General features: G+C 41.1%; 1 pseudogene; it reads right to left on the minus strand.

Moving 5' to 3' along the window:
- Positions 1-21,620: 21,620 nt before the first annotated feature.
- LOC137240081 (tRNA-queuosine alpha-mannosyltransferase-like) lies at positions 21,621-46,840 on the minus strand (annotated as a pseudogene).
- Between the last annotated feature and the right edge of the window lie 25,249 nt (positions 46,841-72,089).

Genomic DNA, 72,089 nt, shown 5'->3' on the forward strand with positions numbered 1-72,089 from the left:
GGGAATTTCCTGCCGCTGGTTGGCCATCATATACACTAACTGCCTCAGGCTTAACTATATCCCGAAGTCTTGGCACACGGTTAGGGTTATTTTCATTCCGAAGGCCGGCAGAAGCTCTCATGTATCACCTAAGGATTTCAGGCCAATCAGTCTCTCGTCGTTTCTTCTTAAGACGTTTGAGCGGTTGATTGACCTGTACCTACAGGAAAGGATATCTCGGGGGTTACTGTTGGCTTCACAGCATGCGTACTGCAAGGGCAGATCGACGGAAATGGCTCTCCATGCGATTGTAAAGCAAATAGACGGGTCCCTAGAACACAAAGAGTATGCTCTGGGTGCCTTTCTAGACATCGAGGGAGCTTTTAACAATGTCTTACCGGGGGCAATCGAAAGAACTCTGGTGGGTTTAGGAGTCGAGGCGGCTTTGGTTGAATTTATTAGCAAACTTCTATGCGGCAGAATTGTCGCAGCGGAGTGGGGAGGTGCCATAATTAAGAGGAAGGTGTGCAGGGGCACGCACAGGGGGTGTCCTCTCTCCTCTCCTCTGGGTTGTGGTAGTCAACGAGCTTCTTGTGGAGCTGGAAGCCAATGGTTGTCGGGTGGTTGCCTATGCAGATGACCTCGCTATCCTAGTCAGAGGCAAATTTCTGGGCACCCTGCGCGATGTTCTGCAGGGCTACCTGGATACTGTGGCTAGGTGGGCTGAATCATGTGGGTTGGCGGTCAACCCGGGAAAAACGGAATTGGTCCTTTTCACAAGGAGATATAAGATGCCCGCTTTCAGAACTCCCTCGATTGGAGGGGTACCGTTGGTACTTTCTGATAGGGTTAAATATTTGGGGATTGTTTTGGACAAGAAACTGTCCTGGAGACCCAATGTGGAAGATCGGGCCAGGAAGGCCGCCAATGCCTTGTACTGCTGCAGAGGAGCTATCGGAAAGAGATGGGGACTCTCGCCAAGAATAGTTCACTGGCTTTATGAGATGGTGGTGAAACCGGTTCTGCTATATAGGGTGCTGGTCTGGTGGAAAACACTGGACACGGCGAGCACCTCCAAAATGTTAGTGTCAGTGCAACGGACGGCGCTGATCGGTATCAGTGGCGCTCTCAGAACAACATCTACCTTGGCACTGAACGTCATGCTGAACATATACCCAGTAGATATTGCGGGAAAGGCGGCCGCGGCAAGGTCGTTGGTCAGGCTTCGTGATATGGGATATAGACTTTCTGACCGCGGACACTCTAGCCTTCTTACCAGTTTCGACTTCATCCCGGACAGAACGGACTACTGTATGCCGATAACTGCTCCCTATACAACCTTCACCCCAGTTATTCCAGAGAGAGAGGATTTGGGAAGAGGAATTATTTGGGGTATGGGACCGGTTAACTTGTTCACGGATGGGTCAAAGCTGGATGGAAAGGTTGGTGGGGCGGTCTTTTGTCAAGAGCTAAATTTAAGCCGCAAGCTTAAGTTGGCTGATCACTGCAGTGTATTCCAAGCGGAAATTGCTGCGATTAAGGATGCGGTGGATGGAATGCTATTCAGTGCTACCACGGTTAGGGAATTTAACATCTACTCTGATAGCCAAGCGGCTATCAAGGCCTTGAGCTCAACTACAGTGCGTTCGAGGGTGGTCTGGGAGTGCCTGACCTCGCTTGCGATTGCATCAAATTATTTTACAATTAAGATTATCTGGGTCCCGGGCCATAGTGATATCCCGGGTAACTGTCAAGCGGATCTCTTAGCCCGCATCGGTACAACTGAACCGGATTAAGATGGCTGTAGGGATTTCGGGATCCCGCTGGCCACCTGTGGATTGCTCCTCCATAGCTGGGCCTCGAATCAGCTCAGCAAACGTTGGGCGGATACCACGTCTTGCAGGGTAGCTAGATCTTTCTGGCCAAAAGTGGATGGCAGGAGGTCTGCTGAAATAATTGGGTTCACTAAGGCTCACCTATCAATGGTCATTGGGGTTTTGACAGGGCACTGTCCCATGGGTATCCATGCGGTACGTCTCAATATTTTGGAAACTGCATCCTGCTGCAGCTGTATGGAGGATGATGAGGTGGAATCACCAAATCACTTTATGCTTGATTGTCCAGCTTTTGCCAGAATTAGGCGAAAGTACTTCGGTCGCGACTCACTTGGATCTCCCGAGGATATATCCAAAGTTGAGATCGGTATCATTCGGAGCTTTATCGTTGCTACCCAACGATTCTCTAAGTAGCTAGATCTAAGTCACCGTTATTTTTGGTGTATGTGGTATCACAATGGACCTTCGTGTTGTCCAAGTGAGCTATCCTTATCAGGGCAGCTACCACCTAACCTATCCTATCCTATCCTGATGACATTTTGTTTTTTAATTAGGGATGACAAAACAGACTAAAAAAGTCGATAAAAACTACTTATTGAAACTTGGAAGTACTCATTTTATATTCTACTATTTCATAAGCGACAAAAAAACTTGTCTCTTAGCAGTCTTAAGCGTAAACGGATATAAAAATAAATAAATAAATGTAAGGCGCGATAACCTCCGAAGAGATCTAAGGCCGAGCTTCTCTTCCAATTTGCGTCGGGCTCCTCTTGATTTTCCCTACAAATTGGCCGGACGGGACCTACATAATTTTATGCCGACTCCGAACGGAATCTGCAAGGCAGATGAGTTTTCACTGAGAGCTTCTCATGGCAGAAATACACCCGGAGCGCTTGTCAAACACTGCCGAGGGGCGACCGCGCTTAGAAAAAATTTCTTCTAATTGAAAAACCTTATTTCTAAATTTTTTTTTTGATGTTGCTTTGCCCGGGGTTTGAACCCAGGGCATCCGGTGTGGTAGGCGGAGCACGCTACCATCACACCACGGTGGCCGCCGTAAACGGATATACGCGTGTTAAAAAACACGGCTATTGTACCACGATTTTCCATTTTTTTTTTTTTTTTTTGTAGGCTCGGAGAGGTCTTAAAAATCACAAAATTATTATGCGGAACTCTAGAAAACTCGGTAATTTCGCAGTTTATGGTACCCATCGACCTTTTTTCGAATTAGGTATCAAAATACGGGCTTAAGTGCAGGATACATACATTTTTCAAATTAAAACAATTTATATGAGTATCGGTAGTTGTGTTTATAGTGAGTTCAACCGTATACATTTTTTTTGGTGCAAATAATAACTATAGGGGTAATTCCACTTGAAAAGTAAATTTTAAATTTTTTTAAAACAAAATGTCTTTGAAACTGTTGAGTCAATCTTGAAAATTGTAATGTCTTTAGATAGGTATTAAAACAGGGTTTTGTTTGATATATAAAACATCTATATCTAGAAGAAATTTCTATAATAAAATAATTTTTTTTTTTTGGGAAAATGATTGCCAACTTATTATAAATCGAATAATAAGTCGAAAAAATGTGTTATTGACAAAATACTTTAATACCATCGTGTTGAAGATAATTTCATTACCTTTAATTTGGTATATATATCTTTATATAAGAAGGTATAACTTGATTATTTAGGGGCGAAAACAAAGAAGGTGTCACATGAGTTCAATTATTTTTATGGCTGTAGGTATATATATGATGTTATTTATGTATATATGGGTTTATGCATTGTATTAATTAATTGCAAAAATGCATAATGTATAACATTGTTAATTTTTTATTGCTAAAATATACGTCAAAGGTAAACTATTTAAATTTTGCATTCGTGAACGAGCTGATATTACCTTATAACTCTTATGTTTATTGTTATGTTAGCCGATCCAACAGCGGCTGCGCCATGCACAGTAATTCTGCGTAGAACATCTTTCTGCATAGGCGGCCTTCGGCCGCGCTTATAAAAAATAACCCTGGGCTACGCCATGCCAAGTCCGGGTGTGTGGTATAACCGTGGCTACCGCCACACCGCGCAGAAGGGTGTACCAGGACTTGGCATGGCGTAGCCCAGGGCTATTTTTTATAAGCGCGGCCGAAGGCCGCCTATGCAGAAAGGTGTTCTACGCAGAATTACTGTCATTGGCGCAGCCGGTGTGGATCGGCAAACATAACAATAAACATAAGAGTTATAAGGTAATATCAGCTCGTTCACGAATGCAAAAAAGAGCTTCTTCAAATTTTTGGTAAATAAAGAATAGAAAAGTTAAAGATATATAAACATCAGATGAAAGGTATTTTTATAAGTTATTTTTCGATTTTTTAATTTTTGAAATCCATCCACTAGTTTCAGAGATATTTTGATTTAAAGAATTCATAATTTCGACTTTTGACATGGAATTACCCAAAACCTTTCATTTCCACCAAAAAAAGAAATATACCGTTGGAATGAGCATAAAAATCTCTATAAAGCCCGATTTTTATTTTTTTTTTTGACAAATGTATGTATTCTGCACTTGTTCCAAAATACTTGTATTTAGGTCTTTATTAAGAATCCGAAAGCGGAAGTTAGCGTTTTTTTCCCATTTAAAAGTTATCCGCAAAAAATTGTTTCATTGGGCGCGTTTTTTCCGGCGCAATTACGTTACTGTAAGGACAAGGATCAACTCAGTTCCAATATTTGATGGTAAAAGCCCAGTTGGGGGGTCGACTGCCAATACGCTACCAAAAATATCGAGAGAGGTGTCACCCGACGCGTCTTGACATCAGTATTAATAATCCGAAGGCGGAAAATAAAAATGTTAGCGCATTGAAAAGATATTAACCAAAAACTGAAAAATTACCCGTGGGTCCTCCGAAACAGGGGGGCGAGCCATAGTATTTTTACTCAGAACCCCTTTCTGCATTGGCGGCCTTCGGCTGTGCTTATAACATATTACGCTATATATATTGTCAAAATCTGAGTGTTGGTACGAATGGTATGGAATCGAAACAGAAAACTTAGCAGTTTTTGTATGTTGCAAGAAAATGTTGCCAATGTGTTGGTTTCATTTTGAGTTTGCCATCTCCTTTTGACAATCCCATCGACCATGCAATGAAGTAAAAAAAATCAGCTGATGAGCCAATCACATAATTGATCCATGATATTCCTTTAAGTCAAAAAAATAACACATGAAAATGCACACTTCAATATTGGTTTGGTCATTTGCTATGTCAAGCAAGTTGACAATACACCCGAATTGGCTTACAAGCCAACCTAATAAAACCGCACTGCGTTTTTTTAGCGCACGCAAACAGCCGGCGTTTTTTGACCGAGCCAAATAAGAATGCGTTGCGACAATGTAAAGCATGTGTGCAAACGTCAAATCTAAATGTCAAGCAGAACAAAACTTGGAAATCGAGTTAGGTTTTCACGCGGCAAATTCAATTTGGGTTGCTCTTATATAAGTTGTATGTGCATGACGCGTTTTTGACAGAAAATGACTTGCCTGCGTTTATATTAGGTTGGCTTGTTAATCATACGATACTTACTGAAAGAACAACAAGCACATACGTGCTAGGAGATTTATCACAAAAAAGGAGGGATAACCTGGCCCGTGTTGGAGCACTGCTCCTGCCATTTATTTACTTTAAACTAAACAAAAAAAACCAACATGCACAATACAATAAAAAACTGTATGCAGGGCTATGGGGTTTATTCATCTTGTCACTTCACGCTTAACTGTCTACCTTTCTTCAGAACAAGGAGAAGGTGTTCCATTTCATCTCAGCTTAGTTGAATACACTGTATGCTAAACGATTAAGCGCTAATGAATTTATCTTCAACTAGAAATACCAAACAACTAATAAATACAATCTTTATATCAAGTCCTTCATTCTAATTGTATATGAGTAACTTAATTACAGTCACGCTTTATATATTCACAGCTATAACAAATACTTTGTTTTTTGCGATTGGTGTCACCTTTGAATATTCTTGATCTGAAAAAAAAGTAAACCTAATCTGAATTTCTACTAAGCTATAAGTTGTAAATTATTCAAATAATTGGAGTTTTTTCTAAGGCTTAAAATTATTTTCTGCTCGCTTAAAAAAGATTTCAATTGGAAAACAAAAACCAATTAAGAGAGTTTATGTTATTATTAAAGTACTTACTTTTCTTTATATCAATTGTGTTAATTTAAGTTGCAATATCATGTACATATATAATAAGGGATGTGATACGATTGCTATCGGAATTAGATTTGAAACCAATCAATACTCCTGCTAAGGGTTGCAGAATTATTGCTTGAATGATTAGATTTAGAACAATAATAAGTCTGACTCAATTACAATTCGTACATTTTTAAGTTCATCAATTACGACAGCAATCGGATTCCACGACACCTTTGAATATTCTTGATCTGAAAAAAGAGTAAACCTAATCTGAATTTCTACTAAGCTTTAAGTTGTAGATTATTTAAATAATTGGAGTTTTTTCTGAAGCTTAAAATTATTTTCTGTTCGCTTGGAAAAAATTTCAATTGGAAAATAAAAACCAATAAGGCGAGTTTATTTATTATTAAAATTCTTACTTTTCTTTTTTATCAACTGTATTAATTTAAGTTACAATTTCATGTACACATACGATTGCTGTTGGAATTAGATTTGAAACCAATCAATACTCCTGCTAGGGTTTCAGAATTATTGCTTGAATGATTAGATTTAGAACAATAATAAGTCTGACTCAATTACTAGTCCTACATTTTTTAATTCATATTTTACTTTATTACTTTCAAATTCAATTACGCCAGCAATCCGATTCCACGACACCTTTGAATATTATTCTTGATTTGAAAACAAGAGTAAATCTAATCTGAATTTCTACTTAGCTTTAAGTTGTAGACTTAAATTGATTCAAATAATCAAATTTTGTATTCGAAACCATGTAAACAACTCAAATTATACATGAATATAACACACTTCTGAATTGTCCAAATGTAAAGTTAGCTGCAGCAGCAATATAGCTCAAAGCAATTAATATATTTTTATGTTAATATTAAAGTACTTACTTCCTTTTTATATTAAATGTATTAATTTAAGTTGCAATTTCATGAATATATGAGGCTCCGAGATGCAAAACCAGATGAATCCATGATATGTAAAACTTAGAAAAGCACAAAAAGCCGAAATTTTGTAAATTATTATGAATTTTCAACACGGGTTTTTAGAATGTTGCTAGGCGATGCAATATTGTCGCAGTTTAAATATTATTTTAAAATTTTTAAATATCTGGTTTTGCATCTAGGCGCCTCATATATTCTTTATTTGGCAAAAATTGACTAAATCTATGTTTGGTTATTATAATTAAAAATAAATATTGAAAATTAAATTTTTTTGATTCATATTTTATTCTCGTGGCTGCTACAGGTAAAGTAAATCGGCAGGTAAAATTCAAGTTATATGGCGGTTATATAAACGGTAAAACCGCAGTAAAATTGATTGTCAAATGGCTCGAAAATGTAGAGGAAAAACCCGAAAATTTGACCGCCTTTTGACGCGCATTGTGACGTGTGTGAGCAGAGCAGTGTTATGCTCACATCCTATAAGTGGGAGCGGAATGCACGATCACATTAATAGGAACGAAACGGAAAATTTGGTCACAAAAGCAAAGAGGATAAATATATAATAATTATATTTATCCTCTTTGACAAAAGTTCTTCACGCCCATGCAAACGTGACTATGAATATAACCGCTGCAGAAAGTCACAATGACCGTAAAATGACTAGTCAAATGACGTGGAGCGTTTTTGCAGGGTAGTAGCATTTACTAAATGAATACTAATACATAACCATAAATACTAACACCTACCCCTAAAGTACTACTAACTCAATAAGTAGAATTTTTTCCGTTTCATTGTTTTAATCAGGCATGCTTAACCAACGAAACGATATCATTTCGTTACGATAATCAACGTTAATAAACGAAACGAAGTCATTTCGTTTCGTTTATTAACGTTAAGATCGTCAAATTAACGAAATGATTTCGCTTCGTTTTCTGCCATATCAAAACGAAATCAAATCGTTTATGTTGATTATTAATTTCAAACTATGCTGGCAAAGCTGATTGATGGCGGAGTCATTAAAGGTGAAAGCATTATCCAAGCTGATTGCAACTTTTCTCATGAATTTTGACAGTACGAATATTTCTCAGAGTATTTTTGACATTACCATCAACGAATTACACAAACAAATTACATAGAGTTTGTGTGTGTATGTGCGCTCGTTGTTGCCACCTTACGGCTTCACCATTGCTATAGCATTGCCAGCACAATTCAAACATAAAGTATCACGTTAAAAACGTTAACGAAAGCTTTTCGTTTCGGTTAAAAACGAGATACAATTTATCTTGATAATTTCTTTATCGATAATATTTCGAAGTGTTTCAACGGAAACGGTGGAAATTTTTTGATAAACGATTAGCTTAACGTTAAGGTGCATCCCTGGTTTTAATGTAGTTGGGTGCGAGTATCCGTACTTTCAAATTATTCGAAGCGAGTTTAATCGAATAGTTCGAACAATCCTACTAACTAGAGTAATTTAAATAAGTGCAGGCCATTTAAAATTTTGGGTGATTATTTGCACTTAAATTTTATAGGAATAACAGGATTTTTTCAAAGTTTTTGCGTGAACACGCCAAAATAAAATGATAAGTACCAAGAAAATTTAATTAGTTTAAGTTTTGATAATAAAACATTTATTATTAAAAAAAATAGAATGTATGCAAACAACATTCTAGCGTTGTTTAAAACATAAATAAAAAAAATTCACTTAATTAAAAAAATTAAATAATTGGAGATGTTTAGATAAAATGATAAAGAACTATCATTAAAATTAAATTTAAGATATGAATAGAAAACTACGAAAAATTGTAGTATTATTATTTTCCAAATTGCAAAAAGGGTTTTCTCTAAGAAAATAAAAAAATTAACAAATGTCATAAAAGCAAGTATGAAAAGTCAAAACAAAAGAATCTAAAAAAGAAAAAAAGAACTTCTGTTTTAGCTTAAAGTAAGCGTTAAATTGAATTTCCATTCTCTTTTATATACAAACGACGTATTGTAAATAAATTTATTATTACAATGGGAATGCTGATGTGTTTAGGCCAGTGGCCTAATTAAATTCCTAACGGGTAGCCGCCCTCGACTTAACTATTTTTTTCGTTTGTCAGCAAGGAACGGCTAACTTCCAATCGTCCTCTTGATCCAGCATTTTTTTTCTTTAAGTGAGAAAATTGGGGTGCGGTGGCGATTTGGAAGTTGCCGTCGGCTCTGATTTAGTTTGCCTGCCAACAAGTCACCAGCTGTTCCTGCGTTTTTCATCTTTAGATTTAAAATACAAACAAAACCCGTTCTACGAACAAGCAAGTACGTGTAAAAAAAAAAAACAGCTTTGATATCAAAGAGGAACAAGCGCCGAACATACTACATACATACCTACATATTCACGTTCTTCACACACCAAAAACAAAAAACAAAAAAATAATTACGGGCGAGTTTTTCTGTTTATCGTGCTAAATAATAAATTCAGAAAAAGCATATGAGAGTGATCGAGTGATTTTCGCGGAGTTTCGAAGGAAAAAAAAGAAAATTTTTAATTATAATAATAATTTTTTTTTGTTTATGCGCGAGTAATTTTGCATTTTTTCTCTTTCTTTTCCAATACTTGGAAAACTCTTCGGCTCGCTCCATCTTTGTATTGTCCGTCCGAACGGACATAAACAAAACAAAAAGTGATAAATTAATTATTGTGCAGTGAGAATCTTTTTAAATTCGTGATCAAGTGTCCAAATTGGGAATTTCCTTGCATTTTCGCCGTCCGGCTTAAAAGTGCTATTATTCTTGTTAATCGGTGGCACAAATATATAGCTTAACTTGCTCATTGGACACTGTTTATATTATTTTTAATTAGTAACAACAACACAGCACTGCACTATAAATTCAATTCAACTAATTAATTATCACATAATTTGTTTGTATACAAAATCACTCGCGCCGCGTTTATTTCGATAATTATAAGCGTTCTAATTTGTAAACATTATAATAGCGATTTGCGATCGCATTATTAAATACATGTGCAAGAAAAAAGAAATAAAAGAAGAAAACAAAAGACGTCGAATTCCCTGCAAAAATTGTTGGATTACGTGTTCCATTTTCTTCATGTTGGAGTACTCTAACAATACTCCTTTGCAATGCGTTTGCGGAGCACCATCAGCCGATCATTGCTCGTTTGTTAACGACAGTCATCACGACACGATGACGATCGAACAGAGTTGCCAAAAGTAAAATATTGCATACAAATAACCGATAATAAAATTTTACTATGGCAACTCTGATAAAATGCGCACTGTTTTTATGTATACATACTATAGTATAAAGAAATATTAGTTTCTTTATTCACGCAACTGCTAAATAACATAAGAACATTCGTAGTAAAAAATATAAAAGTTGTATTGTCCCTCTTTATTTACTTTAATTTTAAATTAAATTCACTCCCATAATTCTTTCCGACACAATTCCTCTTTAGTACTTTGGCATATGATCCTCTGTGGGTGCTCCATGGAGTACTTTGGAAAGTACTCTCACGTATGTACTCTATGGACTACTCACAAACAAAGCGAGAGTGGGATCACCAACTCCTCTCCTAGGACATCGCAATGTTAATTGGAGCACATTTTTTGTATGAATACAGACTAGATTTGGAGCAGCCCTATACTCCCAAATAAGTATTCCTTACATTTTTTATAGAGTACTCGCGTTTTTTGAAGGGTTCTCGTATCTACATTATAGTGGTGGGTGGTGAGCAACTTCGATATAGGAGTGCAAATCCCGAAATTAGTACTGCGAATCCCGAAACCTGAAAAAGGAAGCTTTAAATATACATTTTTATCGGTATTTATTTTAAATAAAGTGTGCAATTATTTTTCAAATAATTTTTTAAATATTTTTGTACATAAATTTCGAGTTTTTCTCTTTTTTCTGCTCACTTATTTAGTTGTATTATACTAATATTTCTAGATTTTGGTGAGTTATTTCGGGATTTTGGTTGGTGTTCTTACTGGAATTTATATTTCCGTTCAAATTCATCCTATTTACCAGAAAAAAAGGGAGTTTCAAGCACCACAGTGCTATTTCGGTAACAAGTTTGAAATTTTTAGCGGCAAAAAGTTTACGATATCTGTAGGCTACTTAAGTTTTACGCCAATGTTAATAATTTTGGATTTTAAAAACACTTTCGCACTACGTGCGTTTTTCGGATTTCGTTCAAGTTTTTAATAATCCAAAGTAAATTTTTTCATCCAACAAACTAATAAAAAATGATCAGTTTCAACCAATTAGTTGAGTCTATGATAGACCTCGAGGCGGACTTTCGTGAATTCGAAAACCCCAATCAATCAGTCATCGAAACCCAAAGGGAAGAGGCTAAAGAGTTGTGGGGCAAAATAAAACGTAGCTATAGTGAGTTTCAGGGGTCAGATGCTGCAACATATTCCAAAGATTCTAGTGCAGCGAAGAAAAAGTATAAGTTAGCGTACATGACGTATATGAAGTGCATAGAGTTGATAGGTGACCCAGCTACAAAGCAAAAAGATAAAGCCTCTGAAAAATCAAGCGACGACTCGGTTAGGAAGCGCAATATTAGGCTTCCGCCTTGTATTGTCCGTCCGAACGGACATAAACAAAACAAAAAGTGATAAATTAATTATTGTGCAGTGAGAATCTTTTTAAATTCGTGATCAAGTGTCCAAATTGGGAATTTCCTTGCATTTTCGCCGTCCGGCTTAAAAGTGCTATTATTCTTGTTAATCGGTGGCACAAATATATAGCTTAACTTGCTCATTGGACACTGTTTATATTATTTTTAATTAGTAACAACAACACAGCACTGCACTATAAATTCAATTCAACTAATTAATTATCACATAATTTGTTTGTATACAAAATCACTCGCGCCGCGTTTATTTCGATAATTATAAGCGTTCTAATTTGTAAACATTATAATAGCGATTTGCGATCGCATTATTAAATACATGTGCAAGAAAAAAGAAATAAAAGAAGAAAACAAAAGACGTCGAATTCCCTGCAAAAATTGTTGGATTACGTGTTCCATTTTCTTCATGTTGGAGTACTCTAACAATACTCCTTTGCAATGCGTTTGCGGAGCACCATCAGCCGATCATTGCTCGTTTGTTAACGACAGTCATCACGACACGATGACGATCGAACAGAGTTGCCAAAAGTAAAATATTGCATACAAATAACCGATAATAAAATTTTACTATGGCAACTCTGATAAAATGCGCACTGTTTTTATGTATACATACTATAGTATAAAGAAATATTAGTTTCTTTATTCACGCAACTGCTAAATAACATAAGAACATTCGTAGTAAAAAATATAAAAGTTGTATTGTCCCTCTTTATTTACTTTAATTTTAAATTAAATTCACTCCCATAATTCTTTCCGACACAATTCCTCTTTAGTACTTTGGCATATGATCCTCTGTGGGTGCTCCATGGAGTACTTTGGAAAGTACTCTCACGTATGTACTCTATGGACTACTCACAAACAAAGCGAGAGTGGGATCACCAACTCCTCTCCTAGGACATCGCAATGTTAATTGGAGCACATTTTTTGTATGAATACAGACTAGATTTGGAGCAGCCCTATACTCCCAAATAAGTATTCCTTACATTTTTTATAGAGTACTCGCGTTTTTTGAAGGGTTCTCGTATCTACATTATAGTGGTGGGTGGTGAGCAACTTCGATATAGGAGTGCAAATCCCGAAATTAGTACTGCGAATCCCGAAACCTGAAAAAGGAAGCTTTAAATATACATTTTTATCGGTATTTATTTTAAATAAAGTGTGCAATTATTTTTCAAATAATTTTTTAAATATTTTTGTACATAAATTTCGAGTTTTTCTCTTTTTTCTGCTCACTTATTTAGTTGTATTATACTAATATTTCTAGATTTTGGTGAGTTATTTCGGGATTTTGGTTGGTGTTCTTACTGGAATTTATATTTCCGTTCAAATTCATCCTATTTACCAGAAAAAAAGGGAGTTTCAAGCACCACAGTGCTATTTCGGTAACAAGTTTGAAATTTTTAGCGGCAAAAAGTTTACGATATCTGTAGGCTACTTAAGTTTTACGCCAATGTTAATAATTTTGGATTTTAAAAACACTTTCGCACTACGTGCGTTTTTCGGATTTCGTTCAAGTTTTTAATAATCCAAAGTAAATTTTTTCATCCAACAAACTAATAAAAAATGATCAGTTTCAACCAATTAGTTGAGTCTATGATAGACCTCGAGGCGGACTTTCGTGAATTCGAAAACCCCAATCAATCAGTCATCGAAACCCAAAGGGAAGAGGCTAAAGAGTTGTGGGGCAAAATAAAACGTAGCTATAGTGAGTTTCAGGGGTCAGATGCTGCAACATATTCCAAAGATTCTAGTGCAGCGAAGAAAAAGTATAAGTTAGCGTACATGACGTATATGAAGTGCATAGAGTTGATAGGTGACCCAGCTACAAAGCAAAAAGATAAAGCCTCTGAAAAATCAAGCGACGACTCGGTTAGGAAGCGCAATATTAGGCTTCCGCCTTGTGATACCGAAGTTTTTAAGGAAGATTATTTGTCATGGCCAACATTCCGTGACTTATTCACGGCCATTTACATAAAGAATCAGGGGCTCGCCTCAGTAGAAAAATTATGCCATTTAATAAGAAAAACTGAGCAAATGTCCCCTTACAAATGAAGATTTCGAAACCGCGTGGAAAAACCTGACCGATCGTTATGAGAATAAACGAATTCTAGTTAATAGCCAATTGAAGATCCTCTTCAACCTCCCCCCCGTAGGAACTGAATCTGGAAGTGCAATCAAACAACTTCACCGGGGAATAAATAATTGCATTTCGGCACTCCAGATTCATAAAGTTGACATATCAAACTGGGATGTGATCATTACGTACCTCTGCTCCACGAAACTTCCGGAAGCTACGCTTTACTTGTGGGAGCAATCATTTCAAGATAAAACCGAAATCCCAAAATGGAGTGATATGGACAAGTTTCTAACAAGTCGGTTCCAGACTTTGGAAACTGTTTTTGACTTGCGAAGCTCACAGCCGACCAAATCTCAACCCTCCAAAGCACATAACGAGGGGAACAGCAAAAAATTGAACACTTTTCAGGCAAGCGTATAAAATGCGAAATGCAAACTCTGCAGTCGTGACGCTCACCACGTTCGATCTTGCTCACGCTTCCTAAAGATGACTCCGTCTGATCGCAGTAAGCATGAGAGAAGGAACAATTTGTGTCTGAACTGTTTGTCTTCCGGAAATGGTGTGGCGAAATGCAACAGCGCCTACAACTGTTCAACTTGCCATGCACGACATCATACTCTCCTGCATTTGAACCCAGTCCAGGTAACCTGCTCGTCAAAACCGGGCTCTTCGAGTTCAACGCCGAGTGGTACCGGAACTACTTCCAAACGGACCACTTCTGAACAAAGTCGCACTCGACCACCAATGACTCTCTGAGTCAAGTCCAATCGTGTTTTTCGAACACATATAAAGGTATCCTACTGGGAACAGCTCAAATATACCTGCGATATAGTGATACTGTATACTCGGCCCGAGCCTTAATAGACTCCGGCTCCGAGTTTTCATTTATTACGGAACGGCTTCGCCGACGTATTGGGCTTCCAGTCAAAAAAGTGAACGCTACAGTGTCAGGTATCAACAATATTCCACCCTAGCCTGCCCTATCCATATAGGCTCACCCCTTGATACAACGGTATCCATCAGCACTACGGATTTAGTGTTACCTCAATTGATAGGCAGACTTCCAACCGTCGATGTTGACCCTGTCATCCAACAAAACTTCCCGGGAATAAAACTAGCAGACGGCAGATTCTTTCCGAACGAACAAGTTGATCTTGTGCTTGGAGGTGATGTCTATCCGCAAATCATGTTGGAGGGTATTAGGAAGGAATTTACGAGTAATCTTCTCGCCCAGGGAACGGTATTCGGATGGATACTTACGGGACGGACCAACCCCAAGAAAGAGGCGTCATCCTGTGTCTCTTTCTACAGTGAAACACAACAACAGGCAGCATTTTGGGAATTGGAAGATATCCCAAGGAATGCAATCCGTACGGCCGATGAGGAATGCTGCGAGGATATTTTCAAGGCCACTACAACGCGAACGGATACCGGAAGATATACTGGCTCCCTACCATTTAGAAAGAATTTCCCAGTAGATATTACTTTAGGGTGTTCACGTAAAACTGCGTTCTCGCAATATTTTCGTTGTGAAGGTAGGCTAGCCAAAAACCCCTCTTTACGAGAGGAGTATACAAGAGTCCTTAAAGAATATGACCAGTTAGGTCATATGTCTGAAATCCGACCAAGCCTGTCCTAAAATCCGTCCGAATCCTACTACTTACCCCATCATGCGGTGAGTAAGCCAGAAAGCACTTCTACGAAGGTGAGAGTGGTGTTTAACGCTTCGTATCCATCAGATAACGGCGTGAGTTTAAATGATGCTCTGCTTCCTGGTCCCATCCTACAAAGCTATCTTACGATCTTAATTCTTAGATGGAGGCTGTTCAAATTCGTTTTTAGTAGCGACATCGAGAAGATGTATCGCCAAATATTTGTCCATCCTCAGCAGAGGAAATTCTCTTCCGTGAGTCTACAGACGAACCCATCCGTCAATTTCAATTGAATACGGTAACTTTCGGGGTAAACTGTGCTCCGTACCTAGCAATAAGAACATTGCTTCAATTGGCAGACGAAGTTCAAGTCGCCGCCACTATTTTAACGCGACATATGTACGTCGACGACGTACTTGCAGGTGGGCACGACTTGGAATCCACAATCCAAGCGCGTGATGAAATTTCTGGCGCCTTATATTCAGCAGGCTTTCCTCTTAGAAAGTGGGCCGCCAACTGTAGGCAAGTCTTGAGCGATATTCCTGCAGCTCATCTGCTTAGCCAAGACTTCTTAGACTTCGAGAACGCGAGCAGCATTAAAGCCCTCGTCATTCGATGGAATGCATGTTCGCATCATTTCTACTTCACTGCGAAAGAATTCGATCAAGGTCAAGAAGTAACTAAACGTCAGATTTTGTCAGAAACGCGAAACTTTCTGATCCTCTCGGGTAGCTTGCTCCAATAGTCATAGTAGCGAAAATTATGATGCAAAATGTTTGGTTAGAGGGAACAGGTTGGGATGAAGAAGTGTCTTCAAGCACATTAGACCGGTGGCAAAAATTTTCGGTGGAGTATCCAACTATTAATAACATTCGGGTTCCACGATGGGTTAGGTTTTCTCCACAGTGCAAAATGGAAATCCACGGATTTTGCGACGCCTCCGAAAAGGCATACGCGGCAGCCATTTATATACGCGTGGAAGAAGGCAGTGCCGCCCATGTAGCCCCGGTGAAAACGATATCCCTTCCTCGTCTCGAATTGTGTGGAGCAGTATTGCTAGCTAAAATGATGGACGCTGTAGTCATGAACCTGGACCTTCGATCACTACAGGTTTATCTGTGGACTGACTCCACTATAGAGCTAGCGTGGCTTAGAAAGCCACCATGCTCTTGGTCAACCTTCGTGTCCCACAGGGTTACCAAAATCATCGACAAGGTTCGACAACACCATTGGTATCACGTCGATTCAGCGTCGAATCCTGCCTATTTAGCTAGCCGTGGAGTGACAGCGCAGGACTTAATTGAAAAATCCTTGTGGTGACAGGGTCCTTCTTGGCTGCAAGAAGGCAAGTCAGAATGGCCAAAACAAGAGTCGGGCTTCCAAACTGACGAAGAGGGAAAGCGCGTGCTCTCCCATGCAACGAAAGTCGTTGAAGTGTCGGATATACTCCAACGCTTCTCTTCGCTTCCAAGGGCTTTACGAGTTCTATCGTACGTCTTTCGTTTCATCCAAAGGACCCACCCCACTCAGAAATGAATGTTTCAAGCAGCTTCTGTATCAATCTCTGCGGAGGAAATAAAAGGTACAACCCAGCGAATAATTGCCCTCTGCCAGCAACAACATTTTTCAGCGGAGGTTTCGAATTTAAAATCCGGATTTGCGATAAGCGCTAAAATCGAAATTCTAGCCTTAAATCCATTTATCGACTCAAGCGGAGTTTTAAGAATCGGAGGTCGTCTCGGAGCGTCGCGAGACATCAGCTATAAAGAAAAGCATCCAATTCTTCTGCCTTACAATTGCCATTACTCTCGCTTGTTGGTTAAGATTATACATGAAATATCGCTTCATGGAAAAACCAGTTAATGTTGCGAATAGTTCGAGCACAGTACTGGATTCTCCGGATCAAAGTTATGATAAAGTATGTCATTCATAATTGCAAGGTGTGCACTATTCACAAAAAGCATACCCAATCCCAAATCATGACTTCACTTCCCGCCGAACGCACTACTTTTACAAGAGCATTCACAAATACTGGTGTTGATTTTGCAGGTCCTTTCGAGATAAAAAACTATAGAGGTAGAGCTTGTGTTCTTACAAAGGGGTACGTTTGTCTTTTCGTTTGTTTCGCAACGAAGGCCATTCATCTAGAACCCACAAAAGACCTTAGCACTACCACCTTTCTAGCAGCCTTTTCTAGGTTTATATCGCACCGAGGATGTCACAAAAATATATATTCAGACAACGGAACCAACTTCGCTGGACCATCTAGATCCCTAAAGGCTGAATTTAAGGCTTTTATATCTCATTCTCGTACTGCACTTCTTTCGAAGTACTTCTATCAAGAACTTTCTTGGCATTTCATACCCGCATCAGCTCCTCACATGGGGGGCTTATGGAGGCTGGCGTGAAGAGCTTTAAAACCCATTTTGGAAAAGTAGCATTTGGACTCAAATATACGTTTGAGGAGTTTTCGACACTTTTATGTAGAATTGAGGCTTGTCTTAACTCAAGACCTCTTAGTGCGGCTTCAAATGACCCATCGAGCTTAGAACCATTGACTCCTGGACATTTTCTTATAGGCGCCCCTCTGTTATCTCCCCCGGAGATTGAGGTTAGCGAGAATACAGCATCAGTGATTAACCGATGGCAAAAGATGAAAGCATTGCATCATTCATTCTGTCAACGATGGAAGAACGAATACCTTACGGAGCTGCAAAAGAGGACTAAGTGGAAGCGACAGCAACCGGACATGAAAGCGGATGATCTCGTCGTGATCCGTGAAGATAACGTGCCTCCAAGCGACTTGGCCGAGTCGTCGATATACATCGCGGTGCGGACAATCGCGTCCGAGTAGTGAAGGTTTGGACCGAGAAAGGACTAGTCACTCGACCAATCGTGAAACTGGTCCGACTACCAATGAACGAATCCGGAAATTAATTAACAAAACACCTCGCCTCCATGCTCATCACCCACCCGTCGCCTACTTTCTAATTCATTATTTTCTCGATTAAAACGACTTCTTTTCATTACAGAATGTCTCGTTTTGTCGCAGCACGCAACAGGTAGGAGCAAGGATCGCATTCCTTCCCGATTCCATACCGCCTATGCAACAGCCACCATGGTATACGGCTATGCCCGCAATATCGTGCTAAGTCACCAGAGGAGAGGTTGAGGATGGTACTCATCCACAAGTACTGCCCCAACTGTTTGTCGCCATACCATCGCATGGAAACGTGCTCGAGCACGGTCATTTTGTCATTATTGTGGTGCGAAACACCACACCACCCTACATATCGAGGCCGTGGCAAACGATCGACCGACGACAACGCTGACGACGTAGACGACGATTCTGACGACACTTTGTCAATTCACGTCACTGAGGAGACAAAATTGTGGGCTCAACAGGTTGAGGAAGAGAAGTTGGAGCAAAGTGAGGCAGTTGGCGTTCTTCCAATAGAAGGCAGTGGCGCGGCATTAAATAATTTCCGCCCGCTGCTCCAACACAAAAGGCGGTCGCGTGATTTGACATCAAATACTTGCCAATCGCCGATACCACGAAGCCTTACAGGTAGAGACTGTCGTGCACCAGTCCATCACCGTTTGGGAAGCTCAGTATCTAGTCCTGCTCCGCAGAAAAATTGGCGACAGGGCGGCTCGGCATCAAATACTTTCCGACCGTCCAAACATCGCAGTCATCACAGAGCCCCTAACACCAACACTCCGTATGCGCGAAAAAAGCTCCGCCCAGCAACGAAAGCAAGTCGCTCACCCTCCAACGCGCCACACCGAAAGGATTTCGAGCAGGGAGATTAGCCTCGATAGAATCAGCGCCAATTTTGACGACCCTCGATCCGGTAGCACTTACAGCTATCGTAAAGATTGAATCCGGCGGTCGACTCCATCTAGTGCGAGCACTAATAGATCCTTGTACGCCAAATACCATCATAGATGCTGGGCTAGCACGGAAAATTCAGCTAGAGCGTGCAAGTAAGGAACATATCAAAATCCGGTGCCTAATATTGCGAGGTACGCACGGCGTGACTGAGCGTATATGCACGTTGGCTATGGTAGTAGAGGGTTACACCCGTCTCAGTCCAAGGACTCATCCCGATCCGAAACTTGCTACGCCATTCCAATTTATGCGGTTAGCGGATTCGCAATTTTACTATTCATCGCCAATCCGCCTCGTCTTAGGCGCTGACGTTTACGCAAGGATCATGGTAAGCGGTACCCTTACATCATCGGTCGGAGGTCTGCTTCTGCAACCGACCATATTCGGTTTGGTCATTTTCGGTTGCACGGCAGGCTAGCAGCAACCATATCTTTCAGTTTTTCCTTTTTTTACGAATTGTCATTTTAAATTTGTTATTTAAAATTCAAATCCTCAAAAATGTACAAATTTTCATTCAATTAGTTTCGTAAGTCATGTTTGCTGTTTTCAAATTTTCAATTTTCAAATTTTTAAAATTTAATTTACCGTACATATGTAAATTAAAATTTAACAATTTGAAAATTGAAAATTTGAAAACAGCAAACATGACTTACGAAACTAATTGCATGAAAACATTTGTACGTGCTCTTAAATATTTCTTATGGTATATTTAAATTTTATCAATTTAATGTTCATTTCATAGTTTCAAGTCAAACGATGAACCGGCTGGTGTTGGCATTTCGAATATTGCCCATGGCAAGGGGGCCGGCATGTTTAGGCCAGTGGCCTAATTAAATTCTTACCGGGTAGCCGCCCTCGACTTAACTATTTTTTTCGTTTGTCAGCAAGCAACGGCTAACTTCCAATCGTCCTCTTGATCCAGCATTTTCTTTCGTTAAGTGAGAAAATTGGGGTTCGGTGGCGATTTGGAAGTTGCCGTCGGCTCTGATTTAGTTTGCCTGCCAACAAGTCACCAGCTGTTCCTACGTTTGTCGAAATTTTAAATCGTTCGGATATTCAAAATACACAAAACGTAAGTTCCTAAATTCCTTTCATTGTGATAATATACATATATCAAAGAAATAAAGACTGATTTTTAATTATTATACATATTCCTATGCATAAATACTAATTATCTTGTTTTTATTTCTTTTCACAAAACACAATTGGTTTCATTCTCGCCGATTGTGTTCATGATGTCTTTAATTATTTAGAAGGCATTTGGTAACCGGTCGTTTCCGGTTCAGTTAAGTTTGTTGTTTCTTTTTGCGGTAAGATTTTTTTTTGAATTTTAATGTTTAGCGGTCTGTCCGTGGCATCCGGTTCGACCGGATGTCGTTTTATTTTGAAATTATAAGCGTTTTGAGTCGCCTGAATTGATGAATGGTCGTGCAGGAGTTACTCTGGTTGATGGAAGGTTGCCCATGACTTGAATTAGCAGTCTTGGTTTTGCTCTGTTGCATCTAACACATTTTGTCACAATTGAACGAGCCAAGATTCTTCCCTTTACGTTGCCTTGTAAAAGATAATAGTACCGGTTTTCGTTATGGATCACTTGCATTAATAACTTCATCGTTGGGTTGTTGTATGGGAGTAACATTGGATGTATGGCATCGAATGCAATCCCTGATGTTGTCCAAAAAGGGAGACAGACTACGATAGGGACTATCCTTGCCAACTTCGTTGCATTTCTTGAGCTGCTTAAGTTCTTCCACAAAGTCTAACTGCTGAATTGTTTGAACGATGACGATAAGTTCCATTTTTTAGTTCATCCACCGTCAAAGGGATGCCCGACAGTTGTGATCGTTTTTTGGTCCTGCTGATGAACCTTAACATGTAGCCTACGACTGTGGCCCCTATTTTGAGACAAATTCGATCTTCGACTGTGGCCGAAAGAGCTGATCGAACGAATTTTCACTCGGTATTATGACGCGCGTTCGATGAAGGCAAGCGTTATTGTGAATTTCGATAAATTCAAAAGTTCAAAATAGCACATTTCCAATACTTTGTCAAATAAAATAAAATAAATAAACAAAAGACGCGCTAGTTATTAAATGCAAATATTAAAAAAAAAGTATGACTACGACGGAATTGTGGTTTGATGATGCGTCAGATGAAGAGGAAAGCTTACTGGAGCTAGCCAGAAGTATGTAGAAGACGGGTCAGGGATGCTTCAAATCGTTGTGTTCGGCCTGGGTGCGTCGGAAACCGGCAATGGGCTGGCGCACACTGGTCGATCTCGGGATTGGTGTGGTTCACTCAAAAGGAATAAAAGAAAAACGGAAGAGGATTTCCTCGTTATAAAATGGTATTTAATTAGAGTGTAAACAATTTAAATGATGACAGGATATAATTGAATTTACCTTTGCGTGAAAAGTGACGGCGGTGATCCTGGGTGATGTGTCTCGGTTGGCGGTCGATCGAAAAAATAGACCGGTTGTCCCGCTGATGACAACTGCTAATCCGCGAAAAAGTCTTCCGGTTTTTAAGGAGGGGAAGTCACGCACACAGTCACCATACATATATGCAATTGTATGAAACGCATGCATGTGCATGCATGCACACTAATGCGGGCGTGAGAGTGTGGGTGGCTGGAAATGTGATTAAAACGTTAGGGAGGGGCGCCTTCAATCAGGAAAAAGTTAGGCATTGGGCCTAAACATGCCGCGGTACGCAATCTCACAGTCCTCCAAATATCACCGACCGTGAAGAAGAGGAAAAAATAAGTAAAAACTTAGAACTAATTATAACTAAAGCTTAACCTAACGACGGCCAGTCTGCCGGCTTGGCGGCGCGCAAGATGGTTTTCATAGTGTGCAAGCATGGGTGCTGATGCCTTGGTCATTCGCCACTTTTCCCGTCATGGTTAGAGTTTGACGTGCCGGGTTCACCTAAAGCTAGGGAATGAGAAAAGATGTAAAAAGATTTATTTGTTGATATTTCTTGCCGTTTATTATAAATTTATTGGAAATGAACAAACAAAGAATTTTGTATTAAGAGAATTCAGTAAAAAATAACGAAAATATGAAAATTCATGTATTTCCGTGTAAGCGAGACTTCAGTAACACATAAAGTATTGTAACGATAAAATATTGTAAACGCACACCTCTTGGTAACTGTGTACAACAGAAATTCAATAAAAATAACAAAGTATAAAAATTTATATATTTCGGTTGGTTCCGAAGGAGGTAATGAAAGATGAAGGTATAAAACAATGTGTTTCGGTCGGCGCAGAACATTTTAATTTCAGGCCTTGGTTGTGCCCGAGAGTACCCAAGGGAAGATGGTCTTCTGAGCTAGCAAAGGGCCAAACGTAGTTGGAAGAATCCCTGGCTGTATGATCTCCGAACAGACGTCTGTCCCTAGTACGAGGCGAATCGGGGCGGATGAGTAGAACTGCGGATCCGCCAGACGAAGATGTGCGTACGGGGCTGCGATGGCGCTGTCGATGATGGTTGTGGGGGTCATTCGCCAAAAATTGGATACGACAGCAGCATGGGTCGCAATCCTTTTGTTCTGTTCGTGTCTTCCTCGGATAAGTAGCAGACATCCTGCTTGCCCGCCAATGTTGCTGGTAGGGAGTTGGAGCTCCTGGGCGGGCTCATCCGCAATCACATTGGTGGGGAGCATCCATCGATTAATACGCCCCCTGCTTCTATTTTCACGACCGCGGTGGGGGTGATGGCAACCGTCGGTGTCATGGTGGCGGTGGCAGCTGAATGCGGTGTCGTGGTTGCAGGTGACCGCCCTGCGGTTCCGCTATTGTCGTCTCCGTTGAGGGTTCTTGGTTTGCCGGCGAAGAGACCGAGTCTCCGCTCGATCGTCGCGTGTATTGCGCTGGACTGTCGCTGTGTCGTGCTAGAGCCGCTTCCTCTCATGCTGCAAAAGCGATCGAAATGATTTCGCTGCTGGTGTTGTGTTCGGGCGAAGAAACCGAGTCCCCGCTCCGATTCGGTGGATTCGAGCTGGACGAAGAGGCCCAGTCTCCGTTCCAGCATCTGACGCATATCATGATATGGAGTCGTCTATCCGCTCACGGGGTGATTCCAGCTCCTCCTCAACTTGTACCCTCCATGGCTTGGAGCACGCTTCATGGAGTAGCTGTTCCTCTTCATCAATCGAGGAGATGTGTAGCATAGTGTGATGTTTTTCGCCGCTTTTTTTGCATCGTCCTTGGCTTAGGCAAGCGTTAGAGCGGTGATCTTATGCCAAGCAATTTCCACAATAGCTGCCGCGGATCGCTACGTAAAGGCGCTCCTCGGGTTTTTTGGCCCAAAAGATGGGGCATAAGCGTATGGGGTGTTACAGAAAACAGGCGCGGCATTCCGACTTGTAACGCATTACATTCTTGGCAGCATTTCGTTGCATGGCGGCTAAACGACCCATTCTTCTGAAAGGAATGCAATATGTTTGAATGGGTCGGGTCATTATCAAAGTGCGGGGCGAGTGGTCATTTTGATAGGCCGAGGTGTATCTATTTGGGTTGCCGCCTTTTTCAGAGTGACGGAGTTATTTTGAAAGGTGACCGCAGTTAATGGTCTTTTCTTTCGTGAATCGCTGGCATATGGCAGGATTATCAAAATCAATCAAAAATTTAATCGGCAGAAGATTTCAGACCTGCATTTTTCTATCTGCCGGTATCATAATGCTAAATGCCACCCTGTCGCATTTTTATTTTTTCAGCTGATAGAGCTGATGTGATGAATTTGTAAAGTGAGAGTATGTATGGATTTTTTTCTTTGATCTAGGGCCGTAGAAAGAGCTGACTTTTTCATTTCGGGACTCGGATTTCTTTTGTACCTAGGCCCCAGCCAAAAAACCAAGCAGTACCGACGGCAAAAAATTAATAAATCAAAAAAAAATTGTTTTTTGTTTGTTTTTTTTTTGTGAATGAGGTATAATTAATTTTGAATGAGGTTTTTGCGTTTATTTTTGTGCGTAAGTATGTGTTGGGACTTCCCGAGGCGTCAGTATTGGTAAAAAAAACGATCCCGATTTTGTTTCTCTTGTGGATTTTCGGTACCAGCGTGCGTCATTTGACGCAGCACTAAAAAAATAAGCAAATATATGTACATACGTTGGTATGAGTATACCAACAAGCAGTGCACGCACTTTACCGCATTGGTAGATTTACCAACTTTTTTGACCCATTTTCATTTTCTACTACTTCTATCACCAAATTCCCAAAATCTAACAATATTTCAATCTATTCGCATTGAAACTAAATACTGTGATCATTTGGTAAACATATTGATTTTCCGAGCCCACCCAAATAACATTAAGAGGTGACACTAACCCAAACAAACCCATTTTGAACCAGGTTCTGCACAAATTCAAAAAATAAATAAATTTTTTAGGAAATAGATTTAGTAAATGAGCATGCAAACATTTTTCTGCGCTATTTTCCTCATTTCTTTGAATGAAAATAAAGTTTTAAGCTAACGGTAACATGCCGAAATCGGCGAATTTGTGGCAGTATTTTGGTACATTTGAAAATTGTTGTGATTAGACACTTCGGTCAATTTTCGTCATTATTTCAAGCTTACAGTACAGGAAGAACAAGCATAATATAAGCATAAGCTATGTATATACAAGTTTCCATATATTTTGTTTTGTTTACCTGTTTTTTAAAGTGCTATTTTTGTGATATGTGCTTTATTTGTTCCGCAATAAATTATGAATTGTGTTGTCCAAATATTAGCTCTAGCCGTTGTTCTCTTGGACAAAATCTACCAACTACTCCTATTTTCATTTTTTTTCGTCTACCACCATTCCCTTTTTAACTAGACCGCGCACTGGTACAAGTATACCGGCAGCAAGAGAGAAAACAAAACGAACATTCATAGACACAAATATACATCTCTATGAATTGAAGCAAACGGTAAACGGTCGAATCGATTCATGGCGCCGTTGCTTCATTCTTTTCGTTTTACGCGTGGTTGGAGAATGATGGTGGTGATCAATGGCAAAAAATGTTAAGTAAATTGTAATATTTTCTTTTATCTCTTATTATAAATTAATTTTCTTGTATTTTTTCATTATTAATTAAATTTATTTTATTTTTCAGGTGGAAATGGGCCAGGACACCAGGATGGTTGGGGTTTTTGCTAGTTTTTCTGGTTTTTAGGTTACCGGCATCGCAAAAGGGGTGCTTCAACGGCGGCGTCGGCCGCGCCGTCATTTGTCACACCTTTGCGATGCCCATTGATGCAATTTAGTAATGGATTTCTTCTCCTTTTTTTTACTTTCAGATTATTTTGCTACGGACTAACCCAACTGGATTACCGAAAACTGCGTACCAGGCACAGAAACAAGCATTGAACGATGTAAATATGCATATTTCCCTTGATGGTTATAACAACCTAAAGCAATACCAAAATCCCCAATGTCCCACGTGGCAATTGTTATTAAATTTCTACAAATTTGCCAATGAAGGTGCATGTGATGAGGGTGAATGGTTGGGTGCGTTGATGGTTGCAATGGAAGGATAAAAGGAGGCGAAGAGCGCTTCAAGTTGCACCGATCTCGTTTTATGGTTTTTTTTTTACTTTAACGATGCTTCAAATGCCTACGATATGTATGACGTAAAAGTATACTCAAAGTAACTAATAAGCGACCTTGGGTGTGGAACAGTAAATTAACCATTGGTTCAGAAATCACTTTAAAAATATCTGGAGTAATGTATATGAAAGATAAGAGTAATATTAAATTGAAAAAAATTTTGGGGTCAAGCTGATGAGCTTGTTACACGTGAAGTAAAATCATTTGTACATGTAACCGAAATCGAACCTATGCCAAGTGAACTTATTAAAGGTTATATGCCTGGGTCAACGCCAGTACCATACGATGAATTACAAAAAGAAGACAAGGAACGACATGCGCCCGGCCTTAAGTTTGTTCGTTTTATTGCTCTCATTGGCAGTTGAGCTGGCTACACCGATGTCATCATGTTCTTCTTTTTCTATTTGACATTTAGGTCGAGGAAGGCTGGTGGCGTGAACGTTTAGAAAATAAAATCGGTGTATTTCCTTCAAATTTTGTTACTGTTATCGAAACATCACCTATTTTAGCTAGCAAAAAGGTCATCAGCCGGTCCCAACACCTCAACAATAAATACCACAATAACAACATCAAAATCAGCTACTGCCACCGCTGCAGCTTCTTCATTGATGGATAAGTCAAGTGGAGTCGCCAGTAGTACCAGCACTACCACATCATCGGGTAACTTAAATGCCGCAGCGTCCAGTAGCACTAGTTCAACAACGAAAAAAATGAATCGCTAAAGTTCTCATAATTCCAAAGAGGATTTGTTGAATAGCAGTAGCATTAGTAGTAGCTCCATTAGCGCGCCAAGTACAATCAATAATACATCATTGGTAGATGATGTTGCACCATCGTTGCCACCGAAATCGCAATGTGCATATTGTCGCGTCGAATATTCATATGCGCCACAAAATGATTTTGAATTAGAATTGAAAGTGTGGGAAGTCATCACGATTATAAGCATGGAATTGCCGGATAAGGGCTGGTGGAAAGGTGAATTACATGGCAAAGTTGGTGCTTTCCCAGATAATTTCGTCAAGTTGATAGATGGTATGTAGAGCCAGATTCGTGTTATTGTAGGAGCCCGCAATTGTTTGAATGAATGTCTTTGAGATTGAAAATTGTTTATTGCAGGAGCAGCCGCATTCCTCATGAAAGGTGCTTAATAAAAACGATTTGAATAACAAGCCAGAAAGTTGTGTATGCAATTCGTAAAATAATTACGAAAATTTAATTGTCGCAGTTTTTGTAAAGCTGACCATTCGAAATTGAGAACTTTTAAAACAAGGGAGCAAGATTGTATGAGAAATGTTTAAGTGATGGCTACAAAATGTCGCCTTTTCCTCCTTATGTGAAAAAATAAATTATCTCAAATAAAAAATGTCCTATTACATTTGAAAATGTACTTTTCAAATTTGATTTTTCAATTCGAGATCAGCCATGTTTCGGTTTTCGGCGTCGAAAATTTCTCGTATTCAATTTGAAAAGCTGTTGTTATATTTAAAACAATTTTACGATCATTTGAAAATAATGTGGTTTTGAAAATTACCGAATTTTGAAAATAGTTTACATATAGAAAGTAGATAAGTTTGGGTTTTTTCCTAGGCAGTTAGATCTCTTTGAGGCTACCTAAAGTTTCAGCATTTCGAAGTTGGTTTCTTTCCCGATTAAATAGCCTCGAATATCTTTCCCATTTTCATAATTTTTTTTACTGCTAGATATGTGTTATTTAGAAAAATTTATTTTAAAAAACTCGATTCATTGTTGAAGAATTTTTATTTCCTCTATTTGACTAAGATATATAGGAAATGAATTGGATCACAACTTCAATAGCAAACCTATTCGGGTGTCGCAAATAAGATTTAAATAAATATAAATCAGAAATAGTTCTAAATTTTTAAAATTAAAGAATAATTTCTGTATTAAAAAAATTTTATTAACTAAATTGACTTAAGTGTTCATGAGTAGAAAGGTATTGGATCGCAAATTCGAAAACAAAGCTTATATGTATTCGAACTTTGAAAATAATACCAGTTTCACAAATTGTTTGAATTTATAAAGTACTTTTGATTTCGAACATAAATCAAATTATGAAAAATCCCAGATTGTTTCCTGAAGTTTAACTAAATTTGATTATGAAAACTGACGTACGTGTTCAAAAAAGGGTTTTCAAAATCCTTCGACTTCGAATTTTTTCCGAATAAGATTTCTGTTTTATTTATCTTAAAGAAACCTTAAAATAAATAAAGTTAGTAGAATTAGCTCCCACCTAGCAAACCATAAATTTCAAACTGGGCCAAGTACACAGTTTTTCGATTTTCGAAAATTTTTGAATTATTGTTATTTATGCTTTTAGTAAGTTGCCTACACAGATTTTGTTTTATTGGAGATGTGTGAGGAAATATGTAGTAAACAAAATACCCATATCTCCAAAAAAAATTTCGTTTCGAATGTTCATAGTAGAGTCCTGCCTGAATGCATTCACACCATGAATGTACAATGAGACATACTGATACTCTCTCAGTATCCATTGTACTACACGCCAATGAGTTTGTATTGTACGAGTGATGGTATGCAACGCATTTTGCCTGCGTTGGATATGCGCGCATTCATATTATTACCAAAGAAATTCATACATACTGTTCGGCGGGGGTGCGTATCAGTGGGAATATGGCGTGTGGAATAAAGAAATAAACAAATAGATGAGATTTCTCACTATAAAAGTGTAGGCTTTATTGGCTAAGGATAAACTAGACAAGTCAACAATAATACCTTTTTCGAAGTGCAAAGGAACGGCAGAGATCGCTGGCCGCAGATGCTTACAGAACGGCTGTTGAAATCGAAGAGGCACGCACATGCATGTGGTGGTGATGGTGTGGGTGGCTATAAGTTAAAGTCGAGTATCGAGTATCGAATTGCAGAGTTGCGTTAGGGGGATCCACTCAGATGCGGAAAAGTTAGGCATCCTGCCTAAACATGCCGCCCCCCTTGCGATACGCAACATCGTTTACCTCCACCGATCTCCGACCGCTGGAAAGGAACGAGAGAAGATTTGCATTAAAACTAAACTTAACCTAGATCACGTATTTCGCCAGCGTCGCGGGTGGCCGGGAGTCTGGCCCGACTTGCTCAGCATGCCACCTAAGCTAGGATGAAAATGAGCGGTTATGAAAAGATATAAGTGAAATTTTCTTGCCATTGGATTATACATAATTCTTAAATAGAAAATTCATGAAGTAATACATAGTCGAAGTTCAATAAGGCTGGACGAAGAGGCCGAGGTTTCCGTTCTAGACTGGCTACATTTTTTTTCTTTCTCTTTTGTTTCTTTCGGCCTCTCCCGAGGTCTTCGTTCCAGACTCGCAGTTTTTTTGGTTGGACGAAGAGGCCGAGGTCTCCGTTCCAGACACGAAGTTTTTGTTTGGGGGAGTTCCCTGGGCTGGACGAAGAGGCCGAGGTCTCCGCTCCAGCGTCTTACGCATCGTATCGCTCTCGGGGCGACTGCATTTTGTTCGACGAGGTGTGACGTCTTATGGATGTGCCGGGGCGAGTGGCCGTGAGGTTGGTTGGGTGAGGCGCGTTCCCGCTACTGTGTATATCTATTATAAATTATGTATTATATTGTTAATTCGTGCTGTCAGAATGTACGTGATTTCGAGCAGCTGATGCATATGTAACACAATTAGTAGGATTTCGTCGGCCACCGTGGTGTGATGGTAGCATGCTCCGCCTACCACACCGTATGCCCTGGGTTCACACCCTGGCCAAAGCAACATCAAAATTTAAAAAATAAGGTTTTTCAATTAAAAAAAAAAATGTTTCTAAGCGGGGTCGCCCCTCGGCAGTGTTTGGCAAGCGCTCCGAGTGTATTTCTGCCATGAAAAGCTCTCATTGAAAACTCATCTGCCTTGCAGATGCCGTTCGGAGTCGGCATAAAACATGTAGGTCCCGGCCGACCAATTTGTAGGGTAAATCAAGAGGAGCACGACGCAAATTGGAGAAGAAGCTCGGCCTTAGATCTCTTCGGAGGTTATCGCGCCTTACATTTATTTTTTTTATCTAGTAGGATTTCGGTGTGTGGGAGGTTGGAACGGACGTGATTCCAAGCCACCCACCCAAATCATTGCGTGTGTATTTAAGTTAGTCAGTCGATTTTTTATTTTTGCGTGGAGCGAAACTTTTCTTTTCGGCGAAACGAAGTTGCGATTTGTGAAAAAATTGTTACTGTATTAAAAAAAAACTTATTTTAAATTAATGAATTCAAGTGCAAACGAAAGCGAGTTAAGCCGAGCGTAAACGAGCCAACGAAATTATGCACTTAAGATTGTGCGAAAGCTCATAATGCATAGAAGAAATCTTACTTGAATTCGAAGATCAACCATCTCCTTGGGCTGCTATGAAGTAGTTGAAAAAATATCTGGAAATGTCTAGATGGTCTAACGGGCATATTAAATAAATTTGAACAAGCAGAAGTGGGCTGTTAACCTTCCCTTGACATGAATTTCCAGACTTGCGAAGCTTTTCATCAAGGGTTCTTTCTGCACGTACCATTATGCTAAATGTTACGTACCAATGTACCACCCTGTCACATGTTTCTGTTTTTGTTGATAGAGCTGATGTGGTGAGTTTATAGCGTGCGAATTTATATACATTATGTATTTTGTCTTTAGAACTGACTAGTGCCGTAGAAAAAGTTGATTTTGTCTCATTTCGGGACTTGTTCATTTCGGGAGTCTAATTCTTGTCTTTTGTATTGAAGCCTTAAATCAGGAGTGTTCATGACAAACAACCATTCCTGCCCCCCGGCCCAAAAAAAAACGAGCCCATAAAGCCATGGGAACCGAATGAAAAAAAAAATTATTTTTTTTTTTGTAAAAGTATAATTTTTGTCATGTTGTATTGCTGGTTTTATGGTGTGTATGTACGTAATGGGACTGTATGAGGCGCTCGTATGGGCCAAAAAAGGGCCGATACCGATTTTGTATCTTGCGGGTTTTCGGTACACGCTTCTCCTTTTTATGCAGCACTAACGTGTGCAAAAAACAAGTAGACATACGTACATACATATGTTGGTTACAAATATGCCAACGGTAGAAGACAACAGAAAACGAACATTCATACCATTCATTCGATTTATTTCGCTGTTTCTTCATTCATTTGATTTTACGCGTTGCTGGAGTGTGCATTGGCAAATGACAGGGTAAGTACATGGTAAAATTTTTACTTAACTTTATCACTAATAATTTTCTTTCCTTTTGTTTAGGTGAACTGGTATAAAGTCCCATAGACGATGTTTAGGCCACCAGCCTAAATATTTTCGGACTACCCTAACACGCACATTAGTTATTTACTTATTATTATTACCGGTAACGGCTAACACCAGCCGAAAGCTAACTTTGAAGGGGAAAAACTCAACGAAAGTTAGCTATCGGCAGGTGCCGCGGACTTGTTCGCGGTCTTGATCCTTATTTTCTATTTTGGAACGTTCACGAGCCAGCAGCCAGCCCCAGGTGAGTAGTATAAACCAACCATTTTCACACATTTTCCATTTTTTACTAAGTGCGAATTCCACTGTAATTAATATTTGAAAATTAATAATTTGCATAAATGTGAATTTTCCAAGTGCACAGTCAATTGGTGATTTAATAGATATATATAGCTTTTCCGCATCATAATTGCGCTCATTTGTAAGCATTTGAATTAATAAAATTATAATTCCACGCTGTGAATTGCCAAGTGTAAACTTCTTATATCTTAACTATTTGCACTTCCTTTTTAATTTCTTTCTGCACTACTGCAGATTAAATCGGAATTGCTATTTATATTGTGAAATAATTAGTTTGTGAGAGTTTCATTTTTATAAACACATATCGTAGCTCGTCGCTAATACCTTCCTTTATATTTTATAAATAAACAATAATAAATTGTGATTACTCGATATTAACTCTCCCTTTTTATTTCTTTCATTTGCGTGCGAACGCGCCCCACGACACGGGTGCCACATTCCCCCCGCAACATTTGGTCCTTACGCGCCGAGAAAATCGAAACATTTGAAGACAACATAAATCATATTTATCAACCAAGGAAAATTATTTATAGAATTATTAAATTAAACCAGCATTGGAAAAAGTAATCAGCGAAACAAAACCAACTAGCACAAAATTTTTGGCAACTCGCTATCACACAACACACATACTGCCATAAAATCATCACATCAACAGTAGCATACATCATACAGTCCAATATCACTCATACAGTCCACTAATATCATCGTCACGACATCACATACACATCATATCATCATCATAACATCACATTCATCAGCCACAGTCCATTATTATCACATACACATCATATCATCATCATAACATCACATTCATCAGCCACAGTCAATTATTATCGCATACAGTCCATTTATCACATCGATCAACTAAAAACACAAGGTACGTGGTTGCTTGGTTGCACAAATTTTTTTCTTTTTATTTACGTGATTTTACGTACGAAAGGTGCATTCCGTGATAGACAAAAAAGGCAAAGCAAGCGAAATTGTTGGATTTCGTGGTTTTAAACACATCAATCGCCTTTTGACGATCGGGTAATTCCCCCCACCAGTGGTAAGGGTTACTCGACACCGCTCAAGGCAGACAGTCAGTGAATTTTTTTTTGTTTTTTTTTTTCACATTCATCACTGCACTGTGTTGTACCCCTCGTCGTCACATACGTTGACAAAACTTCCTAGTCAGAAACCATATTTTCACTTGGTTGATAGCCTTAGCTTATCTATCACAGAATTCGCTTTATTACTCAGTTTGCGAGCTGGAATAATACCAAAAGCCAAAAAATTAGCACTGCGTTGGGTGGCTAGTGGCTTGATCACACAAACAAACTATATCACTATATTATATAGCTTGTATTTTTCTCATTTTTTCTTAATACTTTAAATCGTAATTTTCCACAGTAAGTTGGATAAACACATTTATTTTTTTATATTGGGAAAGATCCCTGGTTGGCTACTCGGGAATACTCAGCGTTCACTTTCACTTTGTATACACATTAAATCCTCGTTAGGATTTCTATCTGTGTTTCACATCACTAAGTATACACATTAAATCCTCATTGGGATTTCTATCGGTGGTTCAAATTTATAGAATTACACACATTAAATCCTCAGGATTTCGATTTGTGGTTCAAATCTCGAGGTTGACACACAATCCACATCGGGATTACATCTGCTTCCCAAGGCAGTCGGTTCTATGTACCGGAGCGACTCGGGATTTTTGCCGACCAAGGACTGTCATTTCAGTGTAACCCCATTTAATTTGTTTCGTCCCTCCCACAAATTGTCATCCTCCCAGCAGCTCCTTGCAGCAGGACTGCTCCATATTCTCTAGCTCCGGGAAGGTATCGAATCCAATCCGGGTCCGTCTCCTGACCCCGGTCCTGAGAAAAGGTTTTGCTGCATCTGCCGGAAAAGAATCTTTTTAGGACGGTCATACTCTGTTCAGTGTGTCTCGTGTAAGGGATGGTTGCATCGGACAGGTTGTTCTGGGCTTGATCCCAAAACCCGACGTCCACGTAACTTTTATAAATCTTTTGTGGCTCCTTGCTGTTCACGCCCAAAGGCGCCCCGTAGTCTACGTCTAAGCGCCCCCCATTACCTTCCAGCAGCCCCGCTGCTCAGCAAGCCACAACAAGTACCCGCTGCTGCTCGCGCCTTACGGCGCCAACAACTCAAACAGCTGCTACCACTCATAACTACAATCTTCGAAGTAGAGTCGGAAGCAATGCTGAGCAACAGCCCCTGCCCCCGTCTTCTCCCCCCCTCTTTTCCGGCAGCAATCGTGTAGGTCAGGGAAACAGACTCTTAGTCCCTACCTCCGTTTGCACCGTTTGCCAGCACAGAATATATATGTTTGCGACATCCGCCCAATGCAGCTCCTGCCTTGGGTGGTGCCACTTTCCTAGATGTTCTGGTCTCCGCGACGGCAACCCCTCGACGGGTTTCATCGCGCCATGTTGCCAGGTCGCAAACCCAAATCATCCGGGTACCCCAATGCTTGCCCAAGGACGCCCAGTCCCAGGGCCACAACAGCAATTGCGTCCTGGCCTTCCTCAACCCAGGCGTAGTCACCCGTCACTTACCCCCAGAGTGGCGACGTCTCCCCTCATGCACTTCAGAATTCTGCAGTTAAACTGTAATGGACTAACTAGGAAGATTACGGAGATAGTCAATTTCATGAAGCGGCACAACATCCGCATCGCTGCGATTCAAGAGACTAAACTCACAGCACGATCTGCATTGCAGACCTGCTCTGGGTATAATGTCCACAGAAAAGATCGCGAGAGCGGAAATGGAGGCGGCCTCGCGTTTATAATACACCACTCTGTGCAATATCACATATTTGATCCTGGCATCGACCGCAGGGACAACGTCTTAGAACGTCAAGGCCTATCTGTCCGGTCAGGCGATGCAAACCTAGAAATCATCAACATCTACATCCCCCCTGCCACCTGTTGCCCCGGTGGATACCGCCCTAATATCAGAGCCTTACTCACTGGAAACAATCGCATTATTTTAGGCGACTTCAATGCCCATCATGATCTATGGCATTCAAATTTGCGGGCGGACAGTAGGGGCGAGATGTTGGCGGATCAAATAGAAGAAACGACGTTCTGCACAATAAACGGAGACGCCCCCACACGTATGGTAGGAAGCTGTCACAGTTCGCCAGATATCTCAATCGTGAGCGCAGAACTCGTAAAGTGCGTCAACTGGCAGCCCATGGTATCATTGGCATCCGACCACCTGCCCACTTCCCGGCGGAGGCCGCAAACTTAGCGAGAGAACGTGACCTTATAAGGCAGCTTGATCCAGGCGACCCCCAAATAAGGGATATAAACCAACGCATCAGATTGCTTGTGGATGAACACAAGCGGGCGAAATGGGAGGAGCACCTAAGAGGTTGTAACCTCTCTACCGGTGTGGGTAAACTTTGGTCCACCGTAAAGTCCCTATCGAATCCGACTAAGCACAAAGACCAAGTTTCCATCGCCTTTGGCGACAAAGTGCTGTCGGATGCGAAAAAATGCGCGAGCGCTTTCTGCCGACAATATATAATGCATTCTACGGTCGACAAAGTTAGACGGAGGGCCAACAGACACGCACATAAACACAAATTCAGCGCGTCACCAATCACCATCACCGCTAAAGAGGTTGAGGACGCCATTGGTCGCGCTAAACCATCCAAAGCAGTGGGCCCAGACGGCATAGCCATGCCGATGCTTAAAAGCCTAGGGAAAGAGGGTTTCAAATATTTAGCGCAGACCTGTCTCTTTCCACCTTTGTCATACCCGAGAAATGGAGAATGGCCAAGGTGGTCCCGCTACTAAAGCCTGGTAAACCAGCTAACATAGGAGAGTCGTATCGTCCGATATCTCTCCTATCGCCAGTAGCAAAGACGCTCGAAGCCATTTTGCTCCCTTATTTCCAAGCAAATTTGCCAATAGCCTCCCATCAGCATGGCTTCAGAAAACTCCATAGCACTACCTCCGCGCTAAATGCCATTAGCACCCAGATAAATTGCGGTTTAAATCAAAACCCCCACCATAGAACAGTACTCGTAGCGCTAGACCTATCAAAAGCTTTTGATACGGTCAACCATGGCTCGTTACTGCAAGACCTGGAAGGGTCTACCCTTCCCCCATGTCTTGAAAAGTGGACCGCAAATTATCTGGGTGGTCGGCAGGCATCGGTGCTATTTAGAAACGAAACATCAAAGCCAAGGAGAATTAAACAAGGGGTGCCACAGGGTGGTGTCCTATCCCCACTTCTGTTTAATTTCTACATATCTAAGCTACCTTCACCACCGGAAGGAGTCACAATCGTTTCCTACGCCGATGACTGCACAGTAATGGCCACAGGCCCAGGCCCACAGATCGATGAGCTATGCAATAAAACAAACGGCTACCTCCCTGATCTCTCCAGTTTTTTCGCCTCGCGAAACCTGGCATTATCACCGACTAAATCTTCCGCGACCTTATTTACAACATGGACGTCCCAAATGTCGACCATTTTGAACATCCACGTCGATGGCTCTACGCTACCGACTGTCCTACACCCCAAAATCTTGGGTGTGACGTTTGATCAGGATCTACATTTTGGTGAGCACGCAGCCGCAATTGTTCCGAGAATTCAGAGCCGTAACAAAATCCTCAAATCCCTTGCTGGCAGTACCTGGGGAAAAGATAAAGAAACGCTCATGACTACATACAAAGCAATTAGCCAGCCGATTACGTGCTACGCGTCACCCATATGGTCGCCAAGCCTAAAAATTACCCACTGGAAGAAGCTACAGGCCTGCTAAAATACTGCTCTCAGAATTGCCACGGGCTGTCTTCTTATGTCCCCAGAACACCATCTACATAATGAGGCGAGAATACTCCCTATCAGGGAAAGAAACGAGATGCTGACCAAACAGTTCCTGTTGAATACCCAGAAACCTGGGCATCCCAACAGACATCTGATTGACGAGCCAGCACCGCCTAGGGGCTTAAGGAGTCATCTCCGTAAGCATTTTGAGGAAATACGGCATCTGAGAACACAGCCGTATGAAGCGAAAAAACACAAGCAGGTCCTTGGTGAACTCCACAAACAGGCGTCGGACCTTTATGCCGGGAATTGCCCGGTGAACCCAGTACTCAAAGTAAAGTATCCAAAACTTGCGGAAGAGGAACGCATACTCCCCAGGGAAACGCGTGTCACTCTGGCTCAACTTCGTTCTGGTTACTGTAACAGGTTAAACTCTTACCTATCCAGAATCAACCCCGACATACAAAATGTATGCCTCGCTTGCAATGTGTCCCCACATGACACCAACCATCTCTATAATAGTAATGTGGAACCAACGCCTCTAACACCCCTTTCCCTATGGTCCACCCCTGTTGAAACAGCAAGTTTCCTTGGACTCCCGTTAGAGGATATTGATGACAGTTTGTGATCGGTCGCGTCTATTAGGTGGGGCGAAGCGTTTTTTTTAAACTTTTTTAAACACGCCAAATTTTTGGAAAATATTTCTATCTGTGTCCAATACACCCTTTAGACACATTAAATATTTGCAGACGATTTCTCTTCTCTGCATTGCACATCACTGTAGACACATTAAATCCTCGTCAGGATTTCTATCTGTGTTTGATATCACTTTGTACACACTAGAACCTTTCAGGATTTCTATCTGTGCTGCATATCACTACATACACATTAAATCCTCGTCAGGATTTCTATCTATAACACTGTATATACATTAAATCCTCGTCAGGATTTCTATCTGTGGCTTACATAATCCTCGTGAGGATCTCTATAAGTGGTTCATATCACTGGCAACACATTACATCACGTCAAGATTTTTTGATCTGATTCAAATTTTTTCTTATCACTAAATTCACATAAGATTGCTTTCTGTGTTAACACATACAATCAGATCAGAGTTTCAATCCGTGTATTTTTAAAGGTTTTACTCATACAGCACAATCACAGCAGGATTGATAGCTGGGCTACGTACAAAAAACAAAAAACACTTATAATTTCTGCTGCGGTTGAATACACACCGACGCCACTAAGTCTTTTGCCTTCAAGCTCGACACCTTCAAATAAACAAAATATTCAGATTAATTAAAGCAATGGAGACTTATATTAGATTGGCTGATTCCATAGTCGAGTTTGAACAAGATTTCAACTCGACCCCGGCCGAATCACGGAACAAGCACACCCTTGCACTACTGCAAGAGGAGCTAAGGGCACTATGGAAGAAGACCAAGTCCACATATGAAAGTCTTCTCAGCAATTCTGAGCTGTCCAAAGACGAGCTCAGCTCACTAAGAAAGAAGAATAAAAGTTGCTTCGCATGCTACCTGCAATGCATGTCTGCTGTGGCGGCTGAAGCCGAAGCTATCACCCCACAGCCGGCCAAGGATGAAGCAAAGGATGAAGACTCTTCGCGCCGTGGACATAAAATTCGGCTGCCGCCTTGTGACACCGATGTATTTAAAGGCGACTACCTTTCCTGGCCAGCCTTTAGAGATATGTTCACGGCGATATACATCCACAATACTGATCTGAAAGATGTCGAGAAATTATATTATCTAAAACAAAAAACTCAAGGGGAGGCAAAAGAAATAGTGGGCAGGTGCTCATTAACAAATGCGGGTTTTGCAACCGCCTGGAAAAATCTAAGCGACAGGTACGAAAATAAACGCATCCTCGTCAACACACAACTAAAACTTTTATTTAATCTGACGGCAGTCGAACAGGAGTGTGGAACCTCAATCAAAAAATTACAACGGGAGATAAACAATTGCATTTCTGCGCTACAATGCCATAATATTGACATCACAAATTGGGATGCAATTATAACTTACTTATGCTCCACAAAACTCCCTGAATCTACACTGGCTCTTTGGGAACAGACCGTAGAACGAAAAACAGATATTCCCAAATGGGAGGATATGGACAAATTCCTGTCCAATCGCTTCCAGACATTAGAGACGGTTTCCGATCTTAGGGGTAATAAAACGACAAAAACACCTAAAAGTCAGAATTCGAATTCTAGGGAAAATTCTATGAAACTTGGGGTTTACCAAGCCAGCGTACCAAAGTCGGCATGTAAGATGTGCAACAGTACGGAGCACAAATTACGAAATTGTCAAAAATTCCGTAGGTTTCCCACGTCAGGAAAAATCGAATTTGTCAAAAACAATAGTTACTGTCTGAATTGTCTGTCGGGTGGACACACCGTGACACGATGCACTAGCCAATTTAATTGCAGCACGTGCCATGCAAGGCACAAAACCTTGCTCCATCTTCCGACAGCACAACCAAAGACAACTCCTCAAAGGTGGACTCAAAACGCCACCGACAATACACCTTCAACCTCACAGCAGGCTAGGGCAAGGATGGAGTCTGAAAAAAGACAAGATAATGCTAATAACGTCTCTTCGTGTCATGCTAACACCACTAAAGGGGTGTTATTAGGAACAGCACGTGTCAATATACACTATAATGGAGTGAAATTTTCCGCCAGAGCGCTGATAGACTCTGGGTCCGAATGCTCTTTCATAACAGAAAGACTAAAAAAGCGAATAAACCTTCCATCCAAACGTCTGCATGTGCAAGTGTCAGGAATAAATAATACACCATTTGCGATTACCTTAGGTTCGCTTGCAGACCCCTTAGTAAGCATCAATACAGTGGCCCTAGTCCTGCCTTAATTAACAGGGGACCTTCCGACTTGCCAAGTGAGCGCAACAACTCGGCAAGCGTTCCCTGATCTGATTCTGGCGGATAAGAGGTTCTTCATTAATGAACCAGTCTATCTCATACTTGGAGGCGACATTTATCCGCAGATAATACTAAACGGTATACGGAGGAACATTCTAAATACGCTTCTCGCCCAAGAAACCGTCTTCGGTTGGATTTTAACCGGTCGTGCAGATGCACCTCACCCAACTAATGCGCGGGTATCCTTTTTCAATGAAATTAGCCTAGACAAGCAGCTAGCCGCTTTCTGGGAACTTGAAAACGTACCTACAAAAAAGGCCCTGACCGAAGATAATGCCTATTGCGAGGCACTATATAAAAACACAGCGGAAAGGAATTCAGATGGAAGATATACCGTCGCCCTTCCATTCAAACAAAGCTTCCCAAAAACCGTCTGTTTGGGCCCATCTCTCAAGAGCGTCTGCTCTCAGTTCTATCGGAACGAGACACGCCTAGCCAAGACACCGGCCCTACAGACGGAATACAATAGGGTACTGACAGAATACGTCACGCTAGGGCACATGTCTAAGGTGCACACCGTAGTACCACCACAATCAACTTATTTCTATTTCTTACCGCATCATGCGGTGATCAAAGAAGAAAGCACAACGACTAAAGTAAGGGTCGTATTCAACGCATCGTGCCCGACATCCAATGGCACAAGCCTGAACGATGTGCTACACACCGGCCCAGTACTTCAATCTGACTTAACAATACTACTCCTCCGATGGAGATTCTACAAGTACGTCTTCAACAGCGACATTGAGAAGATGTACAGGCAAATTTGGGTAAAGGAAAATCAAACCCAATACCAAAGAATAGTTTTTCGACTCAAAGCAGAGGACCCTGTCAGCGTGTTTGAGCTCAACACGGTAACCTTTGGGGTAAACTGTGCCCCCTATCTAGCGATCAGAACCCTACATCAACTTGCTGATGACGTCGAGGCATCTCTGCCAACCGCAGCGCACATCTTGCGAAACAGTATGTACTTCGATGACGTCCTTGCAGGGGGGCACAGCATCGAGGCAGCAATCGCGGCTCGCGATGAAATCACAGCTGCATTAAAGTCAGCAGGATTCCCTCTGCGAAAGTGGACCTCTAATTGCAGTAGGATACTACAGGGCATACCCAAACCTCACAGGCTTACGGAAGACTTTCTGGAGTTCGAGGACGCGAGCATGGTAAAAACCCTAGGCATCCGTTGGAACGCGCATTCCGACTATTTTTATTTCACAGCGAAACCAATCGAAAACCAGGATATATTGACAAAGAGGGCGATCCTATCGGCCATCGCCAAACTCTTCGACCCGTTAGGCTGGCTTGCTCCAGTTATCATCGTAGCCAAGATACTAATGCAGAACATTTGGCTGGAGGGGACGGACTGGGATGAACCGGTATCCGCAATCACTTTAGGTCGGTGGCAAACCTTTATGCAGGAGTACCCCGCCATTAACCGGATTCGTATACCTCGGTGGGTGCACTTCACCCCAACCAACGGTATAGAAATTCACGGCTTCTGTGACGCGTCCGAAAAAGCCTACGCAGCTACGGTTTACGTGTGAGCTAAGATCAACGATAGGACATACGTTAGTCTACTCATGGCAAAAACGAGGGTGGCACCAGTAAAAACAATTTCACTGCCAAGATTGGAGTTATGCGGTGCCGTCTTGCTGGCTGAGACTTTGGAAACCGTGATGGAGAACCTGAACTTAAGCAAATTTAACATTCACCTATGGACAGATTCGACCATCGTTCTAGCATGGATTCGAAAACCCCCGTGTTCCTGGTCAACATTTGTAGCTCACAGGGTGACAAAAATCGTGGAGAAGGTAGGAACGAAAGCATGGCATCATGTCGAGTCCGCATCAAATCCAGCGGACTTATCCAGCAGAGGACTTCCAGCCACGGACCTAGTCGACAACTCTTTGTGGTGGCAGGGACCTTCTTGGCTGAAAGAAGGCAAAGCGGAATGGCCCTCTCAAGGCGAACAGGAGTACCACACAAACATCGAAGAAAAACGAGTACAAGTGCATGCAGCAACAAATATCAACAATAGCGAGGATATTCTTGATCGGTTTTCCGATTTATCAAGGGCGTTGCGGGTAACCTCCTACATTATAAGATTCGCCAATAGAACCCATCCAAAAACTAAACCGTCTTTTAAAGCAGAGTCGCACCAGATTTCGCTTGACGAAATCAAGGCTACGACTAGCCGCCTCATCAGGATATCCCAAACAAACCACTATGTCGAAGAAATAAGCTCTCTGAGAGCTAGGAAACCCATCGCGGCCAAAAGCGAGATCCTCTCCCTAGACCCCTTTATCGACGAAGAGAGTGTCCTTCAGGTGGGGGGTCGTCTCAACGCATCCAGAGACGTTCCCGTCGACGAGCGTCACCCAATAATCCTCCTTTACGCTTGCCGACTCACCCGTGTCCTAGTCCAGTTTGTCCACACCATTTCCGTACATGGCGGAAACCAACTGATGCTGCGGCCCTACGCACGCAATACTGGATACCTCGGGTCAAAAACATGATCCGATCTATCATACACAACTGCAAGGCCTGTACGCTATTCCGCAAACGTTCCCCGACGCAACTCATGGGAACCCCCCCTGCGGAACGCACCACCTTTAGCAGGGCATTTACCAACACCGGGGTGGATTTCGCAGGACCGTTTGACATCAAGTCTTACAGCGGACGAGGATGCCACATGTCTAAGGGTTACGTCTGCCTATTCGTCTGCTTTGCGACCAAGGCGATCCACTTAGAGGCGACTAGTCGCGTTTCTAGCAGTGTTTGGTCGGTTTGTCGCCAGACGAGGATGCCCGAAAAACCTCTACTCCGACAACGGGACGAACTTTGTCGGTGTGTCGAGGGCTCTCCGCTCGGAGTTCAAGGCATTCCCCGTTGATGCGCGCGACCAAGCTCTCTCGAAATACGCTCACCAAACCCTGACATGGCATTTCATACCAGCCGCTGCTCCTCATATGGGCGGGCTGTGGGAAGCGGGAGTCAAGAGTTTCAAAACACATTTCAAAAAGATCGCATCTGATTATAAATTTACTCTAGAGGAGTTTAACACCCTTCTGTGTAGGATTGAATCCTGTCTCAACTCCCGACCCCTAAGCCCATCGTCAAATGACCCGTCCAACCTGGAGCCACTTACCCCCGGACACTTCCTAGTCGGGGGCCACCTACTAGCGCCACCCGAGCTTGACGTCAGCGAGAATCGCGCTTCACTCGTCAATCGATGGGAAAGACTTAAGGCGCTGCATCAAACCTTCTGCAAACGGTGGAAAACGGAGTATCTCACCGAATTGCAGAAGCGCGTTAAGTGGAAGCATCCACAATCAAACCTTAAACAGGGAGACCTAGTCGTCATTAAGGAGGATAATCTGCCTCCCAACGAATGGAGACTAGGTCGGATAGCCACCCTTCATTATGGCCCCGATAACCGAGTTCGAGTCGTCGAACTGGATACGGCAAGGGGATAAACCACCAGACCAATCACGAAATTGGTTCTAGTACCACCCTCCAGTGAGGGAGACTTGTAACTCCCAACCGTTCCAACAAACCCCGTAACCCAGCTCTCGTTCACCCCGAACGAGGCCAACAAACCCCATAACCCAGCTCTCGTTCACCCCGAACGAGGCCAACAAACCCCATAACCCAGCCCTCGTTGTCGTTGTCTGGCACATTACGGCCACAACGCTGGTGCTTAACAACAATGAGAGCAACTACCTATCCACAATTCAAAGAATTCTCCCCCTCAGTGACACCTACTAAAGCCACAACAACGTATAAAAACGCGTCTCTTGTGCTTATTAAAATCCAAAGGGTCCTTTTTTTTCCAAAAAAAAAAAAACAGCAGTCTGTGCAATTCATAATAATGCGTACAATCTCACCTGACAGCATAATAGTAATTAAAAGTATTTCATTTGAGCAATTATGTTGACAGCCGGCAATTATCATTTTTGCAATTGTTGATCCAAATGGAAATTCCGATATAACAGCACCAAATCTGTCTAGCGATCTATAAGTTATTAAAAAACAAAATCATCAATATACGTAGAGCAACGAGAGTGTGGCACAGCCAGCATTACCTTTCTGTCTTCCAAATTCCAAAATGGCACATGACTATTGGTACCTGACCAACTCAACCCCAATCGTGTTTGAATTCATAAGCACCTCATCGAATTTAAAGTTAAGCACACCAATTGTGCCATCTTGATGCCCCACAGCAGCGACATCCAGTGCTGGTGCCGGTTCAATACAAGTGACTTTGTTACCCCACCCAGCCAACGGGCATACCAAATCTACTTTGTACTCCATTAGAATGCGACTCACTTCTGGCAATAATTTTCAAACGAACTATTTAGCAGTTGGGTTTGAAATTTTTAATTGATATTCAAGCAATGCTGAAATTGTTCGTTTATCACAAAATAAATACATAATGAGCATAAAAGTTGCAAATCTATTACTATTTGATCATTTGTAACAGCGCGTTCAAATGTTGAAACTCTAATCATGCTTTTTACTAGGATGAACGCTTGGAGTATGTCGGCCCAACGCAAGTGCCCAATATAAAATCCATAGCGGAAAATAAATGGCAGCAATAGCAGTATACAGCCAATTGCCGTAAATAATACTGTCCATTAATCCAAATGTAATGGCATCTACTGATGCACCTAAAGCGCGTATATCCAACTGACTGAGTGTTAACTTAGGAAATTCCAATAATGTCAGCCATAAAACCAATAAATATATGAATATTATTGGATTGAGCAATAGTGTAAGCGCGTGTTAAATTTTGACGAAATCCATTTTTGCTTTCACTGGACAATAATATTGTTAGAGGTGTGATGAGTACAGCCAATATAAAACCTAAAGCAAAATTTAGCAAACCAGTAACAATGAGTGCAACAGCCATGAAAATTAATGCTGCTATATGTAGCAACTGCAGACCAGCCTCATCTGACAAGCTATATATTGCGCTGGCGACACCTTGCAAGGGTTGCGCTACACAGCCCCTTGAATCAATTTGGTATTTTAATCGGCTCTTACGACATGCATACTTGTCGCGGGTATATTCCAACCCCCTAACCCAAGTCTCATCCATACATTCGGCCAAATACCTGAACTACTCGGATTCGTATCCGTCAACGGATTGTCGCTCCGGGCTGCTTTTTCGCAACAGAGAATTTATTGTTATAGAGCGGCGGTACACCAAGGTTTCACTGTGGTTAAGAAGAAGCTCCAAGTAGGATAAATTTATATACATTTCAGCTTTATAAATATAACGACGAACAATAAGTAGATACGTGTGTTTTAAAATAACGCAGTTAAACTATAAAATTATAGAGTAACATACAGTAATAACTATGGCCTATATACATACATAATACATATCTGTTCACGACTCGATAGACATAAAATTTGTCCATCTTTTAACTAAGAAATATGTATGCATTGTTTCGCTAGCGTACGTTTAGTGAGATACGCTTTACGTTTAGTGAGATATATCCTTTTTTCTTTTGATATACATTGCCTAGCCAAAAAGTGTGCTATAATCGGAACTTTCCTTCATAAATGAGCTTACTTTAGAATCTTAATTAGTTCTATGTAAACAAAGAACTTACTAAATTTACACCAAAACTAGTTTAAAGCTTAAAAATTCAAAGTAACTTTTTATGATCTTTTTGAAGGTGTTTTACAGGCTTTACTTGTTTATAAGAGATTTTTTTGTAGTTAAAAACAAGCTGTTTCAAAGTGTAGTAGTTCCTCATCTCAAGCTATTAAGCAATTTCAAAAAAAAAAAAAAAATAGACATTTTTTAAGGTAAAAAACAACAAAGTTATTTTTGCTAGCCTCGACATACATGGGGAGGGACGCAACAAATTAAATGGGGTTACACTGAGATGACAGTCCTTGGTCGGGAAAAATCCCGAGGCGCTCCGGTACATAGAACCGACTGCCTTGGGAAGCGCCTCGATATACAATATTTAGGTTTCATTACTCTCTTTTTATCAAATATAATCATTACTTTACTTAAATTACTAATGTATGCTTCGGCAAATATTGCACCAAGCCTTTGTTAGCTGGCAATGTAACAACAGTCATTGTAGTACCGACATATATACGCTCATTAAGTACGTAATTTCTCTAGGAATTTAGGCACTAAATGTTGAGCTGAATAGCGATCGAAGGTAAAGTATTCGAAAAATGTATCTCTTTGCCGTCGAAATAGCTCTGGATTGCGACACCAATTGTATAGCATTTTGATAAGCTGACTGGAGGTGTTATAGAGATTCTCTTTGGGATATATTTCAGGATATACAAGTTTATTAGGCGCTATTGGCATGCAGCCACAATATGTTGCTTCCAGCATAGCCACGCCGTAAAATTCCTGTCCTGCTGTTGACATTACAACATCGCCAGAGAGCAAAGTTTTTATATATTTATCACGCGGTAAAAAACCAAAACATACCAACTTTGCACCTAATTTATCCGGTAAGCCATCAAAAGACTCCGGTGCCGCCTGATAGTTCTCACCACATATTGTTACTTTAAAGTCAACTTGCCGTTTATTTAGCTCCAATAATACCTCTACCAACAATTTAGGATTTTTGTCATGCTCCCAGCGATGTGGCCAAACTAAATGCAAACAGTCTTTATCACTCATTAGCGAAGTTAGAGATGGTTCAGCACCACCGATCATCAGTCGTTTATTGGGGAAGGCATACAATTTTATAGGATAATATAACACATCACATTTTTTTTTCAATCTTCTCGCGTATATGCTTCAGTTTAAAATCTGGTTGTATGCTAAGAAACGGCATAATGCTATCCAAGAAAGAAGTTCGATTAAAATTCGAATTAAATATAATATTGTCGGCTGCAAGGCAAGTTAATATTTGGTTCAAACCATATTGACAATCGCGCTCTTTCACCTCACGCGCTGGATAAACTAATTGATTTTCATGGAAGTAAACAATTTTTTTAACAGCCTACTAAATCTGGACGTACACCCAAAAGCTCCGCCAAATTCGATACAGAACTGGTGAAGAGTAATTTGTGTTCATGTTATATAGAGCACCGGTACGCGCACGCCAATGCCATTTCTTTGCTGGAAGACTGAATATTTCATAGTCGGAAACGTTTAAACATTCAATAATTGTATCTATCAGCTGCTTGCGACTCCCACCAAAGAACGGTTCTATGATCAACATCGTTGGCTTCGACATGGCAAAGTGCTGAAAATGTTATTTTCCCATTAATATTTAATTTAATTCATAAAATTATGTTTTTATTTGCAAGAATATAAAAATTCGTATGTACCTCATCTACTCGCCCCCAAGGATGTGGATCCGAAAATGGTATACGCCGGCGTTCGACGTTCCATACATAACCATATATTAAAAATTTCGCTAGGTTCTAGAATTTCCCTATAAGCCGAATCGTTGAGGAAATTCTGTATTTTCCAGAATTTATTTGTATTTCCAATATCAGAGTTTGCTCTTGCGAAGGATTAGTAATCAGCTGAAACGACAAAAAAAAGAGGAATAAGAAATTAGAAAATGTTACAAAAATTATAAAAAGGGAACGATACTTATACTCACCCATGACACGTTTTTTTCATAATGAAAATTCATTCAAAATGTCTGTATACTCATTTCCATGATTGAATGACATTTTGAACGAACGAAACAAGGTTGCCACTCGATGACATTTGCTCTTTTCGGTTCTTACGCAGTAAGAACATTGCGCGCGATCCAAAGGGTATCACAACTCGGATCCATGAGATCCAACACACCCTAGCGTTAGCACGTGAACAAAAATCAGAATACATATATAATCGCGAAAATATAGACCTAAATAAGGAGGCGCGCTCTGGTTTGTTTTTCATGGGCTTCCTTTTATCAAAAACAAAAAAAAAATAAACACAATAGTTATTTTCCTTAAATCAGTTTCCGTTACTATATTTATTAGGAAAAACTAAGTTTTCTTCTAAACTCCAACTTAGTTTTAGACGGTTCCCTGAACTATAAAGAAATAACGTCCGAATTATATCCGACCGTGAAATTTCCAAGCCTTTTCCAGTTTTTATTAGCCTAAACTTAACTGTGGAAAAGCGAATTGGAGATTACGATACAATTTTCAAGATTAATAAAATAATTAAAGGCAAGTTCAGGAACCTTTATGAAATAGTAATTTCACCAAAAATGAACTTTATGAGAAAAACCACACAAAAAAAATGAAACCTTTAAGAAGTCAGGTCGCGTCAGAACTTAGACGCGAACTGTCCTTAAATAATTGCATGACATGACCATTATGTCTCATTACGCTGCCAAATTGGCAGCACCACACAGCTGCCCCGTTCCAATGAGTGGAAGAGTTATCAGCTGACAGCGCTACAAATTGCCACACTCGATAGTGTAGCCTATTCTCGCCAGGGTTGTGTTGAAATCAACAAGTACACCACAATTTGTGATTCTCACACGACATGGCCCAAATCAACACCAAGAGTGTTCCCAGACAGCGGATAAAAGCCTCTTTCCATCTGTCGCAAAATTTATCTGCACGACGTCATTTGACTAGTCATTTTACAGTCATTCATAGGTTATATTCATAGTCACATTTGCATGGGCGTGGGTAAGTTTTGTGACCAAATTTTGTAGGGCAATTACAAGGAGCCGTGACAACACACGGGTTTACCGTGATATACCGCATATTATCGCATATTGCCTGCCTTAGGCCAACACCAAAAATATCGTTTGCCCTAAGTCTATATTAAATAATTCTTAATTTTACTATTGGTGGCTTTCAATATCAGCATTTTTATTCTGATGAAACTATTTTTAAAACGAAAGATAATTTTAGGCGTATGTTAATCAAAGTTTACTAAACCTAACAGTGGGTTCAACCACTACACGTCACTACATCGGCAGAATAAATTCACCAGATTATTCATCCCAAATGAACCCTTATCCCGAGTACGCCAACCAATAGGTCAGCCAGAATCGACACCGGGTCTCCGGCAATTAGCCACCCAACCAACCTATGCAGTGATATTACTAAACGCTACCACTTCCAGACATGCCTGGATTTGCATTCAAACGCTCCAAAACCGAGGCACACCCCAATGCGGTCACCATCGCTTGCCGTCTGTGCACCAAACCGCACGGAGTGCGATTGTGCCCAATTTACCGTGGTATTTCGATTGAGGAGCGACTACGTGCAATACTCATTCACCGCTATTGTCCCAACTGCCTATCCCCGTTCCACCGCCTGGAAATCTGCCCCAGCCAAGACCGATGCCGACGTTGTAGTGAACCACATCACACGACGCTACATATGGACGAGGATCAGCCGTCGCCACCTCAAAGCAATCACGACGACGACGATGCGAGCTCGGATGGGGTCCTCTCCATCCATGTCACGGAGCAAACGAAATCATGGGCCCAGCAAGTCGAGGAAGAAGAGAGGCTGGCCAATGCAGCAGAGGTAGCCCAATCGGGCAGCTTAGAAACGCCGCGATTCCGGCCCCCATTACGTCATGAGAGACCCGAGAACCGCTCGCCTATGCACGGCGCTTTCGCGCGCTTACAGATCGGGGATGGCGCGGAGACACGTCCTTTCCGCCCATCGCACCGCCCTACTGGTAACCAGCATGACGACGCGGAACCGCGTCCGTCCCGCTCGTCACGACAGTTCACTGGGAGGGCGGCCCCTAATAAGATGCGCAACAACCATCGAGCTCTCGTGAGGCAACAACAAACCCCCACTGGCTTCAGGAGTGGTAGACTCCGGAACAATTTAGCGGCACCGACTATAACTCGAGCATTGATAGCCATCGCGCCGACAGCCATAGTCCGAATTGAGGCAGGAGGTCGTTTGCACCTGGTCCGCGCCCTGTTAGATGCCTGCGCTCCCACCAGCATTATCGATGCCAATCTGTGCAAGGATCTACACCTGGAGCGTAACAATACCGCACGTCTTCCGAGATGCACCGTCGTTCTTCAAGGGAAGTATGGGGTAGCGGGAAAGATCACGACCCAAGCCACCGTAATAGCAAACTATGCCAGGTTAAACCCCACGGCAAATCTGGACCCGTAGGTAGCGGCCCCATTCCAGTTCATGAAGCTGGCCGATCCGACAAATTACCGATCGTCGCCAGTGTTGCTCACTTTGGGCGCCGACGTCTACGCCAGTATTATGGTCGGAGGCACACCCACGTGGACTGTCGGCGGGCTCCTCACCCAAGCCACAATTTTCGGCCTCGTCGTGTCTGGAGCCCACCCGCTATAAAAACTTTAATTATACCACAAGGTGCATTTTAAACCAAGCAACCCCACGTACTTGAATACTAACGCTTTTCTTTTTCATCCACAGTTCAGCGAGGCTGCATTACTGCGAGCACGGATGTCCGCCGGAGATCTTACTTACGATCCAACTATACATACATATCATATTTTTTTAATTTAGTTCGTTTATCCTGCCTTGGGAAGGTTGCTGGCGTACTCACCGAGTTTCAAGTTACTCGCCGCAAGGGGGGCCGGCATGTTTAGGCCACCAGCCTAAATATTTTCGGACCACCCTAACACGCACATTAGTTATTTACTTATTATTATTACCGGTAACGGCTAACACTAGCCGACAGCTAACTTTGAAGGGGAAAAACTCAACGAAAGTTAGCTATCGGCAGGTGCCGCGGACTTGTTCGCGGTCTTGATCCTTCTTTTCTATTTTGGAACGTTCACGAGCCAGCAGCCAGCCCCAGGTGAGTAGTATAAACCAACCATTTTCACACATTTCCCATTTTTTACTAAGTGCGAATTCCACTGTAATTAATATTTGAAAATTAATAATTTGCATAAATGTGAATTTTCCAAGTGCACAGTGAATTGGTGATTTAATAGATATATATAGTTTTTCCGCATCATAATTGCGCTTATTTGTAAGCATTTGAATTAATAAAATTATAATTCCACCCTGTGAATTGCCAAGTGTAAACTTCTTATATCTTAACTATTTGCACTTCCTTTTTAATTTCTTTCTGCACTACTGCAGATTAAATCGGAATTGCTATTTATATTGTGAAATAATTAGTTTGTGAGAGTTTCATTTTTATAAACACATATCGTAGCTCGTCGCTAATACCGTCCTTTATATTTTATAAATAAACAATAATAAATTGTGATTACTCGATATTAACTCTCCCTTTTTATTTCTTTCATTTGCGTGCGAACGCGCCCCACGACACGGGTGCCACATTCCCCCCGCAACAGACGAAAATTATCAGGCAAAGAAAAAGCACATATTTCATGTACTTTATGTATGCAAATTATTGGAAAAGTGCTTAAATCCTAGAAATAACTAAATATAAAGGCAATGAGTGATGGCGTTTATCAATATTTGGAACTCAAGCAGCGAGTTGCAAGGTTTACGGCGCCAAACTTTCGCAAACTTTTATTCACCGGTATGGTGTCTAGAGATTCGATAGAGGATGAAGTTGCAGCAATTAGCAGCATTTGCATTGCATTGTTTCGGCGAGCCAAATGTTACCAGTGTGCCACCTGCAAAACGTGACTGTGACATTGTCTATTGTCGGACTCGTGAAACTGCTGAACGTATGGCATATGGATTTACAAAGCAAGACGATAGCGCTACTTTTTATCATGCTGGTCTTAAAACAGGTGAAAGAGTAATGGATGAATGGCGGGTAACCTCTGATATGTGCCACTAATAGTTTTGGCATGGGCGCTTCTTTGGATTATGCTGCGAGCAATTTCTCGCCATATGAGCAAGCATAGCTGGATAATACAATGGTAGCGTTAGATACTCAGTATTGGTTGTTGGACTTGTGATCGCATTCATGTTAGCATTGATATATTAATATGTTAAAAATGGTGTGCATTTATAAAAAGGTAAATACAATATACATCCTAGCGACGTTCGACCTTGTTGATATCTACGCATCGGACTAGACCCCGCTGATGTCAATTAGTCCAACCGGGCTAATGTAATTGAAAGTGCCGGCTTGTTAAATCCAGTGCAATATTGCTCACAGTGCCAAAGTCCACCCTTTTGATGTATGTAGTAAGCGGCTTGCAACATTTGATACCAAAAACTCATAAGTACATATAATGGCAAATTTGTGGGGTAGGCTTGCAAGATTTTTTGTAGATCTTATTCACCCTTTTCCATGACGAGAAAGAGGCTTGATTCCCTTTGTGGAAGTTGGTAGTCATATAGCGCGATGACACTGAAAAATAATCTTTTGGGAACGAAATTTATTTGCAATGGTAGAGTGTGCCTTTTGCGCTTGCGTGGAACACAGGTCTCGTGATCGGTGTTGCACGGAGAGGGAGCATACTTGGGGTATGGCGAATAGTGTATCACCAGTTGGTGCAGTAGTGGATGCAGAAGCTTTAGCGGTATATTCTTCTGTATCTATTGCACTTTCTGTTTGCAGTAAAGGCGTATCTAATTCCAACCGCTTCGATTGTTGTTGCGATGTAGGATCGGAATCAAATCGTTGCAATGATCCACCAGCTGTTGCGATGCCACTACTCAAACTTTCACTTTCACCGCCACTTTTATTGTTAGCTACTTGGTCCTCTTTTATGCTTTGCAGTGGGCCAGATGATATGGTGTGACTTGAATGTGTTTTCCTTTCTGTTCTAACAGCGTTTGGTTGATTGATTTTGTTGAACATTGACAAAGATGACTCCTCCAAATACTTATCTACATTTTCTTCATCTTCACAATGAACACCTAATCTATCAAAATCGATTTTCATTAAGCCGTGTTTTTTTTTTTAATTTTTATATTGCAACGGCGTGATAACTTGTCAGACGCTATGGAGTATGTATTCGAACACCCCAGCGAAAGTGTTAGTGCTAGTTTTGTGCCAACTTAAGCATCAAATGCGCTTCGTTGTCGCCAGATGATGCTTTAATCCATAGTTTGTTTTTCGTAGATGATGAATCAAATACTGATTTGTTGGTAATAACAATTAATTGCCATGCAACTTTATTATAAGAATTTGATAATTTGAAATGCACGATTTACGTTCGGATCATTTAACAATAATACGTTACGCGATGATGGTTTTGAAACATCTAAGATTTGTGGATTTAGGATTTTATAATGAAAGTATACTCTCCTTAGTGTTACACGGCAAAGTACCAACGAATGATAAGCCAAGCTATGGTTTTTTGTGTTGCTGTAAGTGATGAATTAAATGTGGATTCGACGGCCTTACCGAACTGAAATTGAAATATATTTTCATTGCGAATACTGAAGGAGATTTTTTTTTTGTTTTTTTTTTTTTTTTAAGAAATATCTCTGCAAGGGTTTGGTTGCAAACAGAAATGAAGTGATAGTGGACTAGGGAAGCAAAATGAAACAATCTTTCGCCTAAGTGATACGCGGTTTTTTAGTGAAGGTTATAATAAGCTTTAAGTTAAACATATTGGTATCATACCACTTCGACAGTTGTGTACAGTTGTATGTTGAACGTCCAAAATGGCAGAGTTAATGGAGTGTCCTTAAAGGTATATCATTTTTCTTTCTCGAAGCAACTGGCGTTTTTATGTATTCTTCGGCTTCTTATCTAAGCATCTTACCATGCGTATTCTGTTTTCAGTAAACAAAATTTTCCTTTCAATAAAATCTGTTTTCTCAGGAGGTGAAATCGTTAAAGGTTTATGAAAATAGATGGCTGAATGAAGAGCTTGGACTTTCACAGAAAACTGAGCCCGAAACTAGTTTGTGAATTATTACCTCAAGCAATGTATAATGAATATTATATCGAAAAATGCACATTGCTGCGTCCAACTATTTAATATGTAACAATGCTAATACTATAGTAATGTTCAAAGTATTTATACTAATAAACTTGAAAAAAAGAAAGTCAGTGTGGACCTGAGGGGCACTATATGAGTTATATTGCGTCCTAGGGTCTCACGTTTTTGTTCTGGGGCAAAACCATCTACATTAGGTTTGCGCGCCAACGAGCGCAAATGTTATCAGTGGCAGAGCAGTTCGCCCTTAAGATTATACTATTATATTTTTTTGTTTTAGGGATAAGGTTCATTCCATCTGAAATTGATTTTCGAAAACAACAATAGTTTACAAAATTGTGCATATTTGCAGCCCTGTTGTTAAAACAGTATAAGTTGCGAAGCATAGCGAATAAAAACAATTTTCTTTTTGTTTCTTTTAAATTAGAGAAAGTACAAGTAAAATCAATAGAATAGGCCTACTGATATATTTTTTATACTTAAATTGATTAGATCCACTCTTAAAAATATGAAATTTAGTATATTCAAATGTACCTTGAAAAAGATATATAGACACTACGTAGTTTTAGTGAATTTGATTTTAGTAGACGTTTATCAAACTTTTATTAATTTTAAATTAAATGCAATAAAAATTGCAAATCAAAATCTTTAAATGAGTTGTCCTTCTTGGAAATGGCATTAACAACTTTTTTTTTATTTTCTAACCTTTTAAAATCCAATTTCTAGAACTCTTTCTTAGGAAATTCTTTGCAGATACGAATAAAGTTTTGTAAAAGTTCAAGCTTGTTCTGAGATTGAATGACCTATAAAAAGAGTAACTATTTTTTGTGAAACAATGGGTACTTCCTCTCATGCGCTTAATGTGTAGTGCTGTGGGAGGTCATCATTAGAGGAACTGTATATATATGGCCACTGGCGGCCACCGTGGTGTTATGGTAGCGTGCTCCGCCTATCACACCGTATGCCCTGGGTTCGCACCCCGGGCAAAGCAACATCAAAATTTTAGAAATAAGGTTTTTCAATTAGAAGAAAAATTTTCTAAGCGGGGTCGCCCCTCGGCAGTGTTTGGCAAGCGGTTCGGGTGTATTTCTGCCATGAAAAGCTCTCAGTGAAAACTCATCTGCCTTGCAGATGCCGTTCGGAGTCGGCATAAAGCATGTAGGTCCCGTCCGGCCAATTTGTAGAAAAATCAAGAGGAGCACGACGCAAATTGGAAGAGAAGCTCGGCCTTAGATCTCTTCGGAGGTTATCGCGCCTTACATTTATTTTTATTTTTTTTATATAAAATATACGTGAATAGTTGTATTATATATGGATGTCGGGACAGTGCATCGGTTGCACTTAGTAGTTGGGTTCTGTTGGCCTCGTGCCTTTGGCCGAGTGCATATGTGATCTGTGGTAGACCGTGGGTCTGCGTTAAGGTTCTGGTGTCCACGCTCGGGGGAGCGAGTGAATTTGGGTTGACTTTTGAAAATTTGAAATATAATAGGCCGAGGGCGTTTATGTTCTGTGGCAGATATCGGATCTGCGTTAAGGCTTTTCTGGTATCCTCCTTATGGGATAACGAGTGAATGGGCTGGTTTCTGGTGTCCTCGCTCAGGGTGAGCGAGTGAATTTGGGTTGAATTTTGGAAATTTAAAATATAATGGGCCGAGTACCTTTATGTTCGTGTGGAAGATAGCGGATCTGCGTTAGGATTGTTGGTTGCCCTCGTTTTGGGTGAATTAGCACTGGGGTTTGGTGGATTCCCTTAGGAAGGTGGAATTTCGAATGGTGGGAGAGAAACGGAGAGATTGTTAGGAGGAGCTCTTGGTCTTCTCGCAATCCATCTCCTCCGTTGGAAGAAGGATCAGTTTGACCAAAGGTCATCTGACTTGACCCTTCTCGGTTTTGAGGTCGACTACGCGTACTCGGGGTGTACGTTTACAACTCGACCTAACCTGTTTTTTTTTTGGGAGATACGTTGTCTTCTTTGAGGACAGCGGGATCTCCCACTTTTATAGTTTGTTTGGGATGCTTCCACTTCACTCGTTTCTGAAGTTCGGATAGATATTCCACCTTCCATCGTTTACAAAAAGTGTGATGGAGGGCTTTGAGTTTCTGCCACCGATTGATCATCGAGGCAGAGCTCTCACTCGCATCTGGTTCTGGGAGGGCCAGTAGGTGGCTGCCTGTGAGGAGGTGGCCTGAGGTAAGCGGTTCTAGATCCGTTGGGTTATTGGATGCCGGGCTGAGCGGCCGCGAGTTCAGGCATGCCTCGATGCGGCACAAGAGTGTATGGAATTCCTCGAAGGTGAATTTGTGTGGTGTGGCTATCTTTTTGAAGTGGCTTTTGAAGCTTTTCACTCCAGCTTCCCACAGCCCTCCCATGTGGAGAGCGCCCGCAGAGATAAAATGCCAAGTGAGTGACTGGTGGCTGTATTTTGAGACAGCGTTTTCTAGCGCTTGTGTGATGGAAGTCTTGAATTCTTATCGTAAGGACCGTGACGCTCCGAAAAAGTTCGTACCGTTGTCGGAGTACACATTTTTTGGGCATCCGCGCCTAGATATGAAACGGGCAAATGCCGCAAGAAATCATGGTGTGCTGAGGTCAGTAGTGACCTCTAGATGAATTGCTCGTGTGGAAAAATAAACGAAAAGGCAAACATAGCCTTTTGATAGTCGACCGCGGTATCTTTTAATGCCGAAGGGTTCGGCGAAGTCGACTCCAGTATTCGTGAATGCACGGCTGAACATCGTGCGTTCGCGAGAGAGAGTAGCCATAAGCTGGATCTGAGCCCGTTTTCGATGTATGGTGCAAACCTTGCAATTGTGAATGATTGTCCTAATCATGGTTTTTACATTAGGTATCCAGTATTGGGTGCGTATCAGACGTAACATGAGTTAGTTTTCCCCACGCAGACTTTGCTGATGAAACACTAGGACTGTCAGACGGGATAACCTGCAGTTGTATGGGAAGAAGTTTGGGTGGAGTTCATTAAAAGCTAAGTCCTGTGACGCCCCGAGTCGCCCTCCTACCCGCATGATGCCATCTTGGTCTAAGTAGGGATTAAGTGAGAGTATTGCACTATTCTGAACTATAATGTTGTTTCTGATAGGTTTTAATGACAAGTTGAGTTACTGATTTGATCTCATTAGGGGAGATTAAAGGTGACTTGACCTGAAATGAATTTTTTGTTTTGGGGTGAGTTCTTCGGTAGAACTTCATAACGTGTGATAGCACCCGTAAAGCCCTAGGTAGGTCGGAAAAGCGTTGAAGAATATCGGTAGTATTTACGGTTGTTGTTGTGCAGGTCTTCGCCCTCTTTTCCTCTACGAAGGTGATGTAGTCACTTTCTTGTGTTGGCCATTGGGAAGTATCTTCTTGCAGGCAAAAGAAGGTCCCTGCCACCACAACGAATTGTTGACCAACTCAGATGCAGGTAGTCCCCTACTGCCTAAATCTGCTAGGTTGGACTCTGAATTCACGTGCAACCAGTCCTTATTTCCGAGCATGTCGATGATCTTGGTGATCCGATGTGCGATGAAAGTGGACCAAGAACAGGCCGGTTTCCTTATCCATGCCAGGGCGATAGTTTAATCCGTCCAAAGGTGGACTTTGACTGGTCCCAATTTGAGGTTCCTGAAAATTGACTCTGTGATTTCCGCTAACAGTACGGCTCCGCAAAGTTCCAATCGTGGAAGAGAAAGAGTTTTCACTGGAGATACTCGGGTTTTTGCTAGAAGCAGGTTTCTTTGGATGTCATTATCCGTTTTCACTCACATGTAAACGGCTGCTGCATAAGCCTTCTCGGATGCGTCACAAAATCTATGTATATCGATGTCGGTTCCTGGTGCAAAGTTGACCCATCTAGGTATCCTCATTTTATCAATTTCATGGTATTGGTTGGTGAAGGTTTTCCATCGTTTCAGCGTACTGGTCGATACTGGTTCGTCCCAAGCGGTGCCTTCTAACAATATACTCTGCATGAGTATTTTTGCTACAATGACCATTGGCGCAAGCCAGCCCAAAGGGTCGAAAAGTTTGGCGATTGCCGATAATATCGCTCTCTTCGTAATGTTTTCAGGATTGTCCAGTGTCCCTGCCTAATGCTTTGACTGAACTGGTATCTTCGAATGCCAGGAAGTCATCACTGAGCAGATCTGCTTTGGGGATGCCCCTTAGAATGTCCTCTGAATTGGATGTCCATTTGAGAAGTGGAAAGCCCGCTGAGTGTAGGACTTGACGAATTTCATCTCTGGCTTTAATGGTCGATGTGATCGTATGTCCACTCGCTAACACATCATCTACAACCATGTATTCTCGCAGTATGCTAGTCGCTGTAGGGTGTGAATTTGAGACGTAGTCTGCTAGTTGTAGGAGCGTTCTTATCGCGAGATATGGATCGCAATTCACTCCGAAGGTAACCGTCTTTAATTCGTAGAGACTAATAGGGTCATTCGGGAAAGTGCGATACACAATGCGTTGAAATTTGGTGTGATTTTCGTTCACCCAAATTTGTCGATACATATTTTCGATATCGCTATTGAAGACGAAACGGTATAGTCTCCGTCGTAGGATTAGTATGGGTAAATCGGCTTGTAGAAATGGGCCTGGGAGGAGAATATCGTTTAAGCTATTACCGTTGGCCGTAGCGCTCGAGGCATTAAATACTACGCATACCTTTGTAGGGGTACTTTCTGCTTTAATAACGGCGTGGTGGGGCAGGAAATAATTATCCGAACCGTCGGTATATTGTTTTTGATTTTTCTCATATGTCCGAGCGTTTCATATTCCGACAACACCCGAACATACTCTCTACCTAACTCTGGATTTTTTTGTAGTCGTCCCTCATTCCGGAAGAATTGAGAGCATGCTCGCTTCAGGGACGGTCCTAAATTAATATTGTTAGCAAGGCCATTCCCGGGGAAGGGCAGGGGGCCGTTGCCCCCCCCCCCCCCCCCCCTAACGAATGAAACTGAGCTTTAAAAAATCAACAACAATCATTTTTTAGAATTCATAGAATACCAGAGATCTCGATAATTTTATTAGTTTTTAAAGTCCAATTAATAATTGGTATGTTTTCATGCAGTTGCATAATTTGATCAGCCAAATTCAATTAATCGTGTTTTGGTTTGATAACTTCGAATTACAAATGCATTTGACCCTTCAATTGTACTAGCAAAGGGCACAAACGCACCTATTGCTGTACATCTCTGACAATATCGATAACTATCGATTACAAGTAAATAGCTAAAACAGCTGACAGTTGCGATCACTCTTTGCATTTCTTTGGCAAGTGCAACATAAAATATAAGCTATGGATATAAAAAAATTTTTTTGCACCTCTGGGTGTAAGTATCTTTTTATTAGTTAAGGTTTAATTATTAGACCATAACCCTTATTTTTTAATACAGCTTCAAAAAGAAGACACAGCCCAACTAGTTCTGATCAGAGTGTGGAATATCCAGCGGAATCACTTGTGGCAAGCAATATTGGAGTTGTAAATTATCATCACAATGACATTGGGGAATGGGTCAATGCCCGAATCTCAATAACTTTCTCCCAAAAAAGGAAGCTCCTTCTAACCTGTTGAGTAGCACCGGCGCACTATGATTTTTCAGCTGATGCTGAGCATTTACACCGAAAGTTTAATTATAATTGGCTCGAAATGTATAAACCATGGATGGTATATTCAAGCAAGAAACCACAAAAAATACGTGGGATTGTAAGTTCCTTTGTTATTCGACCTTTCGTGAAGTATAAGAATATACATGAATACAGCAAGAACCACGCCGCGTCAAATGTACATAAGGAAGCAGCACAGTCAGCACACTTATTTCTAAATCAACAGCCAGTTGATGTACAAATGCAAAGTGGACACGATAAAATTGTGGCGGAAAATAGAACCTTTTTAAAATCTATTTTGTCTGCAATAATTTTTTGTGGTACACATGATCTTCCACTACGGGAAAGTTAAACAATGAAGGCAATTTTATATATGTACATATCGTTACCTTAATTCACAAAGGCCCTAACTGACATGAAAAAAATTTTACAGGAGAAACAAAAAACAAAATTTGTTTACATTGAACGCATGCAAATAAAGCTTTATAAATTTGACACATCTCCGTTATTATTGCTAGTAACACTTTAAAACTTGTAGTGAGGGTGTATATAAATATATCATACTAAAATATGTGAAACACGAATTTTCGAAAAATGTGTCAGTTAGGGCCTTTGTGAATTAAGGTAACGATATGTATTTCATGAATTTTCTGGGTAATTTCGCGATACATGTTCTTGTTAATAAGTGTGAATCTAAAGCTGAAAGACTGGATGTCCTTTTTCCAGGCATATTACACGGCTCACTGATGCTGAAAATAGAATCTGGAGATGAATGCCTAAAATCAAAGATTGAAGGTAACAAAAATGCACCATATACGTCTCCAAGAATCCAAAATGAGCTGCTAGAAATTTGCGCAAATGTGTTGAAAACATATATTTGCAAAGATATAAAAGAAGCAACGGCATACAGTATATTGGCGGACGAAACAGCGGACATGGCAGGAAATGAGCAACTTTCTATAGGGTTCGTTTTTTGGTCAGAGGCAAATGCTTATTCGCGAAGAATTTATGGGCTTTGTAGAACTCAAGTCCATGAAGGCAGAAGTAATAGCTGATAGTATCAGGGAATTTGTTTTTGCATTAGAACTTGACCCTCTAAAATGCGTTGGAATTGGCTTTGACGGATGTGCTACCATGGCTGGTAAAATCAATTGTGTCCAAAAAATTTTAAAGAAGTCGTTTCCCAAAAGCCTTTATTTTCATTGTGCAAGCCATAGACTTAATTTAGTAATCAATGACTTGAACAATGTTGCCGAAATAAGGAACACAATTTCCACAAATAAAGACATAATCGTTTTCTTTAAAGAATCCCCTACACATACAGTACGTGCCCAATATCCATTCGCTTTGTGAAACCCGATGTTCGGAAAAATATGCCAGTATAAGCGATTTTAAAAAGCACTTTCTTCCAATAGTTATGGCTCTTGAAAAACTAAGTATAGAGGGAAATGCGGCCACTAGAAAGCACGCGTATCAGTTGCACAGCGCGTCATGTAAATCTGCTTTATTTTATGCCTTTGCATAATTTCCACATATCTTGTTATTATTGAGCCCGTAGCGAATAAAATGCAATCGAAGGAAAATGATATTATAAAATGCGCCGAACTTACTTACTTACTTAATTGGCGCTTAACCGTCTAAACGGTTATGGCCGTCCAACAAGGCGCGCCAGTCGTTCCTTCGCTCCGCCAACCGGCGCCAGTTGGTCACACCAAGGGAGTTTAAATCATGTTCCACCTGGTCCTTCCAACAGAGTGGGGGCCGCCCTCTACCTCTGCTTCCATAGGCGGGTTCCGTTAGAAACACTTTCTTTGCCGGAGCATCATCTTTCATTCGCATAACATGGCCTAGCCAGCGCAGCCGCTGCGTTTTAATTCGCTGGACTATGTTGATGTCTGCGTATAGCTCGTACAGCTCATCATTAAATCTTCTTCGGTACTCGCCATCGCCAACGCGTAGAGGTCCATAAATCTTTCGAAGAACTTTTCTCTCGAACACTCCCAAAGCCGCTTCATCTGCTGTTGTCATGGTCCATGCTTCTGCCCCATATAGCAGGACGGGTACGATAAGTGACTTGTAGAGTATGATTTTCGTACGCCGAGAGAGGACTTTACTTTTCAATTGCCTACCTAGTCCAAAGTAGCATTTATTGGCAAGATTGATTCTTCGCTGGATTTCAGTGCTGATGTTGTTGCTAGTGTTGACGCTTATTCCCAAATAAACGAAGTCTTTTACTATTTCGAAATTATGCCTGCCAACAGTAGCGTGGTTGCCAAGGCGCATATGCGCTGACTCTTTGCTCGATGACAGCAGGTACTTCGTTTTGTCCTCATTCACCATCAAACCCATCTTTACCGCTACTTTTTCCAGTTTGGAGTAAGCAGAACTAACAGCGCGGGTGCTTATGCCGATGATATCAATGTCATCAGCATATGCCAGTAATTGCACACTTTTATAGTATATTGTTCCAGTGCGGTTAAGTTCTGCAGCTAGTATAATTTTCTCCAGCATCAAATTAAAGAAATCGCACGATAGGGGGTCACCCTGTCTGAAACCCCGTTTAGTTTCCAACGGCTCGGAGAGGTCCTTCCCAATTCTGTCTGAGCTGATGGTGTTGCTCAACGTCATTTTGCACAGCCGTATAAGTTTTGCGTGGAATCCAAATTCAGACATAGCGGCATATATGCAGCTCCTTTTCGTGCTGTCGAAGGCGGCTTTAAAGTCGACGAAGAGGTGATGTGTGTCGATTCTCTTTTCACGGGTTTTTTCCAAGATTTGGCGCATTGTGAAAATCTGGTCGATGGTAGATTTACCAGGTCTGAAGCCGCACTGATAAGGTCCAATCAGCCGGTTCACGGTTGGCTTCAATCTTTCGCACAATACACTTGAAAGGGCATTATATGCGATATTAAGAAGGCTGATTCCACGATAGTTGGTGCATTTTGCAGTATCCCCCTTCTTGTGGACTGGGCAAAGAACACTTAGATTCCAACCGTCGGGCACGCTTTCGTCCGCCCATATTTTGCTTAGAAGCTGCTGCATGCGCCTTACCAACTCCTCGCCGCCGAACTTGAATAGCTCCGCAGGCAATCAATCAGCGCCGAACACACAACTAAAATTTTGGAACTAGTTCAAGCGCATAGATCGACCACTGATATTGTGTTCAATAACATGTTCAAAGATGCTTCTGACCTGAAAGTGTTGCTATTGAAATGAGCATGCCGAGAGTGGTGGAAAGGCAAACAAATACATCGAACGTTCCTTTTACATCTATTTTAGAGTATTACCGGCGAGCAGTTTTTGTACCTTATCAAGACTCTAATGATGGGTTCTCGGAGCAAATCAATCCTGCCTTTTCATTAACTGCGTTGCATCCAAATATTTTAAAAAATATGAGTATTGAAGACATTAGCAACAAACTTGTGGATGCCAAAGTTTTTTATAACAAACAATAGAACTTGTGTGTGCCTTCGAGAATACAGGATTTTATCCAAAAATAAGAAAAGCTTTTGGAATACGCCCTTGATTGTTAGGGTAATCCTGCCGGAAAGGTAGTGACACTGTGTACCTTCCACTCTCATTTCGTTTCGTTGTTTCCTTAAATATTTGTTCGCAGTACCTTTCCTCTTCATTTAATATTTTATTTTTGGGCAGATTTTCTACCTCCCAGAAAGCTTTCAGTTGGTTGTCTAACGCAACCTCGTTATAGAATGACATGATGTTCTTCGTTGGACTCGGTGCTTCTATTCGACCGGTTAGTATCCAACCGGACACTGTCTCTTGGGCCAAGAGTGTATTTAGTACATTTCTTTTATACCGCTCATTAGAATTTTGGAATATATGTCTCCGCCAAGTATGAGGTCTACGTCTTCGTTGACGTAGAACCTGTTGTCTGCCAAAACCAAGTTTGGGAATGCCTGCATAGCCATTGCGTTGATATGGCAGCATTGCAGATTCCCAGTGAGTTTGGATAGAACGAGAACCGGTGTAGTCAGGCTGAAGCACGGATCCACTGGTGAACGTAATTCGATGTTGGATTCTTCTTTCACCTGAGCTGACACCGCATTTGTGATGCCTGAAACCTGGGCATGCATTTTCTTCGCTGGAAAATTAATTCACTTTTCGGTCTTTCAGTTATAAAAGAACATTCAGACCCTGAATCAATTAGTGCCCGCGCGGAGAATTCGGTACCATTATGGTGAATGTGTACGCGAGCAGTTCCTAATAGCACAACTGTGCTGGAATTGGCATGGCAGGATTTGACATTCTGATTCACAAAGGAAGTTGGTAGTCATGATTCCTGTCTTTTTCGCACCTGTGCTGAAGTTGACAGCGTATTATCCGCATCTTTGAAAGGATGCTGAATTGTGTCCGCATGCAGGAGCGTGTGGTGACGAGAGTGGCATTTGGAACAGTTATGTGAACTGGTACACCTCGTCACTGTGTGTCCTGGGGATAAACAGTTCAGGCAGCCATTTGTGGATTTAACGAATTTAATCCTTTCTACAGGGGTTAAGTCGCAAAAGCGTGACCAGTTACGTAATCTGTGCTCCGTAGATTTGCACATTTTACACATTGATTTTGTTGTTTGCTTGGATACTTTTGTTTGAAAAGCACCAAGTATTTTCGAAGGGGTTCCTGTCAATTGTCCCGACGTGTTTGATTTTTGCACTTTAGAAGTGACATTCCTTATGAAACCAGACACGGTTTCAAGTGTCTGAAAACGATTTGATAAAAATCTGTCTATATCCTCCCACTTGGATATGTCCGTTTTGTGGTCAATGCTCTGCTCCCATAGAGCCAACGTATTTTCAGGTAATTTTGTCGGAAATAAATAGGTAATAATCGCATCTCAATTTGAAACATCTATCTGATGGATTTTTAAGGATGCCAAACAATTATTTATGTCGCGCTGTAAAGTTTTAATTGAGCTGCCGCACACTCTTTTTCAGATTAAATAAAATTTGTAGTTGTGAGTTTACGAGAATCCGTTTATTCTCGTATCTCTCACATAGGTTTTTCGAGGCTGTTTCGAAGCTTTCATTTGTCAAGGGACATTTTTTTACGATATCCTTTGCCTCACCTTGGGTTTTTTGGTTAAGGTGGAACAACTTCTCTACCGAGCTTAGGCGACTGTTGTTTTTATAGATGGCCGTGAACAGGTCACGAAACGTTGGACAAGGTAGGTAGTCGCCCTTGAATACCTCAGTATCGCAAGCTGGCAGGCGGATACTATGTTTGCGCGCGCGGGTTCTCCCTCAGGTTGAACCTCCCTATCTTTTCCTCCTTCAATTTAGTTCGAATTTCCGCCATGTTCGACATGCATCTCAGGAATACGGCATACGCCGCCTTATGTTTGATCTTGACCGCTGAAATCTTTTTTGCTTCAAGTGTTTTAGAGACAAGTAACTCATCGAGGGCGGTTTCTGCCTTTTCCCACTTAGCTTTCAACACTTTTTGCTGTATTGCAAGAGTGTGTATAGTGTGCAGAGCCGCATTTGTGTCATTAAAGTCGGCCTCGAACTCGATTATTCGATTGGCCAACCTGATGTAAGATTCCGTGTTCATGGATGAAAATTTGTGAACAAATTAAAACAAGAGGATGTAAAACTGAAAAAAACTGTGCGAATCACCCAACCAACAACGATTAAAATATGATAAAATTGATTTTAATTTGTTTATTTTTTCTGACTTTGAAGATTATTTGTGCCGTAAAAACAGGGAGCAGGGGGAGCAACACCAATGTCTATTGTGTGAAATAGAAAAGTGGGGGCCACTCGCCAATACACTTTCGATTTTTTTATTATAAAATAAGTGCGCGCGTTGATATGAACTCGACGAAAAGTGTGAAAACGTGTGATAAATCTTGTGCAACAAAGAAAAATTGTGTAACAAAAATTGATAAGAAAAATTAGTGAAAATAATAGTGACGCAAAAAGAAACTGAAATTTGCCGCAATCGAATGGCGTGAAATTTTTGTGAAAGTTAGGTTATGTGCACCTCTTCCTTTTGCTGTGTCTGGAGAGCCTTACCGCTGTTGGGGGGACAGACCAGATAGTCACAAGGAATCTAAGACCACGTTAATGTGCCGCGTTTGCACTTAATTTTCTTTTCGACACTAGTAACTTTTTCACACTTTTCGCGGGTTATCACAGTCACTACGCGTGTGGCAATCGGAATATATTTTTTTGACGGTTTTATTTTATTTTTATTATAATCAAAAAAAATTGTGGCAAGAAATATTGCACTTACTTTTATTTGGCGATGTGTTCTGGTTGGCGTGGCAAGTAGCTTGTGTGCTGCAGTGGCTTCCGCTGGCTGTCGCTTGCTCAGTGTTTTGACGCTGCTGTGAATTAATAAACGTTCCAACTTTTTGTGGTATGGCTGTTGGTTGTGGAAAAATTCTCCGGATAGCTTTTTATGGCAATTTCTGCAATTTTGGTGCGGAAGCTATGATCTTATATTATGGACTGTAATTTAGGTGCTCCTTTTCAAATTGCTGGTGAGATAGGACCAAATTTTCGGCCGGGGTGCGTATGCTCCTGAGTCGGTAGGCGCACCAGGGTCGATCTCAGTGGGAATATGGCGCGTGGAATAAAGAAATGAACAAATAGACGAGATTTCTCATTATAAAATTGTAGGCTTTATTGGCTAAGGATAAAATAGACAAGTCAACAATATTACCTTTTTCGAAGTGCAAAGGAACGGCAGAGATCGCTGGCGGCAGATGCTTACACAACGGCTGTTGAAATCCAAGAGGCAGGTTGTATCGAACGCGACAACTGTTGACCCGTAAAATCCTCCGTTTTGGAGGGGAATGGCACCCACACATCAACCCCGACATTCATATGCATGAGTGCTGACAAAAAGCACACATACACGTGCATGTGGTGGTGATGGTATGGGTGGCTATAAGTTAAAGTCGAATATCGAGTATAGAATTGCAGAGTTGCATTAGGGGGATCGCACTCAGATGCGGAAAAGTTAGGCATCCTGCCTAAACACATACACATGTCTCATCGAGAACCACAATGAGATAAACATTGTACAAGTTGTACCAATGAATATACTATGAGTACTAAGTACCTACTTGTTTTCGTTCTAAAATGATGTGCGCATTTATGAAAAGTTAAATGCGTTGAAACTATCAAAAACGTAACAAAGAATATGGGTATTTTTAAGTGGCGAATGCAACATTTTTTAATAAGAAATAAAAATACTAAATATCTTTTCTTAAGAGTTAATAAACTTTACAAATCAGCTATGCTGGAGAAATTTGCAATGTTTCCCGCCTTTCATACAAAAATTTCAAAAACTAACAACACTTCAAAATATATATTGCGCCGTTATCCCTAATAACCATCAACTTGTATGATGTAAGTATAGAATTATTCTAGGCTGAAGATCATTGATTATTTGGTAAAACGTTATTTCCCTAAAATGAATGCACATGCATAGACAATGAAAATCCGCGATACCAAACAATGGTAGGCATTCTCAATTTATGTGGGGATTTCCCGTAATTAAAGATCCTGAAACATGAATGTTGTGCAGCGCTAATCACCATACATACACTTGTATGATGATAGACACTTGCCTGCCTGAAGGCCATCGATTATGGCCTTAAAAATGGGTTAGGATATATTTATGTATATACATATTGCATTGTAGAAAAATGTCATTATCTATTTCTTTAACTATATAATTAAACGCACTTCAGTATATATAGAATACATGTACATACGCTTTGAAATAAAGCGCGGAATAGACATCAAAACAATTGGAAGGCGATAGCTATCCAACCTTACATTTAGTAATAGTACATGTTTACTACTTAATGCGGCATTGTCAATCAACCCACGATGAGTCAGAATGCAAACAAGATTTGAAGCTACGGCTGCGCACATTGCTTAAGGACACTGTACTTAGCAATTTAACAATGATTCATAAAATAGCTCTATTTCTGTTCCCACCGACTAACAATCTCTCCCAGTTTACTGCTGTTGAGAAAAATGAAGTCAAAGAACATTGTAAAACTTTGCTTGAAAGACTAATAAATGAAGACAGTTTGATAAACAATGAAAACTGTCAGCAGAATTCTCTTTCAAACGAAAAAGTAGGCCTATTTTCCGGACTTCTCCAGCCTCAAAACATACCTAGTAGTATTGACCGAGTACAACAAGAATTGATACTATATGAAAATATTTCTGAGGTCATGCACAACGATTTTGACGTTCTAGTGTCGTGGGAGTTTAATAAATTTAAATATCCTCTGTTATTCCAGCTAAGCCGAAAAATATTTGCTACTCCTGCTAGTAGTGCCCCTTCAGAAAGAGTATTTTCAAGCGCCAAGCAATTTCTTTCAGATAAGCGTAGTTCCCTAGGGTTAAACCGGACATGTGTTGAAAAAATTATGTTATTACATATCAATATGAAAAATATTTAGAACATATATAAAAAAAACTTGCTTGCTTAAATAGTATAATTTAAATCTACTTAGTTAAATAGATATTAAAATCTAACATAAGAAAACGCATTTATATGAAAAATAAATAAAATCCTAAAATGGCACATTTATGCCCATTATTTTGTTATAATAAATGGGTTTTACACGAGCAACTAGTGTACATTTTTTTAATTCCTTAATATTCACCAAACTGTAGTTGTATACACAAGTACACCTGCGATAAATGTAGTACTACTGAATATACAAGAATATACTGAATATACAAGTTGTACTAGTGAATATACAGGTTGTACTACACACATTCGTTGACGCCATTGGTTGTAGTTGTGCTGCATGCGACGAGACCGTGCAAGTACTTGTATATTTTGCTACTCACAGCCTTTTGTACGCATACACATAAGTTCTCATGCCACTGAATTGAATGAGTGCTTGTAAAAGAATTGTGTGAATGTATTCTTAGGCATATTTTGCATTCATGCAGGGGTCTAGTTTATAGGTTTATGAGAGTGCCCGATATCATGGTTTCCGTACTTTTCATAAACCCCCTTGTAATCGAATCATGGACTCCACTAGCTTTCACCGTTCTGCTTTTTTTTTTGTGAGAACTGAAAAACTTGCAAAATTAATATTGATACGAAGCAGAAGTTGGATATCAACTTCTTTCATTTTATTTCATTTCACTTCTTTATTGAATCATTGGTGACATACCTTACTGACTAGATTACAGGTTTACTAGTACTAAATTTTTAATTTAAGTGTGACTTACTGTGATAGATAGTAAGACTCAATGCATGCCTTGAAGAGAGATTTAGACACGGCAAAGTCAAGGTCTAGACTCCTATATATGTGATTGAATTCTACAAGCCCTCTTAGAAGAGGAGCAAAGCAGAAGTAATTAGAATGCAACACTTCAATACGGAATGTATTTTGAAAGTGGAGAGCTCTGTTAGGGACATTGAAAGTTACCTGACCCAGAAGTTCAGAACAATCAATAGCACCAGATATTATATAAAAAATAAACACTAAGCCTTGAACAGAACGCCTGACTTCAAGTGGCAAGACATTGATAAGCATGCATCTCGCATTATAGGGTGGCATGGGATTATCAAAGTGTAGAGGTTGAAGAGCAAACCGCATAAATTTCCGCTGAACTCTTTGAATTCTTAAAGAGTGTGAAGAGTATATCGGATTCAAAATGACTGAGGCATATTCTAACTTTGAACGCAATAAGGAATTATACAAAATCTTTCTGGTATACGAGTCTTTGAAATCCTTCGCATATCGTCGTAAGAAAGCTAAGTTGGTATAAGCTTTTGGTATAAGAAAGTTAACATGATTAGCAAACGTAAAAGACGAATAAAAAATTAAGCCAAGATCACGAAACTCATCAACTGAGGCAAGCGTTACATTTGAGATCGAATACACGGGCGAAAGGATATTCATTGTCTTAGTAAACGTTATGTGACAGCATTTACTAATGTTGAGTCGCCGATTATTTTGTGAAGCCCAATCGTTAATAGCATTCAGATCTTCACGCAGACGCAATGCATCAGAAATACTAGTGATCTTACGGAAGAGTTTTAAATCGTCTGCATAAAGAAAATAATTAGAATATTTTAGGCAAGAGCCAACAAGTTGCTAAGAATTTGTAGGACTTAGTTTTCTCGATTTCAACAAAATATATCCTATTTTCTTGGTAAGACTTCAGCCACAACAGAAAATTTGAATGAAAGCCCATGTTTTCAAGTTTCCACAAAAGTAATTTATGCGAAACTGTGTCAAAAGCTTTGGAAAAATCTCTATATATGGTGTTAACTTGACATCCATCCTTAAACGCCGAGACACAAAACTGGGAAAAACCGCTAGATTTGTGACAGTCGAACGCCCTGCACTAAAACCATGCTGACATGGATCGATTATTTTATTGATAGCGAACGATAACTTGTACTTAACTACCTTTTCAAAAAGTTTGGAACAGGTCGACAATTTAGATATTAGCCTATAATTCCTAACATCGTTTTGTTTTTATTGCATGACTTGAAGATTGGGGTGATGGACGCCAGCTTCCAGCGATCAATAAAAACTCCGGTCGAAAGCGAAGTATTGAAAGTATGGCGCAATGGAACACAAAGAGAAATACTACACTTTTAAATAAAGAACAGGACAAACCATTTATATCATTTTTCAGTGAGGACTGTAAGGAGAAGATACCCTTAATAATGTCCATTTCAGATACAGACAGGGACCCAAAGTTTAAAGGCTTTGGTGTATCAAAGGAATATCTGTTGTTAATATCATCCGCATCAACAACAAATGTAGATTTGAAAAAAATAGCAAAAAGGTTTACTGAAACAGCCAGGCTCTCTGAACTGGTATCGTTAAAATTCACACAGGTTGGGATGTTAGTACAATCTTTCTTAGACCGAACATAGTTTCAAAAAGATTTAGGATTTGCTTTTAACTCATCCTCAAATCGGGAAGTGTATTTACTGTATAAGAACTTAACAAGAACATTGAACTGAGTCATATAATAGGTACACTGATCTTTAAAAGAAATGTCGAAAATCGCTTTATATAATTTATGGTACTTTTTCTTTGATTTTTCAGTTTTTTTAACCTAGTAGTGTACTAGGGTAGTTTGTGAACTTTAACCGGTAGTAAAGCGAGATTCGTACCGAAGATGTCTGACAACACAAGCAGGAAGGCATCGAAGCATTCAGCAGGGGTTTTGCAAAAAAAAATAGAGTTCCAATCAATTTCAGAAATGAGTGAATTAAGAGTATCATAGGGGGTTAAGATACTTGGCTTGGATATCATACGTGGTTCCAGGCTCTGGATCAGGGACTGGTATCAGAGTTAGACCGGTCATAGTGACGAATTGTCACACGTGATTGGTTATCACGTCCTTTACGAGGTGCCACTGCTTCTACTGATAATGGCGGATCTAGAGAGGACAACTCGATAAAACTCGCACCACTGAGCCATTGTGCCGAGCTCAGGGGAGGGAGGACCCTGTTAAGGGTTAAGATCGGTACTCAACGGTGACGAACTGGATTGTTAGGGACTTTGATTTTGACTATGTTTAGGAATTGATGACTTTGGGCTGGTAGGTGCGGTATTCTGCCACCTTAGTATGTCGGGGTGAAACCCTATTGAAACGGCTGGTAGGCTAATGCTGCACCTGCCCACGTCCCGTTAAAACCGTGGCGACCTTCGAGGTACGTTCCGGGTCCGTCGCCGTTAAGTTGGTGGTGTAGGTGCGGTTGAAAATTTTCCCGCTTTGCGTCCGGTCTGGCTCTGAACGCATTACCCATAAGGTAATGCTTCAACCCTCGCGTGGCCTCCTGCGCAGCATAGATAACCACGGGACCGTTGAAGGGCGACTACACCATCGGCTCCGGATAGCGGCCTTGAGGGCGGACTTCTTAGAATGGACACGAAAACAAACAAAAAGGAGAGTAGAAGTAACGGCGAAGGTCGTCGTGGTGCGAGGGACGCGACAGGTGCGGAGAGCGCTCCGACGCAGGTCGCTGGCAGCCGGGAAACCTTCCGTCGGGTCAAAATGGCTGATCAGACGGATCAGCCCAGGGGTTTGGTTTCAAACCCCGTAGGTACGGGTAGTTCGGGTAGTGGAGGGGTTTCGAAACCGACACCCAATGCAGGCCCATATGGGGCTGTGACAGGGAAAGGTAGAGATCCGGCGAATGCGACGGACCTGTCCAGTACTAGTAAGCAAGCCCTGTCGCGGGGAGCTTTCCCAACGGGAGCCCTGGGGTCGAAGCCTGCCGGGAAAGGTAGGCGATCGACGCCGCGTAGGAAAGCTCTGGGTGATCGGCGCTACGGCGGAAGGGATGCAGCTCAGATTTCTGAGAAGCATTCCCGGACGCTGGAGTGGGCCAGGAGCGTTGTAGCTTACGACGACCACACACCGGTGTCGAACGATGCGGGTGAGCAGCAGGGTTTGGGGGCTAGGAAGCGGCAAAGGTCGGATGAGAGGAATGCCTCAACGGGGTTGTATCATGGATTTAGACTGATTACTTGTGCTGACGAGCGGTCGGCTTGTATCTTTAAGAAAATAATTTCTTTGGTTGGGGAGGTCTGGAGGGGAGCAAGACTCGAGGCCGTGGAACGGAGGGATTTCCCCCTTCGACCGAGGGCTGGAGTGTGGTTGCCTGCCGGCCTCTCATCCGGAGAAAATACTAGAATTATGGCGTTATTGCAAGCCGAACCTTCCGACGCATAAATGGAGGGTCCTCAGAGTAGAGGAGGCTGTTGGGCCACGTCGGCAAGTGCTGATTCTGCTAAACGCAGAGTCCACCGGTCCTCTCTCTGACACGAGGGGAGTTATCTCCTATGGCCTCGAGCGTGTGGTTCTCAAAATCTACCACGCCGATTACAGGGGAGATGGTTCCTCTCCCCCAGAGACTTTTCGGGAGGTGAAGGCGTCCGCAGGGGAGCCAGTACCCATGGTTGTAGATGCTGACCCCGATAATTTGGACAGTGAAAGCACTGTTGACGTCCCGTCAATAGCGGTATCTGTCAACAGTGCTAGTCGTCTGGCTGATAGGGCAGAGGAGGAGCTCCTAGCCTCCGAAGGCGAATCATCGATGGCGGGATCCGTCATTAGTGTAAGTAAGTGTTAGTCTCCGAGGGCGAAGCCGCCAACGTTGGGGTGCAGAAGAAGAAGAGTGGTGTTGATGTAGATCCGTCAAACTTGTTGCTCTGTCTTGAGAAAGGCGGAGTGGATATAGTCCTTGTCCAGGAGCCGTGGCTGAGTAGTAACGGCGGAAAATTTTCTGGATTAAGGACGGGAAAATTCAACACCTTGTTGCATGGGGAGGCAGGTAGGCCTAGATCCTGCATGCTTATTAAAAAGGAATTTAAAGCTTTTATTCTCTCTAATTTCAGCAATGCTGACGTAACCACAGTCTGCCTCGAGCGAGGCAGTAACGAATTGTGGGTGGTCTTAGCGTATATGCCCCATGGGGACGTAACGGGACCACCACCTGTGATGCTGGGCGAAATCACCGCTGAAGCAAGGCGGAGAAGCGTTGGCGTAATCATAGGTGCCGATGCT

Source organism: Eurosta solidaginis, chromosome 2 (assembly GCF_040869045.1).
Source record: "Eurosta solidaginis isolate ZX-2024a chromosome 2, ASM4086904v1, whole genome shotgun sequence".
Lineage (NCBI taxonomy): Eukaryota > Metazoa > Arthropoda > Insecta > Diptera > Tephritidae > Eurosta > Eurosta solidaginis.